This window comes from Quercus robur, chromosome 8 (genome assembly GCF_932294415.1).
Source record: "Quercus robur chromosome 8, dhQueRobu3.1, whole genome shotgun sequence".
NCBI lineage: Eukaryota > Viridiplantae > Streptophyta > Magnoliopsida > Fagales > Fagaceae > Quercus > Quercus robur.
This window is the reverse complement of record NC_065541.1, coordinates 25,909,325-25,981,413: the sequence shown is the minus strand read 5'-3', so window position 1 is coordinate 25,981,413 and position 72,089 is coordinate 25,909,325. Positions and strand designations below refer to the sequence as shown.

The following is a 72,089-nucleotide window of genomic DNA, read 5'->3' as shown; positions in this document are numbered from 1 at the left end:
CTATCCTAGCTGTGAGTGTCTGCAGACTATGTCCAAGGATGAGCTCAAATCAGCTTTTTGTGAGCATCCTTCCGAATGCAATGAGTGTCAGTTCACTTACTGTTCGGCTTTTGCAAAAGGCCCACAGTTTTTGAACATGGTGATGACCTTTGTACTCCATCCTCTCTCTCATTATAACTCTATCACCGAGCCTCCTGCTCGATTTCTATTGTCCCTTCTTGAGCATCTTACGATTGATTTCCCTTCTCATTTTATTCTTTCCATCATAGATGTTCATCTAGATTCGGCATCTCATGATAAGCTCATCTTTCCTTCTGCTATCGTGAGGATCTTATGCCATTTTTCCGTCCCTTTTCCAGCATCCGACCCTTTCACCTTCATGTGTGCCATAGACTATGCTACCGTCAAACGTAGCAAGGCGCAGTTTTGGTCTCAGCAGTCGGATTCAGCAGCTCCTCCCTCCTGTTCTACTCCATCCACATCCACTCCTTCCTTTTCTTCGGGCGATGCGACTTTAGGAGACATCATGGCGTAGTTGTAGCGCATGGATGCTCGCCTTGATACACTCTCTACGGAGTTGTATCGAGTGAACGTTTATGTCAGTCGTATTGCACGGCAACAAGCGTCCATGGGTGGTTATGCTTCTGAGGCTTCTCCTCCACCACCTCTTCCCGTGGCTTCTGATTCTGAGGATGAGGATGATGATGATGGTGATGACGATGATGCTTCTGAGGATGATGATGATGGAGATACTAGCTCTACCGATGAGATGTCGGTCTACTTGATACTCTTACCCTTTGTCACTTGTGACAAAAAGGGGGAGTAGTTTTGATATGAGAGTAGTCATACTTAAGGGGAGAGTTAGTATAGTACATTTTGTTAGGGGGATTGTTGATATGAGGGATGTAGTGAGGATTTTATGTATCTTTTCTTTTCTTTCTTTTATAGATACATTGTTCTTGTACTTTAGGTCTTGTGACCATTTTTTTTTTTTTTTACATACATTGTACTTATCTTCTTTATATATGTTGATGTATGTTTTTCTTTCACCTACCACTTACATGTGTTGTTTCTTTTCTCTTTTTATGCACATGCTTTTTATTACATGTATGCAATCTATTATTTCTATTTCACACAAAGATGCCTTGATGAGTTTTGTTTAATGTGTTTCAGAAATACAGGTTGTCAAAGTCTACTTGCCATAAACTCTCTTCTTGCAAAGTTTTTCAAGAGTTTGTATTAGGATAGATTTTATTGTATTTAACAAGTGAATATGAGTTGAGTGATTTATGACTTCTCTCATATATTCATTTGTTTGTTGTGGTTTTGTCACGGATTGCCAAAGGGGGAGATTGTTATGACATATGTGATTCACTTGTTAGGAACATATGTCACTATTTTATGTAATTAGCTTATCCTTTGACAAAACGCACTTTACTTGTATTTGAGTAAATTTAGGATGTGTTTAAATACTTCAAGAAACCATGTTTCAAGATCAAGCGTTAAAGCCTTCAAGTCTGTCCAAGAAAACAAGCTGAAAGTGTAGAGTTACTAAAGCTCGTCAGCTAGCATGTGTCGAGGTTTAAGAAGCTGTTTCTCCCCCTAGCTCAACAGCTAGCTCGACAGATGCTCGACAGCTTCTATCTGTCGAGCTTTACAAAAACAGAATTTCTGATCTGTTTTTCTGAGGATCCGTAGACATGTCTTTGGGCCTTCTTTTCTCCTAACCTTAGACATATAAAAGGATTGTTTTTAGGGCTGTCAAACAGTTCACAAGTTGCACAAGCATTGAGCAAACTCTATTCAAGTAAATTATGACCGGAGATGAAGTTCTTGCCCTAGTTCATCTCTTTCTCTTGAAGAAGTTGTTGTGTATGTGCACCGTAGGGTTTTGTGACCAAGCATCTTTTTGATCTTCATCATGTGGATGAACTGAAGAACTTTGCAGCCAACAACCTTCTTAGTTAGTGATTGAAGTCACGTATTGGAATCCGCGCAATTGGTTAGTCACGTACTTTGGAGCCGTGCATCGAAAGGAGAAACTATCACTACAGAACAAGTTCAATTGGGTATTAGGGTAAGGGTTTAACTGTAAGTTGGTAAGGTACTTGAGATTCCTTTACCTATAACCGTTTGTTGTGATAATAGTGGAGTTTCAAGAGTGGTGACTTGAAAATCACCCGGTGGGGTTTTTGCCGTTAGATTTTCCCCATTCATAAACAAATTACCGTGTTATTTATTTTTCGCTGCATAATTAGTTTATTGAGGATTTGTTTGTGCTACCACGCATTTGCATGTTAATTAACTTAATTAATTCACTTGGTTAAATTAATTGGTTAATTCATCATAAGGGGTCAATACGATTTTGGCCTATCAGCTTTCCCTTTTTCCTAGTCAAATACTAGTATGTGTGACAGGCTTTTGCAGCTCATAATCTCTTTTTCATTTTGAGATTTACATTTGATAAGCTCTATTGCAAAAAAAAAAAAAAAAAAAAAAAAAAAAAAAAAAAAAAAAAACAAAAACAAAAAAAAAAAAAAAAAAAAAAAAAAAAAAAAAAAAAAAAAAACAAAAAAAAACAAAAAAAAAAAAAGAAAAAAAGGTGAGAATATATATAGGCACAAGTTTATGCAAGTATCAAGACTATTGACCAATCATTCATGACAAGTTTGAAGATTTATTTACAACAGTCACCTATAGTTTTCAAGATTTTTCCCACAAAGATATATGTGCATACATAATAAGCTGAGCTTATAAATGCACCACACCATTAGTACGAAGATACCAGGCCAAACTCTCATGTGATATACACAACACAAGCGATCAAACTTTTTGAAGATTTTTCAATTTTTATGGGTTTTTGAATTTTTGAACACACTAAAAAACAGAACAAGTAAAGTAAGATCAACAAATACAATGCATACAAATAAATACAAGATGTACAAATGCATGACAATGAAGCATCTAATGCAAAAAGGGGGTCTTACAAAGATCAAAAGAATTTGATCAATGTCCAAAAGAGCATAAGCTCAACTATAGGAACCCTTTCTCATCCAAATGGAACGATTATTTGGAAAAAGTATCTCAAGAGAAGTGAGACGAGGGTTGGAAGAATGAGAACTGGAGATGCACATAGACAAGGAGATAAGAACATTAAAAACTTTCTTCAACAACTTACCATTTTCCATCAAATCCAGTTTAGCTTACAAAGCACAACTTCCAAGAAGCTCAAGTTTCTCTTTTCTTATGATTCTTTTAAGAGCTTGAAACTTAGAACAATGAGGTCTAAGATGACCATAGGCACCACAATGGTGACAAACAATGTGTTTAGGTCCACTAGGCTTTTTGGGGAGGGATCTAACAACATGGTTTTGTTCTCTCTTCAACTTGGGACATTGTGGTTTTATGTGACCAATCACACTATAATGGTGGCAAGTTGGAACAAACTTAGATCCACTTAATTCCCTAGGATGGGACCTAAATAGAGGCTTAGGCTTAGCCTTTCTTTCCACTTTTTGGTTTCTTTTGTGTGGAGGAATGTACATTGATTTGTCTTTAGAGGTATAACTCACAATAGGCATAAAATCGAGTCTCACAACATGATTGCAACATATATTTTCTTCTTTTTTAGCAATAGGTTCAGCAATCAAACACTTGGCATGCATCTTAAAAGATTTATTTTCACATTTAAGATCATCAACAAGTTTGTTAGATAAACAAGTTTAGCATCCAAGTCCATATTCAAACTCCTTTAGTTTTTCAACAGAATGTTCGGCAAGTTTCTTGCACTTTTCAACCAATTTATTAGATTCATTTAGCTTAGCAATCAAATCATCCTTTTCACAAATGAACTTGCTAAAATTCTTTTGAAACTTGTTAGCCTTTTTCTTCAAGAGTTTGACATTTGGAATATTAACAACACCCAATGAATCATGTAACATGGCATCACAATCATGAGGATAAACACTCATAGAGGAATTTTCACACACACGTGGCATGCTACAGTCATCAACAACCAAAGAAGCATACAAAACACTATCCATGGCAAAACACACAAGGGGTCAAGGATCACACTTAGGTAATGAAACCAAAACAAATATACCCGCTCTGATATCAATTGAATGCTCGAAAATGTGTGAAAACACAAGAGCTATTTAGACCCCTAAATTAAAGTTACAGCTCGATTGATTTTACTCTAACTTATTACTAAGTGCAGAATAGAGTAAATGTGAATGGATAAACATACAAGTTACTCTAATCCATAAACATTATAACACAGCAGTAAAATGAAAGGTAAAAGAGTAGGGAAGAAGAATGCAAACACAAGATAACACGCTGATGTGTTATCGAAGAGGAAACCGAAGAACTCGGCGAAAAACCTCTCCGCTGCCCTCCAAGCAATAATTGATCCACTAGAAAATCAGTTGGGATACATGGGTTAACAAGAGACTCTCCAAACCTAATCTACCCGATGTACCTAAGCCCTCCAAACTCTTACTCCAACAAGGCTTCTCGGAACTGTGTCTTGTCTAGCTTTTCGGATCTCGCAACAAGCTCCATGTTGCATCCGTCATCCTTAGCATCTTCCAATGCTTCCCAACAGCACCAAAAACACTCTCAACACTTTGCATGTGTGTGGGTAGTGTTTAGGTAGAAATCTACTCTTAATAGGTATAACAATGGGAGAGGAAATGAGTAGAGACTACAAAGATTTCTCTCTAAGAATGGATTGCTCTCTCTAATAGGTGGGTGTATTGTAGAAACCTCTCTTAGAGTTTTTCTTTCTGAATTGGCCTCTTCTACATTTGTGGGTAATGAGGGTATATATAGTATAGGTGAAGGGTAAGAAAGTCACTCTTAAAAATCCTCCAAGCAGAATGTTTCACAACTACCTCGTGGGAAGGCCTTACCTGCAAGACACTTGTAAAAACGACGGTCTGGCACGATTCTTCAGCTTCCAGTCATATGCTCCTCATGTGACCTTTTTCACAGGAACCCTTCTCGCGAACTTCTCGCGAGATAGTCGCAAAATAAACTAATCTTCAGTTAAGCTTAAGTCTTCACCAACTTAATACTAAACCCAATACAATAAAATCTCACAAAATACAATGAACAAAATTAAAGCAATTACAACACTTTTTGTCATGGAACAAAGCCAACATACGACATAGTTGTAAATCACAACTTTATAGAACTGGACCGCTGTGAGATTAATTATTCAATCAACAACTGTCACCTGAATAATTAATCTCACGACTTCTAATTTCATAGACTTTCAATCCTGAGAGGATAGTGAACCCGATCATGAAATGTAGGTTACTTTGATATATTAAGAGTGAGATCTAATATTCACGGTCAAAATCTCAGTATGTTGGGTAACCACACGTAGTATCAAGGGAACACATATTCTCAAGATGGAATCCATAATCTCTTTTTATAGAGACGTGAAATATCCCCTTGAGATAAGTTTAATGGGAACTAGTTATTTAAGGCGCCCACTTTAGTAAGGAGTTACTAAATCTTATATTTATTGACATTGGATTTCAATAAATTTGAATAACTAAAAGATTAAACTGGGTACTTAAGGATAAAATAGTTGTTTACAAAGTGACAATTCATTATGACTTTGTTCACTATGGATATTTCATAGAGGGGTCAAATGATATCATTAAAGTCTTGGGATATAATTTATTAATAATGTCTAGAGTGTAATTATATTTATACAGTGGTATTAAATATAATTAATGGTAACTTTGGACTTGTTAAGAGTTAACAGAAAAGCCCAAGACCCATTGGAGCTACAGTCTTATTTGTTCCCTTTGGTCCCATCTCAAGCTACAAACTAAAGCCCAATTGGGCAGGCCCAAAAGGCTAACCCAATTAAATAATCAGTTTTTATTTAATAAGAGTTATTAAATAAAGTAACTACCAAGATAGTTAGAATGCACGTATGATGAAAAGAAAAGAAAACAGTTTTTCTCTACAAGAAGAAGAAGAAGGATTTTTCTTTAAGAATCTACGTACAAAAAGACTGATTGAGAGACCACTTTTCTCGAGCACCACGTGGAATTGAGACGAAGATTAATGGTATTCTCAAGTCTTGACTTTAAATTTCACTGCATCAAGGTACGCTTTCTATTCTTTATTCTAGAATTCGAGATTACATGTTATCTCTCATGAATGAAGTAGATCCGTGTTTGTTGCTTTTGCTGTGTTTTGTATGAGATGCAAAAGTAGATTTCCCAACAATTGGTATCAGAACCGTCTTCAATATCATGCTTGTATAACTTGTGATTGAGTTTTTAGAATAAAAAAAAATAGTTTTCTTGGTGATTTAATTTTCTGCATAATTTTGTTTTAGAACTATTGTACGTTAAAACCAGATGCCGTGTGTTTCTAATCTTTGCATTAAAGTTGAACACGGTGGATAAAAATTGCTATGTTTCTTATCAACGTAGATCGTCAAGATGGGTATACAGTTATTAGAAAGGATATACATCTGACACCGTTGGTTACGTGTTTTTCTAATCTTTGCATTAAAGTTGAACACGGTGGATAAAAATTGCTATGTTTCTTATCAACGTAGATCGTCAAGATGGGTATACAGTTATTAGAAAGGATATACATCTGACACCGTTGGTTACGTGTTTGATTACACTTTATCTATATATATTGAATAACGGTTTGACTTCTTGTCTTTATGTTATATTAATATTGTATCAGTGAGTTCGTTTATCTTTTGATGTTTAACGTTCTTCCATTGATATTGTTTATTAATATACATATGTGAATTCATGTGAGTATATAAGTCTAAATTATAGATTTTCACATGATGTTCCTTTCGAAATTGGTTGTTGGTGTTTTGTATATGCATGATGTTACTTTGAGAAAGATAACAATGTATACATACAAGGAATTCTCTTTTTCAGTTTTAATACAAATTACTGATAAAGATACTCTCTTTTTCAGTTTTAATGCAAATTACTGATAAAGATACTCTCATGTTAATACTAGGGTTTCCTAATGAGATTAGGATTATGTTTTCATGGTTTCTAGCATTATTATGGTTCTTATCTTAAAAACCTCAATGTTTGATCTGTGAATCTTCATTCATAAAATCAAAAAGTGTTTTGATGGAAAATAGCAAAAACATCAAAAATGGTTACTAGAAAATTCTGAGAAAAATTTCAATTTTGCAAGTTTCGATCAATCGAGAATTCCTTTCAAACGATTGAATGTCCTTTTCAATTGATCGAAGAGGAATTGAGAATCGATTGATTTGGGCAGAAACTCTATGATGAAATTCTTCATTGTCTCAATTGATTGAGAATTCCTTTCAACCGAACGAATGTTGATTTCAATTGATCGAACAGGAATCAGGAATCAATCAAACAAGGCAGAACCTTTGTGATGAATTTTTTCATTTTTTTTCATTGTCTCAATTGATTGAGAATTCCTTTCGACCGAACGAATGTTGATTTCAATTGATCGAACAGGAATCGGGAATCAATCAAACGAGGTAGAACCTTTGTGATGAATTTCTTCATTTTTTGATCGATCGAGTAATAGGTTCGATCGATCGAAGGCACTGAATTTTGAATTTTCACTTGTTTTTTAATTAAAAACAAGGCTATGTGATTAATTTTATAGTCCTTAAAAGTTAAGGAAATTCATTAATCATTATCTAACTAAAAGACCTAATGTGATCAAAGATATTAGTTAAATAGAACTCTTAGTCCTAATTTGTTTAGGACCTCTTTTTTTTTTTTTTTTTTTTAAGAAGCATTCTAATGAGATTAGAATTGTTGTATGATTAAAAGTCCTTAATTTATTTTAATTAGAGGTTTTTAATGAGATTAAAATTCTAATTAAAGTTATGTAGTTTCTAATGATATTAGAATACTTTATCAAGTAAATTAAGGATAGAGTTCTATATAACTAATTGTTGATTCATTAGTGTTTAAGGAATCCTAAATAGTTTAGGACTTCCATTTTAGTTAGGGATTCTAATGAGATTAGAGTCTTCAACAAGTGCAAGGATATTAGTTGTGATGGGATCATAATTATTTAAGAAAAACCCAAATAATGAGTGGAAGTGTTGAAATAACCCTTTTGTTAAGTTTATTGTAATGTGAATAGATACTTTGTCTTGACTTTGAGTCTTGCATTCCATGCGGAGGGTATTTACTTCATGGATTACATGATTATACTTCTTTGTGATTGCGCGAATGTTCGTTACGCTATTGTGACATGACTTAGTAACATCACATCGAATTTAAACAATTAAACACATTGATGTGTAGGGTTAAAATTGTAATAAGATCACAATGATTTCTGGACAATCTACTTGTTTTAAAATTTCTAGTGGGAGAGAGATACAAGGGTTGGATTTCATGGCCTCCATTATCGGATCATAGTAGTGTGGGTAAGCACCTCATCTTGGCGTATATGCCTCGCGATCCTAAAGGAGGGTGTTTACTGAGTACTACAAGATTGAACTTACCCGTTAAAGTGGTGTGAACAAGCACCTCGTCTTGGCGTATATGCCTCATGATCCCAAAGGAGGGTGTTTTGTTTCATGATACTACAAGTTTAAACACTATAAGGGAGATGAAATGTGGCTACACATGATTCTAGATAATGGTGTACACTAGACTAAGTGTAATGTTAACCTCCCAAAGGAGCTATGTCATTATTACTTAGAGGCTAAAGTTAATATAGCATATTATTAGTGTTTAATAAGAGTTATCATGATAGCACTAATAATGAGAATAATTCTCAATCAATCATGGTGTTTATAATATACTTGCTACCAAGGAATTATAGACATAGATTGGGTTGTCGTTGCACCTAATATAATATGTTTTTATGGGTTCCATATTATATGGTAGTGGTTGCAAAATATAATGTCCTGTTATTTAAGTTCATAGTCTCAAAATAAAGTTGTCATAAATTTTTGTTCTCTAACTACTATTTTAATAGAATCACATTAACTACGAAATAATTTTGGACATGGTGCTTAAAGGAGCTGAAGTACATATTTATGTTTCGATTCAGCATTGTCATAATTTCCTATACATGATGCATTTATGGAAGAAAGCTTATGATGTGATCATAGTCTCCATTGAAATGCTAAAATGTTACATTGGCTTCTATCTCAATTGTGCTACAACATGAGATGCAAGAGTTAATACTAGACTTAGACTTTATATTAAGACTAAATGAGATGTTTGGTATGAATCATATTAAGCGCTAAGAAAGGCTTAAGGAGTTCCAATTCTATATCATTTTATGAAAATGTTTTATTTTTAAAATGAATTGGAATTCTTGGATGTAGAGATTAAATGTTAATTTCATATGGATATAATCCACAAGTCCTTGTTAGAATCATTTGATCGATTCAGATTGTTTTGGAAATAAATAAATTCTTTTTATATTATATGAATTGATGAGTTAGTTCTACACAATGAAAGACATCTAAAAGCTAAGGCTAGGATCTATATGATTTAATTCAAATTCTTAACTTGAACCGAAAGGAAAGGGTGGTAAGAAGAGGAATTATAATACCAAACAGTTGGACAAGCTAGTTGTCCTAGTAGTTGCCAAAAGGAAATTAGACTTAATAGTATGACCAAAAGGAAAGTGTTTCCGTTTTGGTAAAGTTAAGCATTGTCCATGATTGTTTTCTATATGGAAATTTACATGTTTTACTTTTTAAAGAGAAAGTTTCCATCCTTTGATATTGTATGTTTTGGCACTTATGTCTAGATCTTATTAATCTAATTAATATTCAAGATTGGTGAAAGATGGGCTTTTAAAACCATTATTTTGTTATATTCCCAATCTATGAATTCTATTTAGAGGATAATATGATCTAGAGCTCCCTTTTGTAAAGGAAGAAAGTTCCAATGACTTCTTTAAGTCAGTGCATACATAAAGGAGGAATAGGGCTCTTTTAAAGGTAGAATGTTCTAGAAGAAAAATGTTGGAATTTTGTTGTAGGAAAACTATAAAATACATTTAGAAATGAGATGGTTATATTAGATACACCACAAGACATTATTATGTAGATAACTATTACACCGGTACAATATCGTAGTGGGAGGATTATCAATTACCAAATAAATTCATACTTCTGGGATAAACTTTTGAAATTATTCCACAAGGATATGAATTTAATGCTTAGTCCTACGTAAAGGCAATAGATGATATGAATATGAATTACTGGATCAAGGTTATGTGAATAGAATTAAATTGTATTTAAAGTCTAGAGTTTGTAAAGGTGCCTAATGATATTAACCCTCTTGTTTTCAAATAGGTCTACAAGTAAATGAGATTGATATATTTGAAGGTGCAAACCTTCAAAGTCAAGACTAATGGCGAAAAGATTTATTCAGAAAGAAATGGTTTGACTATGAAAAGATTTTTTCACCAATAGTCAAGTTTGACTCTATCAAGATTCTCTTATTTATTATATTTCATTTGGATGAAATATGGCAATGGATATCAAGAAAGCTTTTTTTAGTAGCAATTTTGCGGAAAACATCTATATGATGTAACTAGACTTGTTCATAGCAAAGAACCAGCAGTGTTTAGTATGCAAGTTGCTTAAAGTCCATTTATGGACTAAAGCAAGCATCTGAATCATAAAATATCATCTTTGATCAAGTAATCAAGTTGTTTGATTTTGATCAAGTATTAAAAGCCCTTATATGTGTAAAAGCTATAGAGAATAATAAATTTCTTAATGTATGTTGATGACATTCTAATCATTTAAAATGATGAAGAGTTATTGCCATCAATGGAGTTTTTTGTTGTCTAGTTCAGTTTGATATAAAGTACTTGGGAAAGACTGGTCACATCCTAAGAATTAAACTTTGTTAAAATTCAGAAATTAGGATGTTGGGTCTATCTCAAACTGCTTAAATAGATTAGATTCTAGCCAAGTACAGCATGTAATACTTCAAAAAGGATTCTTTCCTTTTAAATTTGAAGTTCCTTTATATAAGACTATAGTCCTAAGACATATAAAAGGAAGAGCATATTAAGACGGTTCCTTATACCATATCAATAGGAAGTCTTTATGCTATGCTATATACTAGGCTAAATATCTATTTTGTGGTGGATATGGTAAGCAAATATCAATTGAATCTAAGATCACTTAATTTAGTGGGAGTAAAGCATATACTCAAATATCTTAGGAGAATGAGAGATTATATGCTTGTCCACCAAGGTGAGGATTAGATGGTTACTGGTTGTACAAATACTGACTTGTAGTTTGATTGTGATTCATAAAGTTGGACTTCAAGATATGTGTTCATCCTAGGTAGTGAAGATACATGTTAAGCGTAAGTATTGTCTCATTAGAGAGATATGAGTACGTGATATATAGTAGTAGAAATATAATTTATGCAATAAATCTGGCTAAAAATTATTTCCAAACCTTGCATTAGAGTGACTATGAATTACTCTAAAGGAAAATAACTGTCGGATATATAGTAAATTGTCTTTGAGGGCAAATGGGAGATTGTTGGGGTTTATTGGCATGTCATAAATAATTAAATTGTTTAATTATATGAGACAATTTATAAGTGAACTAATGGGACATTATCATAGTCCTTGAGATACTTTGTATGTGATTTAGTCATAGAAGATATAAATCACAAGTTTCTTGTAAACTCAAAATATAGTTCATAGTCGATGATGAAACTGAGCGTTTCATCTGCGAAGACTATAACACATTAACTAAAATGGTTTGTCTTGATCATGGAAGTGGAGACTTCTAATTGATGTGTTGATGTGTCTTAAGAGTTAAGACATATTGAACTGGACCACTATGAGATTAATTATTCAATCAATAACTGTCACCTGAATAATTAATCTCACGACTTCTAATTTCATAGACTCTCAATCCTGAAAGGATAGTGAACCCGATCATGAATTGTAGGTTACTTTGATATATCAGGAGTGAGATCTAATATTCTCGGTCAAAACCTCAGTATGTTGGGTAACCACACGTAATGTTGAGGGAACACATATTCTCAAGATGGAATCCATAATCTTTTTTTATAGAGACACAAAATATCCCCTTGAGATAAGTTTAATGGGAACTAGTTATTCAGGACGCCCATTTTAATAAGGAGTTACTAAAGTTTATATTTATTAAAATCGGATTTCAATAAATTTGAATAACTAAAAGATTAAACTGGATACTCAATGATAAAATAGTTGTTTACAAAATAACAGTTCATTATGATTTTGTTCACTATAGATATTTCATGGAGGGATTAAATGATATCATTAGAGTCTTGGGATATAATTTATTAATAAGGTCTAGAGTGCAATTATATTTATATAATGATATTAAATATAATTAATGGTAACTTTAGACTTATCAAGAGTTGATAGAAAAGCCCAAGGCCTATTGGAACTAGAGTCTTATTTGTTCCCTTTGGTCCCATCTCAAGCCAAAAACTAAAGCCCAAAAGGCTAACCCAATCAGATAAACAGATTTTATTTAATAAAAGTTATTAAATAAAGTAACTACCAAGGTAGTTAGAATGTACGTATGATGAAAAGAAAATAAAAGAAAAGAAAACAGTTTTTCTCTACAAGGAGAAGAAGAAGGATTTTTCTTTGAGAATCTACATACAAAAAGACTGATTGAGAGACCACTCTTCTCGGGCACCTTGTGGAATTGAGATGAAGACTAAAGGTATTCTCAAGTCTTGACTTTGAATTTTACTGCATCAAGGTACAATTTTTATTCTTTGTTCTAGAATTCAAGGTTACATGTTATCTCTCATGAATAAAATAAATCCGTGTTTGTTGCTTCCGCTGTGCGTTTTGTATGAGATGCAAAACCAGATTTTCCAACAGGAGCAATTGGACATACTTGACCAAATTGCTATAAGTGGTTAGCCACTCAACAGAGCAACAATATGATCTCATCGAGAAACCAGAAGCAATTTCCATCCTCTTTTGCTCCTCTTGGAGTTCTATTCAAAGCCCTTATGTTTCTTTCGAATTTGAACGGTTTTAATTCTTCCCCCTCACCATCAGATCAAGGGTTGATCAAACGGAAAGGTTCTTCCAAGGTGTGGAAGGAAAATGGCTCTAAGTGATTTAGTCATTTTTTCTCTTTCTCCCTTTCTTGTTTTTGAGTATGCATTACATGTGTGTTTTCCTTTCTTGTTTTGAGCCAATCTAGTTTTATGCTTTGCTTTGTTTAACATGTTTTTGTTTGTTTTCAGTTTTTCTTTATTTTGTTTTTCATTAAAAAAAATGAAAAATCAGAAAAATACAAAAAACAGTGTGTTTTATGTACATTGGTACTTGTATGCCTTGGATGGCCATTGAAACAAAGTTTTCTAAACTTTGTATCTTTTGTACCTTAGATGAGCATCTCTATGCATAATTAAGCAAGTGAGCATTGTGGCTCGTGGTTATGATGAGTAAGATTAAGGAATCTTTTGTACTTAACACTTATATCACTCTTTTTGATGGGTAGGACTAGAAAATCCTAAGAGAAAGGCATAAATAACCATCTCATCACTGTTGCCCACCAACCATGAAATGACATCTATATGCTTCGGTATAGCAAAAGTGCAATGTCAAAATCTTAACATCATTGGGTATTTCTTCTCTCTTTCTTATATGCCCATGCATGATATGCTTAACATAAGAAAATATGCAAAGGAAAATAAAAGCAAAAAGAATCAAAATGCTTTTTATATGATTGCAAGTGTGTCTTCTAGGAGATGTGAGAGTTATAGGATGTACCTTGAAGGTGATAGTCCCCATCAAGCAGTTATGATTATGTGTGAGTTAAAGTGATTTTCTCATATCTCAAATCGTCATAACATGTAGACACTTATGCAATCTTGCAATGTCTTTCACACACAACATGCAAAAACCATATAATATGGAACTCGGAAACCATACTATACTAGGTGCAACGACAACCTAATCCCGCAATTAATATTCCTCAGCCTAGAGTGAATACTAATCACTATGATTAGGCGAGAATTATTCTCATTATTAATGCTATCATGGTAACTCTTACCAAATAAAAATAATTTGCCACTTTTCCTTCAGCCTCTAAGTAATAATGACATAGCTCCTTTGGGAGGTTAACATTACACTTAGTCTAGTGTGCACCATTATCTAGAATCATGTGTAGCCACATTTCATCTCCCTTATAGTGTTTAAACTTGTAGTACCATGAAACAAAACACCCTCCTTTGGGATCGCGAGGCATATACACCAAGACGAGGTGCTTGTTCACACTACTTTAAATGGATAAGTTCAATCTTGTAGTACTATGAAGTAAACACCCTCCTTTGGGATCGCGAGGCATATACGCCAAGATGATGTGCTTACCCACACTACTATGAACCGATAATGGAAGCCGTGAGATCCAACCCTTGTATCTCTCTCTCACTAGAAATTTTAAAACAAATGAATTGTCTTGAAAACATTGTGATCTAATCACAATTTCAACCCTACACATCAAATGTGTTTAATTGTTTAAATTCGATGTGATCTGACTAAGTCATGTCATAGTAGCGTAACGGACATTTTTTTAATCACAAAGAAGTTTAATCATGTAATTGTGAAGTAAATGCCCTCTGCATGGAATGCAAGACTCGAAGTCAAGACAAGGTATCTATTGACATTACAATAAACTTAACAAAAGGGTTATTTCAGCACTCCCACTCGTTATTTGGGTTTTTCTTAAATAATTGTGATCTCATCACAACTAATAACCTTGCACTCGTTGATGACTCTAATCTCATTAGAATAACTAATTAAAATGGAAGTCCTAAACTATTTAGGATTCCTTAAACAATAATGAATTAAAAATTAGTTATATAGAACTCCATCCATAATTTACTAAATAAAGTATTCTAATCTCGTTAAACTCTATGTAACTTTAATTAAGCTTTAATCACCTTAAAACTTCTAATTAAAATAAATTAAGGACTTTTAATCATACAACAATTCTAATCTCATTAGAATGTTTCTTAAAAGAGAAGTCCTAAACAATTTAGGACTAAGAGTTATATTTAACTAACATTTTTTATCTCATTAGGTCTTTTAGTTAGATAATGATTAATGTATGTCCTTAACTTTTAAGGAATATAAAATTAATCACATAGCCTTGTTTTTTTTATCAAAGTTTTAACACTTAATCAAAAAGGCAAGTGAAAATTCATAATTCAGTGCCTTTGATCGGCCGAACCTATTTCTCGATTGGTCGAAAAATGAATAAATTCATCACAAAGCTTCAGCATCATTCAATTGATTCTCGATTCTTGTTCAATCGATCGAAATTAACATTCGATTGATAGAAAGGAATTCTCAATCGATCAAAACAATGAAGAATTTCATCATAAAGTTTCTACCTAACTCGATCGATTCTCGATTCCTCTTCGATCAATCGAAAAGTACATTTGATTGATAGAAAGAAATTTTCAATCGATTGAAACTCGCATAATTGAATTTTTCAGAATTTTCCAACAATCGTTTTTGACAATTTTTGCTGTTTTCCATCAAAAACACCTTTTGATTTTATGAATGAAGATTCACAAATCAAACATCAGGGTTTACAATATCAAGATCAAGAACCATAATAATGCTAGAAACTTTGAAAACATAATCCTAATCTCATTAGAAATAAATTTCATTAAAGGATTTTAACTAGTAACCAAAATACTTTAATTCTAGCATTAACTTATTGTTTGATCAATCTCATCCTTATGAAGTCAGACCATCAATCCTTTATGAACATTAACGGTGTATCTCACTAGTACAAAAACTAGCAAAGTCAACACCGTAACTAAAAGATATACCATGGTCCACTTCAAAAACTGAATCCATCATATATATCTCATATATAAAACATAGCAAATGGATTCAAAGACACAATTATGCAAACAATTTACTATAGAAAATAAAAACATCAAGAAAACGATTTTTCTTTAATTCTAAAACTTAATCACATGTTATACAAGCATGATATTAAAGACCGCTCTAATACCAATTGATGGGAAATCTGGTTTTGCATCTCATACAAAACACATAGTGGAAGCAACAAACACGGATCTACTTCATTCATGAGAGATAACATGTAACCTTGAATTCTAGAATAAAGAATAGAAAGCATACCTTAATGTAGTGAAATTCAAAACCAAGACTTGAGAATACCTCTAATCTTCATCTCAATTCCACATGATACCCAAGAAGTGCGGTCTCTCAATCAGTTTACATGTATATGTTGAAGGGAGAGTAAGAGAGTGGCTTACACTCACATACACACCATTGCCATCATCTATTATCTGAAAATTTTGTATGTTTCTCTTCTTATACATAACTGATTATCTAATTGGGCTAGCCTTTTGGGCCTACTCAATTGGGCTTTAGTTTGTGGCTTAAGATGGGACCAAAGGGGACAAATAAGACTCTAGCTCCAATAGGCCTTAGGCTTCTCTATCAACTCTTGACAAGTCCAAAGTTACCATTAATTATATTTAATACTATTATATAAATATAATTGCATTTTAGGCCTTATTAATAAATTATATCCCAAAACTCTAATGATATCATTTGACTCCTATATGAAATATCCATAGTGAACAAAGTCATAATGAATTGTCACTTTGTAAACAACTATTTTATCCTTGAGTACCCGGTTTAATATTTTAGTTATTCACATTTATTGAAATCCGATTTCAATAAATATAAGCTTTAGTAACTCCTTACTAAAGTGGGCACCCTGAATAACTAGTTCCCATTAAACTTATCTCAAGGGGATATTCGCGTCTCTATAAAAAGATATTATGGATTCCATTTTGAGAATATGTGTTCCCTCAACACTACGTGTGGTTACCCAACATACTGAGGTTTTGACCGTGAATATTAGATCTCACTCCTGATATATTAAAGTAACCTACATTTCATGATCAAGTTCACTATCCTCTTAGAATTAAGAGTCTATGAAATTAGAAGTCGTGAGATTAATTATTCAGGTGACAGTTGTTGATTGAATAATTAATTTCATAGTGGTCCAATTCAATATGCCTTAACTCTTAAGACACATCAATTAGAAGTCTCCACTTCCATGAATAAGACAAATCATCTTAGTTGATGTGTTATAGTCTTCGCAGATGAAATGCCCAATTTCATCAGAACTTGTGATTTATATCTTCTGTGACTAAATCACATAAATCACATGCAATGCATCTCAAGGACTATGATAATGTCTCATTAGTTCATAAACAAATTGTCTCATACAATTAAACAATTTAATTATTTATGGCATGCCAATAAATTGGATTTTAAGGCATAAACCCCAACATATATATCAACCATACTTCTCATAATTCAAAATAACCATGAACTCCATTTTAAATAGTCAAAAATGCCACATTGGCCAAATAGTTTAACTGGCAAAATAATCTAGTACAAATAGTTTGATAAATACCAAAATGCCAAATTATTATAGAACTGTTAACAGATAGGTGAGGAGGAAAAATAAAAATCTTATCAAAGAATGGTGTTACAGAGGGGGTGACAGTAAAAGTGTGAGAAGAGAGAAAAAACAAAGTAAGGAGAAAAAGTGAGAGAGCTTAGTATGAGAAAGACTAAAGGTGCGAAAGAAAATATTGTTTCCTGGACCAGAAGAAGATAATATTTTTTGAAAAAAAAAATCTATAGAAAATAAGCCTTATTTTTGTTAGGGTGTTTCATTGACTAAAGATAATTTTTAGTTGACCAATTTTTTTTTTTTTATATTACCATACACTAGAAATATATATATATATATATATAAAAATAAAATAAAATAAAAAAACTATCTTTATAAAAGGTTTTCAGTAAAACAAACTAAATTTGAAGGTTTTACGACTTCTTCGAGGAATTTGTCTGAATTGATTTAGATCTCAATTGTTTGGTTGGCACAATTATTTTTGAAATATAATTAGAGAAAACTGAATAATTCAATAGATTTGCAAAATGAAATTGAACATTGTAGAAATGATACCTAGAGAGAAGTTTTGTTCTTTCCAGGTACTTTCACAAAGTAATCACCAACCAAAATTTCTTAAAAGTTGTAATCATGGTTTTGAAACCTAGACTGAACCGGCTAGTCGAACCATGGTAACCGGAAACCGTCTATCATTCCAGTTTTTTTAACTACCAAAATCAAAAATTTTAATTTTTCAGTGAACCTTTTGAACCGTGGTCAAACCACCCGGTTTTTAAAACCAAACACAAGTTTGACGATTCCTAAAAAATCACAAAAACATTGCCCAAATTAATCTCCAACATCAGATCTTCGCAGAAAAAGAAAAAAAGAAAACAAGTAAAAAAAGAAAAAAAAAAGAATAGAAGACTATGGAAGAAAGACTGCAAATCTGCTTCTAGCTTCTGCATATGCATCTGCTTCTTCTTTGTTTGTTGAAAAATTGTGGAAGGAGATTGCTATTTGTTTGAAAACTGTGGAAGAAATAACAAAGGGAGAGAGAGGCGAAAGCTGTAGGGGAAAGCTAAAAGAATAGAAGACTTATTATGAGATCTCATGAGTCTAAAAGAAACGTGTGAACTTTGATCATGATGGCTTGGTGTGGGGAAATGTGTGAGTCCGGTTGGGTTTCTCATGAGATCTCATGAGTCATAAGTGTCTTTTCTTCTCTTTTTATCTAGCACAGCCAACCTATTAAAGTTTAATTTTATTATTTTTTAGTTATATTTTTTTAAGCTTTTTAGTTTTATTTATTTATTATTTTTTTAGATATAATATTTTTAAATCTTTTAAATAACTAGATAAAATCTAACAAATATCATATTTATCTTAAATTAAGATATATTTGAATCTCTTTAAGTACTAATTTAGTCAATATTACATAATTTTACCGCATGTATTTTAATTATTTTGTATTAAATAATTATAATTTAATTATGACATTATTACAGTTCGACTTCGGTTTAACCTCAGTCCAACCTTAAAACTCTTGAATCTCTCTGAGCCTGTTTGGTTGAAGATTTCTAGTATCGTTGTTTAGTTTTCAGTGTTATAAAAATACGTGTTTGAGTGTTATAAAAATACATGTCAGAAATGTTATTGTTGTTTAAATATTGGTACCAAACAGCCCCAAAGTTCTTTGAACGGTCCAGATTTCAAAACTATGGTCGTAATAAATTGAAAATTTTGAAAAAAATTTGCAACCAAAAACCAATTTTCTAAGCACATTCTCCACATACAAAATTTGACTTGGCTTTGCACTGCTGACGAAATTCAGTAGCATCCCCAAGTTGAGTCCTAGACAAGAAGATGACCCGTTGATGATTAATAATAGTGGAATATAGGGAAAAGAGAAAGCCACAGTAAACCATTTTAAAATTACTGACTTCCCAAAAAAAAAAAAGAAGGTAAATGCTTACGTCGTCTTTTCTTTTCTTTTCTTTGGTAGAAAGGGGGAATTTATTTATATATGAGCAAATACATCAAGTCCATCCACTTGCATATCCATTTGCAAATACGTTGTCTTTCTGTTCTTTCAATAATGGATCAATTTTTTCTTTTTTTTCCCCTGGACAACAATTAACAGATTTCTGAATCCAGACCTAAGTTCGTGGCCCGGTTGACAAATATGTAGAGAGAGAGAGAGAGAGAGAGAGAGAGGCTTCATTTCAATGATTGAGGGCCCGTTTCGTAAAGGAGTTTTGAGTAATATTTGTATTTTTTTGAAATACATATAGATAAAAAAAATATATAAAAATGTGTGTAATGTTATTTAAAAACTGAAAATGTATTATTTAAATACTTTACCAAACGGGCCTGAGTTTGGTGTAAAATTTGAAAAATCCATTTTATCAGCCTCTTTAATTGCAATATATGCTTGGATTTAAGCTTCTAAAATCACAGCGTTTTTCACAATAAAACAATTTTATAAGGTTGTAAAAATTATTAATTTTAACAACACCTTTGACAGCTTGGCATCTTTTAACTGCTGTCTGTAGACTTACCGTTGTATCAAAGTGTTACGAAACAAATTGCTTTTTATACTAATTTCAATAGTTAAATTATTAGAGCATTTACATAATCGGGAAAAGAGAGAAGAAAAAAAGTTAATAAAACCTAGAAACCTCTCTTTCAAACGAGACCAGCTAGCATAGATTGTTAGCGGATCCACAAAACCCCACCACTTAAGACAGACCATACTGTACAGCTCCTGCATTCCTGTGAACAGCAACAGCTACAGCTGCAGCACCAGCTGCACCAAACTGTAACTGTGACTGTGCCTGCAGCAGTTTTGCATCGATTGTAATTCGATCATTATTTAACTGATCTGCCTTGGCTTGTGGTTGGTAATATAAGTTGGTGTTAACATCCATGGCCATGCTTGAGGCTCGTTTTTCTGGTACATTGCATTGTTGGGATTGGATTTGAGGTTTAGCTTGTGACAATTCCCTGTGTGTCTCCAACCCAGATTTCTCTTGATTCATGGTGCAAGTCTTGAAGAACCATTGTGGAGTGACTGCCTGAGGAGTGCTAACTGCATTTCTATCAAATAACCTTGAACCATTGTCATCTTTGATGTTTCTGAAATCCTCAAAAGGTAGAATTGGTCCCACAACTCTCCCTGGTTTCGCTGTGCAGAGCAAAGCCAAAACCAAAAAATAATAAACGCACAATAACATAAGAATCTGAGAATCTAATAACAATTTGAAAATTGCCTAAATAATTATTAGAACGAAATTCAAATGTTCATGACATAATAGGTGTAATTCCAGATTCATCTGACAATCCCAATATTTAATAATGAGAAACTAATGAACTCAAGGCTTTGAGCTAGCAAACTGACATATGGTATGTACACGAGACGCCATCTCCAACTAAAATTTTCCCATAGGAAATCTGCTGCTTGACAAAGAAAGGAGGCAGAGATGAACAAAAATAGAGATTACATACATGTTGGAACCCTAGGCGGAGGCCGGGAAACCTTAGATGGATTTCCAGAACACGAATCCATTGCCCTAAAATTTGTTGAAGCCTGCTCCATAATTTTCCGATGCTCATATGAGGTCAAGTTTTGCTGTGTGTTAGGAGGAATTACATTCGAGTGAACAGTGGACCTGCAAACGAATGAGGTAACCACACTTATCAGCACACACTACAGAAAAAGAGAAGCTTTTGGAATAAGATTATGCTCTCTAGCAGTAAAATAATTTAACATTTATACCCATTCCTTATTAACTAAATAAATACACTTGTTCGCATTTACGCTTTCCACACCATACTGTAACATTTGTGGGGGCACAACATACACAAGGAAATAGATAATTAGACGTGAGTTCCACACACATAAATCCCCATGAAGTGTGGAGCCTAAAAATACACATGCATATACTGAAATTAGATGTAATTTAAACTATCAGATAATCTTACCGCGGGAGAGAGACATGCTTCCTCTCTAAAGGAATAACCGGGGAACTTTTACCACCATTTGCCTCAAGATATGCAAACTGCTTTCTGAACTGGCCTATACCACTGCAGTAAAGAGATGCAATAAGTCATCAAAAAGTATAAAGCAATATTTATTTAGAGGGGGGAAAGGGGGCATGCAAAAGTTCTTTAGTAAGAAGAATTTAAAAACCTAGGATATAGGAAATTTGTGCCTTCATTTCCATTCATGTAGTCTTTAAGCAGCTGAGGATGGTATTCTAGTATCTCTCGGTATATTAGTTCTCTAATGTCCTCCTTTGTCACCCTTCGCCTCTCAAACTCAAACTCCAACTTTGAGATAGGCTGAGCAGACGGTTCTCTCTCAACTTTGGAAAGTCCCTTAAAGTAAGGATCAGCCAGTGCCTGAGGGGGAAAAGTGTGAAAGGTTACAGACAGAATTATATTTTGGGGATAAAATCATTAAGAGGCTCTATAGATCTGCTGGCAAAGTGAATCTCAGAGATAAGATTCAAATAACAAGAATATATGAAGAATACAGACCTCTTCAGCGGTTGGCCGATCCTTTGGATCAAATGCTAATAATCTTTGCAGCAGGCGGAGTGCTCGAGGATCTGCATTTGGAAATTTCTGTTCAAAGAGCACAGGAGGTTTTTTCCTCAATTCTGTCAAATATTTTCGTGCCCTCTCATTTCGAACCTGCATTCATTCAATTCACATTATATATCAAGAGCTTAGACAACCAGTGGTCCAATACCATAACTTGAAGGAGAAGAGAGAGTGGTATATTACTGCTGAAACAGTTTCTGGGGAAGGCGTCCCAAGAAGATCAGTGATCAAATCTAACTGATGAATAATACTTTTACCAGGAAATAATGGCTTCCCTGTCAGTACCTCGGCAAAAATGCATCCAATACTCCATATATCAATTGCGGGGGTATACTGCAAAAAATGTTAAAAGGAGTAAGATAACAAATTATTGTGACAAACTTATGAAAGTTGACAATGCAATTGAACTGCTTCAGAGAAACAGACATAACCTGACACAATTACCTGAATGACAGATATTTCAACTTCCATGACAGTTCAAAAGTCCCCCCTGAACAAGAATTATTATAATCTAGGCATTACTGCTTACTACAAGTGCTCAGGACACATTCCAAAAATGCAAAATGCTCAATATGTCATACCTATTTTGTTGTGAGTAGAGGATTAACTGCCTACAGACACTGAACAGGATGGGATAAAGAAAAAGAACCAATACACTATGTTGCATATATCTAAACTTCATGCCATAAGGCCATAACATCAAAAGAAAATTAATTTCTCAGATGGTTTTCAATGAAAAAGCCAACATATAACCACATATTTAAGTCTCTAATATAACTGTTTCACAATAAAATAGGTGCATAGTTATTAGTGTGAAACAAATCGCTTCTAACAACCTAAAAACTATTCTAAGATGCCTATGTAAAATGCTTTACTAAATAATGCTAAGCAGAAAATACAGATGTCAACAAATGAACTTAATGATGCCAATGTCCCATAATAGGTCACCCATAATAATGGGTAGGAGGGTGAGGTGGGTCCAAGACCGACCAGGTGCATGTGTAGTTTACCAATATAAATGAAAAAAATTTAAAAGATGAAGCCATGGACCATGCTCCTACAATGTTGTCATTTGATCAGAATAAGGATTAGCTGAAAATCAAAGGCAAGTCATTTACCTTAGCAAAGAATGATCCGCACAATTCTGGAGCCCTATACCATCTTGTAGCAACATAATCCTGCAGGGAATAAAGAAAAACCATAAAAGATGATGATTCACTCACACAAAATATTAATTATGTCAGAACACTGTAAAACCCATTTAAAGGAGTTAAGGAAACAACTTACTGTCCAAAATATTGATGTTGGCATGTCACTAAATGCAACTCTTGCTAGTCCAAAGTCACAAACTTTGAGTTTGCAATTTGCGTTTGCCAATATATTCTTCGGCTTAAGATCTCGATGATACACATTTGCTGCAACCAATCAACTTATCAAATCATGTCAATGCCCCACAATCAATTCAAGAGTTGTATTATAGAAACAAAAAAGGAAAAAAAAAAAAAAAAAAAAAAGGTTTATGCATGACAGATGAAAATGAAGATGAGATTCTGCTACTAAAAAAGATAGCAAATTACTGCCACAAGTATTATAATGAAAGAAAAGAAAAAAAAAAAAGCAATTTGCAAAAACAAGGTGACACACATGAAAGAAAATGACCTGTATGCATATATTTCAACGCACGTAGCATCTGATAAAGAAAAAACTGATGATGTTCATGGGTCAAGTCATCATTAGCTTTAATGACTTGGTGAAGATCAGACGCCATTAGCTCAAAGACAACGTAAATGTCTTTGAACTCCCTTTTTGATGGTGGCAACATGATGCGCTTAATTTCAACAATATCAGGATGCCGTAAAAGCCTGAGCAACTTGACTTCACGCAGGATCCGTATGGAATCAGATATATGCTCAAAAACATCATGTATTTTCTTTATTGCTACTTTTTCCCCAGTGTGTGTGTCCGTTGCTGCACAAACAACTCCATAGCTTCCCTTCCCTATCACTTCAAGAATTTTATATCTATTTGCATCGCCATAATCGGTGAAAAAATCCATGTGCTGCTGACAAATGAAAAAGATAAAAGTCAGTCAAATTAAGCAACCTCAAATATTAATTAAAATAAACAGATCAGAACCCTAAAAAAAAAAAAAAAAAAACCTTGTTTGTTTGGGTGCATATATATTGAATTGAATTGAATTGATGAGGTTTAGGTATAGGGATAGTTATCTGAATGAATATGAAGGAGAGTTGTGAGTTAGGGTATTGAGGAGAAGAAACAGATAGCTAACCGCAGCATTTGCCCCGCACCAACGAGAGAATCTACCTTCTCACATAATATTCATTCTCACCCAACTCTCCCTAATTCCAATTTCCAAACCCTCGCCCTCGCTATTATTTGGGGATTTATTTTGACACTCTTTTCTAAATTATATAAAAAAAAAAAATAAGGAATGGCCGCGTGCTTTATATATTGTCCTTCTTTCCTTATCCACTTTTAATTTCATTTATTTCTAGATTTCAATTTCAAATAATAAAAAATACAAATATACTGCTGGCGGTACTGGTGGCTGCTTTCGTAAATATCTTCCTTCTTTCCCTAATTTGGTTTGGTGTCAATCTCTTTGTCAATACCATTTTGGTGAGTGAGTCAACTAATGTTTAAAAAATAATAATACTATAAAGTTTTGATATAATTTGAGAGATTATTTTATATATAGTTATATATAAAACATAATAGAATTTTAACCTATAATGTATGCTCTATGATGATTATTCTTTATCCTCTAGTCCAAAACATAAATTGGTTCTATCAAAAAAAAAAAAAAAAAACATAAATTGGTTTATAATATAAACAAGGTTTGAACTCATGATCTCTTATTGACTTGACTAATTAAGAGATTTTTCTAGTTGAGGTGAATTGTGGTATTGATTAATCGGTTAATATATTAATAAATAAATAAATAAAACTAATTTAGATAAACTCAAAACACATATGCATTATTGCATATATATATATATGTAATTAAAATGTTATATATATATAAACCCCAATAAAACCCCTATAGTTTTATTCTTGCGACAAATTAAATCTTATACTTTTAAGTGTGCCACTATAAACCCCATACTTTCATTGCATTTGTGTCAAAACAAAGCCCCACTTAACATCTCAAATATTTCATAATTTCCAAGAATATTTTGTATATAAATACTGTCGAGGAGATTTTTGTGACAAAGGCCAAAATGATAGAACATGCCCATAACTCCCTTTGGGTTGTTTAAAGTGTGATTAAATGGAGAGATTTAAACCCAAAATTCCAATATTATGAGATGGAAAATATGCATAATACACTAGGTCTGAAACTGTTTTGCACATAAAGCAGGAAGAGGATTTGAGAGAGGCGATGAGGGAGAGAGAGAAGACTCCTTGATACCACTATTTTCACTCTTGAGCAGGGACAGAACTAGGACTTGGAGTTAGAAAGACGATTCTGTTGCTGGCTATGTGCAATGCCTTTGACTCTACTGCTACTTAGCCACCTAAGAGTTTTTTTTTTTTTTTTTTTTGGTGTGAGTAACTTTGATGCTGCTACTGGGTACTGGGTAAGAACAAAATAATTTTATTTAAAATTTTTTTAAACGGCCAAGTTGTTTGTTTTGGATAAAATTGGTTGATTGGACTTAATATTTACCATTGGTAATTTTTGTTGTTGTGCTAATTTTTTGGGCTTGTATATTTTGTTTTACATTTTAAATCTATAGATTTTTTTAATGGTATTTACAAGGACTACAAATTTTTTTAGAATTGCTAAAGTAGTGAATAGTTATTGGTAAATAAAAAAGTGGTGTAAGTGGTGGGTCAAGTGCAAACCAATATGAATTTGCTACCTCAACAATTTGTAAAAATGTTATAGAAAAGTTTGTGACAATAACAGTCACTTAAAATAATTAATGATATTATTAAAGGGGGGCAAAGTGTAACTTTATAGAACAAAAATGGTAAAATTAGTACTGAGTATACTAATATTTTTTATAAAAAAATATTTTTTTTGGGGGGGGGGGGGGGCGTTGCCCCCCACATTTAAGCATGCGTCTGTCCCTGCTCTTAAGCATCAAAATCGTGTTGCTCTTTCATGGCTATATGAGCTTTTGTTCTAAAGTTTCAGCTTTAAGGGTAAAATATGACTTATGTTTTTCAACTGATCAAGGGGGTTTTATATTAAGTCTTGGGTGTGCTTAATGACTAGATTTTGGATAATGGCTAAAGATTTGGACCACCAAGATGCTAAAATGATGTTTTGGTGTAGTTTGCTCTTGTTTGTATAATAAATTGGCATGCTTTAAGCACAATTAGAGAAATTATTTGACTAAATCTGATTCGGTGTTCTTCCCCGGCCATTTCAACTCATTAGGAAGCTATTTTTAGAGGTTTCTAGTAGCCAAGGTCAACCAAGCTCTAGGGGCTAAAATGGGTTGGCCAAAATGTTTAGCCAAATACAGTAGGAGCTAGAAAACCTCCAATTGCATAAAAATTTTGGGTACCAGACCATTTTGATGAGCTTTAGGTGCTTCAAGTGCCCTCAGCCCACTTTGCAACATGTATGATTTGCGCTCATAAAAAGGACTTAAAAAAATCTACTCATACCCTCCAAACCACACTCCCTCAAATTCCTCTTCTATTACGTGAGCTTTGGGTCATGCTTAAAAGAATAAAGTATAATATAATACATGAATTAGGCCCACAAGGAAGTCAGGCTCAACTAAGTTAATCTTGTAAAAAATGTATCACGAAAATAAGTATCAACAAATATACAAAAGTTCTTATCATATATCTAAGTTTCAACAAGTATATAAAAGTTGTCTAGTTTTGTTTGAACATATTCAAGAAATATCCAAATAAAAACATAGTATATGATTATTGTCGAAGAGAAAATAACAAATATGCAAAAGGAACAATTAATAATTAAAAAATATGAACGGGTTATTTTGTAAAAACCTTTTTTTTTTCTTTTAACTTATTTGATTATATACAATTTAAAAAATATATATATATAAACACAACTATTATTTACTCACTTTCAGAAAATGAACAAAAAGATAATCCAAATACGTTGAGAGCAACTAATTTAGTTGATATATTCTTTAATTTTTATTTTGCTTTTAGAAGAGTAATTGTATCAGAAATAAAAAGAAGAGAGAAGCGTCATTGTATAATTTGTATGAGTAATGCTACAGACAAACTATTTTACAACATTTTTACAAATTGCTAATGTGACTTAAGCATTTTCTAAATAATTATTGGTAAGAAAATTGTGATGTTAGTAGTTGCCCAGATTAGAATTAGTAAGAATTTGTCACATTAATAGTTTGTAAAAATATTGTAAAATAGTTTGTGACTATAGCATTACTCAATTTGCATTAGCTCCACTTCGTGAGAGAGGGCCAAGTCATATTTTTGAATGCCCAGACTTTAAAAATCAAAAAATTAAACAAGTCGAAAATCAATATGACTCCGCCACTGAGTGTCGAAAATCTGGATTATTACATAATCTTCCAAAAACAAAACTCCAGCAATGCACCAAAATAGTAAGAAACTAGTCGCTAACCCGTGCGATGTATGGATTTATAAATTATCTCTTATTTGAGTAGTTTTGCTATGAACATGTGAGTTCAAGCTTATAGAATGATTTAGTGTCCATAATTTTATTTTTTTTCATGGTATAATAGCGTTCATAAATTGCAAGTAAGAAATATTATATAGCTGAAACACTCAAACATGTAATGCAGTTCAAACTAATACAAAGTTAGAACATCTATGTTTGTAATTTACTCTCATGAACAAATAATTAGAAAGTTGGTATTTCATTTTGAACATAAGTTGATGGTACATTTTCACCTTGTAAAAAAACACAAAACAAATAATTAGAAAAAACAAAATGATTTTCAAAAGAGAATCACATATTTGAATCTTTATCTAAGTAGATAACTTGAAACTTTCTCACATCTTAATTATCGTGTGTAGTACATTGCAACTCGTTGAGGAAATTTCTCTTTGGATTCTCCCCTGGGGTTTTGGTGCTTCCATTTGAACCATACACTTTCCCCTTTGATTGAAGATGGAGATTCCTACATACACTTTCTTTAGCTCTAGCACTAAGACTCGCTCAAACATACACATATATACATATATAAATATTCAAACAAAATAATATGCTTTTAAGATCTTAGCAATATCAAGTTAGGTTCTAAGACACAAAAATCCACATCCAAAATATGCATGCAGATTATATATATATATATATATATATATATATATATATATATATATATATAGATATGAAATGCTTCTAGTTCAACCTTAAAGTCCTTTAGCAAAACTACACCAATTATGCTTTATCTGCCATTAATCCCACAACACAAAGCAAAAAATCAACAAACAAATTGATATTATGAAATACCTAATCATTAACCTTCTTCAATTACTTATATATCATTGAATTAGATAGCCAATCCAGTGAATCAGAAGACAGATTCAATCCCTTCTATTCTATAATTTGACATCCAATCTCTTTTAATAGCATCCAGTGATTCATTGTGTATTAATAATTTATATCAATCAAAAGAGTTATGGATTAAAAAAAAATTAAAATAATAATATAGTTCCCATAATCTAGATTTAGTGCGTACTAAATAACTTTTTCTATTTTATCTAAAAAGCAAGCACAACAAATAACCAAAAGAATGATATCTATAATACAAAGCTATAGAGCCAATAATCTGAATAGAGCCAAGAATAGCCAAGCTTCTTAATAGAGCTAATACTTTTGAATTGAAAAAAGCTAAAGATAAAAAAATACCTTGAATTAAAAGAAAATATAATCTTAAAATATTAGTAAACCAAAGTGCTGAGAACAGGGTAAGAGAAAATCCTAAAATTATGTTGTAATTTTATCTTATAAGGCCGAATGTATAGATAAAATCCTAAAATTATACAGTTTTTTTTTTTTTTGTTGGTAAAATTCTTTATAACTTTATATACTTTTTTATTTTAAAAAATAGATATCTAATGACATATATAAAGAATTTAATATTTCTTGTAAGGCAAAGAAAACTAAATACACTAGTCAGAAACCCGTGCAACGCACGGGAACTTATCTATTTATAATAGACTAAAATAATTTTATAAAATTTTAAATTGATTATGAAACTATACTATTGCGTGAATTGCTCCTATCTTTTTGAGTTACAATTTGATGAATAAGCCAAATTTAGATATTGAAAAAATAAATAACTAAAAAGTTCAAATGTTAAAATGTTCGAAAGGGGAAAAAAAATTAGAAAATTTACAGGCACTACCTAGAAATTATTGAAACAAAACAAAATATATATGACTACCAAATAGAGAAACATAAGAGAAAGATAGGTTACCTTCAAGAGAATAATCCATAGTTATAACAGTTGAAATTTGCTAAACTGTTTCAAATATTGCAAAAAATTGAACCCAAAAATTTAGATGGTCAAACTTTCAAAAGACAATAAAATTAAAAATCAAAACATTCAGAACCTACAAATTATAAAAACAAAACAAACAAAAAAAGTCATTATTGCGAAACAATTTCAATAAGGATGGAAAGCTTTTCTAAGTTTTTTTTATCCAATTCTTCCTAATTGATGAAAAATTTGGTTCAAATATTGTCGAACACTTTGAAGGTGCAAATAATATAGGCTTCCAACATAATCTTTAATTAATAAACAAAGAAGCATGACACTATAAGAGAAAATATAAGATAACATATAGTGCATATACCTTACTCCACAACTGTGAGAAAATATCAACACAAAAGGAATTGAAAACTTGTACATACGTCTCCATAAGGTAAAGCTTAAGGTTATATAATCTAAAATAATATAGAATATAGCATCTTTGAACCACACAAAAAGTTAGCAAACTTACTACAATACTTGTAGTTATACTATATATTGTAAAGTACTACTCCATACAAAACAAAAGCAAAAAAAAAACTAATTCACAAAAAAGAGAAAAAGTAATAGCAAGCATACCAAAGAAATTGAAATTTAAGGTTTTCTCTCTTAGTGGAGACGGATAGAGAAGATTGCTTTAGGGTTTTCAAAGATTTTGTCTCTTATATATATATATATATATATATATATATATATATATATATATATATAAAAGAGACTCCTGTTAGGACTCTCTCACTATTTAGTTTTAAAAATTAAAATTTTTTTAAATTAAAATGATGATGTGGAAAATTGTAAGAGTTTCAAAAGTTTCGGTTTTATATATATATATATATATATATATATATATATAGATTATGAAATGTGTTTAAATGGTACTAAATATATTTATATATAAAGCTCCACCAAGGAAATATATTCATTATAAATGAAAGATTTTTAAGGTATGAGATGTAGACATAGATAGCAAGAGTGTAAATATTTATTAAGAAATTTTGTGGTTAAGTAGCTATGAAGTAAGGTGACCTTGATAACATAAGTAAGCTTCCTTCACACCCTTGAGCATAAGAGCCTAGGCATCCACCCCAAATTTATTATCTTTGACCCCATAGTTTCTTCTCAAACTCAATCTACTACAAATCTAAATCACACACACAAATAAAACACAACAAAAAGAGGGGGATCAATACAAACACCAACACTATAACACAAATAATTATATAAGTTTCACAGTTAAAGTAAATACAACCACTGATTCTCTCACCTGCTGGGTTGTGTTCCTAGTAACCCTACAAAATCAAAAGCAAAGCAAAAAAGAAAAGAAGGAAGGTTGAAATACAGCAGTAAGTTTTATAACCATGAACAAAAAGAATTAAAGATATCAACTATTCTAATTCTTTCTCTTGTAATGTTGGTTTTCCAACATGTTCTCAGGAGCAAATAGAAAAAAGGCCAATCAAAATCAAATAAACCCATTTGTAAATCACAATTTCAAATACAACCCACTATAAGATTGCCCTTAAAACAACCATACATGATCCTCTGTATCCTGTCTCTTGTCTTTGTCTCTCTCTCACACTTGCTGGCAGATTTTTTATTTTTTATTTTAGCAAAAAATTCAGCATTGTAATATAAAAAAGTGTCTATCCAATGGTGACACACAACATAAGAAAAGTGTTGCTTTTACTGGATTACTCTTAGCACTTATGAATGCTCGAAAAAGTGTGAAAACACAAGAGCTATTTAGACCCCTAAATTAAAGTTACGGCTCAATTGATTTTACTCTAACTTAATACTAAGTGCAAAATAGAGTAAATGAGAGCCGATAAACAAACAAGCTACTCTAACTCATAATCATTATAACACAGTAGTAAAATGAAAAGTAAAAGAGTAGGGAAGAAGAATGCAAACACAAGATAATATGCCGATGTGTTATCGAAGAGGAAACCAAAGAATCGGCGAAAAACCTCTCTACCGCCCTCCAAGCAGTAATTGATCCACTAGACAATTAGTTGGGATACATGGGTTAGCAGGAGACCTTCCAAGCCAAATCTAACCGATGTACCTAAGCCCTCCAAGCTCCTACTCCAACAAGGCTTCTCGGAACCGTGTCTTGTTTAGCTCTCTGAATCCCGCAATACGCCCGATTGCATCCGCCAAAGCCTGGCTTCTTCCAATACTTCCCAGCAACACTGAAACCTCACTTAATACTCTGAAAGAGTGTGGTAAGTGTTTGGGCTATCAACCTCTCAATGGTATGGAAATGGAGAGGTAGGAGTTAGGGAAAATCCACAAGCAATTGTGTAGAGAAATGTGGGTATAACAATCTCTAACTCTCAAGGTTTATGGCTAGGATTTTCTCTTTGAAGCACTCCTCAACATCTGTGGGTAATGTGGGTATATATATTGTGGGTACAGAAAGTGTGTATCAAATAAGACAATCTGGCAAAATAAAATATTTCGCAAGTGTCTCGCGAGAAGGACTTACCCGCGAGCTACTCGCGAAACACAGCTATCTCCATCCTGTCCTAACTCTTCACATTCTAGTCATGTGCAGGCCACATGCATCATTTCACGGGATGCTTAGTCGTGAGCTACCCGCGAAAACTCTTCAGTCTTCAATTTGCTTGAGTCTTCATATTCTCTCTCTCTCACACACAACCCTTACAATTAAATCCCACATTAAATACAGTGTACAAAAGATTGAACATAGTTACAATCAAATTTGGCACGGAATTAAAGCCAACAAAACATATAGTTGTAAATTAAAACTTTACAATCTCTCCCTTTGGCTATTCCGTGACAAAACCCCTAAAACAGACTCTAGACTTAAACGTGAGTTTGGGAACAGTGGTAAAACTCACTCACACCTGATCAAGAAGTTGTAAAGCGCTTGCATGTATATACCTATAACCTAAAACACTTGCACACAAACAAAACTTTCATTAAGCTTATGACAAGTTGAATAAATGGTACGTACATGAGCAAGTAAAGTGTGATCAAGTTTGTAAACACTATAAAACATGTAAGCATATCTTGATCATACAAGAACAGTCATTAAAGAATGACTACAATGAGCATTTAACTAGTAAATGCTCATCCAGACACGCAATGCAATTAAGATCACTCACAAGTATTAATTGCATGTCCAATACACAACCAATGCAAAATACACGAAGTATTTGCATCTAGGATACAAGATCCTACTAGGTAGGAGTGAGCAATGGACCCGGCCCACCCGAAAACCCGACCGGCCTGACCCGACCCGAAAGGTTTTGGGCGGGTCTGAGCATATTCGGGTCGGGTTTCGGGTCTTATTTTTGGGTTATTTTCGGGTTCGGGTCGGTATCGGGTCGGGCGTCGGGTCCTATATATACACTAGTTGAACCCGATTTTTTCTTCTGAAAAAAACCCTACTCTCTCCGCCTCCCTCAGCTCTCTCTTTATTCCTCAAACCTCATCCTTACAAGCCAGTTTAAAGCTTTGTCTCTGTGTAAGTCGAATAAATAGCTCAACACGAATTTGTTTCTTGTTATCTCTGTTTGTTGTTAATTTAGTTGGGTATTGCTTTGTGTATAAACTGTAAATAGAGCTGAGATTCTTTGTGGGTTTTTGAATTTATTATCAGAATCAGTCCAGTTAGATTTATCATCTCTGTGTGTTTGCTCTTTGATTGGTTTCTGAGAAAACTGTGGAAGAAAAAACGAACTTAAAATTCGGGTTTTCATATTTTTCTCACTTTTGGGGTGTTGCTAGTGTGTTTGCTCTTTGTTTGGGTTTGATTTTCTTGCGTTTTGTGATGTGGGTTTGGCTTGAATCGTTTTTTTAAGGACCCATTTCGATTTTTTTTCAGGTTTTTAACTGAAGAGCTGTGCTCCTCTGCCTCTCTCACTGAGTTCTCTCTACGTGTGTAACAGTGTAAGTCATCCACTCATCTTTGTTGGGTTTTTTTTTTTTTTTCTTCTTAATTTCCTTGTCTTAGTCTTTGATTTTGGGAGTTTTTACATCTTTTAGGAACAACCCTTTTCATATTGATGAAAAAGAACTACTTTGGATCTGATGGATTGGTGGGGTTTTGTGTTCTCTGTGATGTTATGTTGTTTTATTGTGTTATTTTTCTTAGCATGCAAACAGGGACTAATGGGTTTGTGTTGTTAGTGTCTGTTTTTCTATGCATTATTTTAGTTTTTTTTTTTTTTTTTTTTTTTTTTTTTTTTTTTTTTTTTCATTTGGGTTCTTGTTTCGGTGTATGTATGTTTATAATCAATGGGGGTTTTTGTATGTTGTTTGGTTAGTGAGAAAAAAAAAGAAGTAGTATGCAGATGAAAAAATGAATCTAAAGGTTGTATAGATGACCCACTTGCTAATGTAACAGTAGTGTTTGAATATTTTCCCGTGGTTTCAATATTAAGTTCCATGGACTTCTGGACCTTCATTGTTCTTATATTTGCCTCTGGATTTTCAGTCAGCTTCAAAAGCCTCGCTAAAAAACCCTTTTTTTTTTCTATTAAAAATTTTATGGGCAACACAGGATTGCCTTTTTATACTAGTGGTTTTGGTTCTTTTAGTATAGATGATGATACACTTACTAATGTAACAGTAGTGTTTGAATATTTTCCTGTGGTTTCAATATTAAGTTGCATAGACTAATAGATTACTAATGTCTCTGTTGCTCATCTTTCTTAGTTTGTGTTGTAGCTACAATGGATCTCATTACTTGTCTTGTCTGTGTATCAAATAGTAATTGTTTCTCAAGTTATGTGAATTACATTTCAGGAAATGGAGAATCTTGAATTCTTGAACAGTAATAATTTTTAATGATTGATTTGTTTTGTGTGGTAATAGGTCATGGATTCAATGGAGCCTACACAACCTGATGTTTGGTGGAATATTTCTAAGTTCCATATAAGGTATACAGTGACCGTTAAGACATCTCTTTTTCTTTCCTGCATTTTTCTCAGCAACAAAATGTAGCACAAATATTATTCTAATTTTCTTTTCAGCAGACTGGGAAAAGAAATCAGAGAACCTTTGTATCATATGTGACCTCTCATATTACTACATGTTTTACTCACTTTTCATATGATGAGAAGTATAAAGAAATTTCATGGAGTGCCTTTATTCTAGTCAGCTGCTCTGCTTTCAGTTTTGAATAATTCTGTCTTATTCTATTAATTACAGGCACCAGGTACTCTTAGTTGATTATGAAGTTAGCAGATGACCGTTCAAATTCCTACCAATCAGCATCAAGTCCTTGCTAGGCAGTTGGAATCACATGGGTTGGGCAGCTCCAAGCCTCATGAACAATGTTGAGGAAAAGAGAAAGGCAAGCTCACACAGAAAAGTGCTGCAAATTATAGGAACCAAATGTATCACTGAGTTTTGTATGAAATGGGTGGAGACTAACCACCTCAGAACTGTCAAAGCTACACCAACTCAGACTGATCCATGGATTGATCTTTCCCATTTTGTCATTTGGCCTCGTTTTTGTGTATCTAAAAATTTCTTCTTTGTTTGTGTTTATGGGCTGGCCCTTTTTGTGTTATTTGGTTTAAGGCTCTCTTTTTTTTGTTGAAGTATCTGAATTTTAGTTGGTTGAATTGTTATTTGGATTATAATTTGTTTTGTTGATTGGTGTTATTTTGGTTGGTTCTATTTAGAGTTTGTGTTTTCTGGGTGATTAGATTGAAATTTGATGCAAGTAAATTGCATCGACATGCATGGCATACACTGATGCCTATGAGTAATAGGCTCACTGGGGAATTGGAGTCCTAGCAATGCATGAATTGGATTCCTGCTTGATATAGAATAATTATGATTTTGTTCACACTTAAAAGGCAACAGGGTGCCATTTGTTAGCGAGGCACAGCTTTGATATGGAGGATATGAACAGCTAGCAATATATTAAAAAAAAAAAAAAAAAAAAAACTGTCCAACCCGAGACCCAACCCGAGGCCCGAAAAACCGACCCGATTGAGGACCCGATTTTTCGGTTCGGGTCGGGTTTAAGACAGTGAAACCCGATTTTTGTCGGGTCGGGTTTTGGGTCACAGTAAACCCGACCCAACCCGACCCAGTATCAGTCCTACTACTAGGGTACAAATGAGAGGTACTAAAGATATATAATCAACATCTAAAAGTACAAAAAAATTCTACAAAGCATTGAGATAAACACAACTACTGAATATAAACTGAAATTAAAAATAGAGTATTAAAGCTTTAAAAGAAAGCAATAAAAACTGTAAACAAATAGTTATAAAAGTTAAAATAAATAATGCTAAACCGCCTATATGAACCAATGCTTCTAAGTCTAAACTATGCTCCCCCTAAACTGTGCAAGCTCCCCCCTCAAAATTTTCTTCCCCTTTTTGATCGGAATGGCCAAAGAGGCTAGAACTAGTCGGACTCTGAATCTGAACCATGGTCTACGAATAAGTCCTCGATCTGAGAAGATATTACCGTGATCTGACCCTGAACGTATGCAAACTGGTCTGTGGTGTGTTGCACATGGGAGTCAAGCATGGTAAACATCTGGTCCACTCTAGCTAGGAGGCGATCAAGTCTGTTTAGTCCTCATGTTGGTGCTGAAGAAGATGGTTGAGCTAAAGTCTCTAGTGCAGAAGTGAATCTATCAATCTCCTCCTTTGTATCACCACCCTCCTCCTCAACACGATCCCGTGGTATTGAAGACACGCCAGTTTTGGAGCCTTTGATGTGGGCTGTGCTCCGAATCATTGTATGTGCACCAATAGGATAGTCTCTTTGAACTACAGTGGGACCACTCGGAAGTTTGAGCCTTGACTTCGCAATGAGGCCCATTATGAGTGAGGGGAATGGCATGACTGAAAGTTCAAATAGTGTAAAAACACCCTTGAACGTGTAGACCCCCAATTTACAAATTAACCAATTCAAGTTTTATGTCAAACAACTAGTGTGTGGAAGATGAACAAAAGCTATAAAACAGAATTGGAAAACTATCTAAGCCAAATTAAAATCACAACCCACAGCAGATAATAAAAGGCAAAGATAAAAGGGAAGGAAGATGCAAACACAAGGACAACACGCGATGTGTTATCGAAGAGGAAACCGAAGCCCTCGACGTAAAACCTCTCTGCCGCCCTCCAAGCGGTAAACAATCCACTAGAAAATGTAGTTGGGATACATGAACAGCAATAGACCCTCCAAGCCTAATCTACCCAGTGCACCTAAGCCCTCCAAGCTTCTTGCTCCAACAAGGTTGCGCCGAACCTTTTTCAAAAACAAAACAAGTAAAGTAAGATCAACAAAAACAAGAACAAAACAAAAACTTGTAAAAGAAACATGACATCATCCAACAGAACATGTGTAACTTATAAAGCAAATATGCAATAATGAATACACTGAGATCACATGGGAGATAGAGTTCAACAAATGATACCGACACCAATTGTCTTACGCAAAGATTCAAACCTCGGTCCATCAAGAGGTTTAGTGAATATGTCTGTCTTTTGGTTGTCAGTGTTGATAAACTCTAGACACACAATCTTTTCTTCCACCAAATCTCAAATGAAGTGATACTGGATCTCAATATGCTTTGACTTCGAGTGTTGAACTGGATTTTTTGACAAATTTATGGCACTCGTGTTATCACAAAACACACACATAGTGTCTTGAGTAATTCCATAGTCATGTAAGAGCTTCCCCATCCATAATAGTTGTGCACAACAACTCCCTGTTACAATATATTCAACTTCGGCCGTTGAAAGAGAGACTGAATTTTGCTTTTTGCTCATCCATGAGACTAGGTTATTTCCAAGATAAAAACAACCACTAGAAGTGCTTTTCCTATCATCAATGCACACAACCCAGTCAGCATCTGAATATCCAGCCAAGCACTCATTTGAGTCCCTTGAATACCAAATTCCATAATCAGATGTGCCATTAATGTAGCGAATGATTCGCTTGACTGCCATCAAGTGGGACTCTTTCGGTGCTGCTTGAAATCATGCACATACCCCCACACTAAAAGCGATGTCCGGTCTACTTGCAGTGAGATAGAGAAGACTGTCAATCATGCTTCGATAGAGTGTTGGGTCTACGTCCACACCGACTGCATCAAGACTCAATTTTGTCGAGGAACTCATGGGAGTGGAAGTATGTTTCTTAAAGTCCAGACCAAATCTTTTGACAAGATTTTTGGCATATTTCTCTTGAGAAATGAATATCCTATCTTTCCGTTGTTTCACTTGCAGCCCTAAGAAATAGTTTAACTCTCCCACCATACTCATCTCAAATTCCCTTTTCATTTCCTCCAAAAATTCATAAGCTAGGTGATTAATTGTGGATTCAAAAACAATATTATCCACATATACTTGAGTAACAAGGAGAGATTCCTCATCTCTTTTAACAAACAATGTTCGGTCGGCTTGTCCTCTCTTGAAACCATGATCCAATAGGTATGTGGTGAGGCGATCATACCAAGTTCTTGGTGCTTGCTTCAGCCTATATAATGCTTTCTTCAACCTTAGCACATGATCCGGAAAATGTGGGTCTGGAAACCCCTTTGGTTGCTCAACAAATACTTTTTCATTTAGAAAACCATTTAAGACTCTTCACATCCATTTGGTATAGCTTGAAGTTTATAATACATGCTATGGAGAGAAGAATCCGGATTAACTCTAGTCTTGCCACCGAGTCAAAGGACTCATCAAAATCTATGCCTTTAACTTGAGTATATCCTTGAGCCACCAATCTAGACTTGTTTCGGACAACTTCACCATCTTTGTCGGTCTTGTTCTTGAAGATCCACTTGGTACCTATTACATGTGTATCCTTGGGCCTTGGGACCAACTCCCATACATCATTTTTGAATTGATGTAACTCTTGGTGCATGGACTCTATCCAATTCTCATCTTTTAAGGCTTCCTCTACTTTCTTGGGTTCAAATTGGGAAAGATAGCAGTTGTACATCACATGATTCACACTATAGCCCGGTCCTTTTCTCAAATGAAGTCCCTCATTACATCACCAATGATATTGCTTGGGGGATGACTGAGAATTGTTCTTGACGATGGTCTCTTGGAAGTGGAAGGTTCCTCATCACGAGAGATTGGAGGTTGGACTTCTGGAGGTGTGAGTGGACTTGAAGATCCTTGTGTTGATCAAGTCTCCCTTCTAACATTCACATCAATTGTTTAAAATATTATAATATTTTGACTTGATAATGATATTATGTATACTTTTTCATAATCTTAGGCTCGATTGCATTTTAGTGTCAAATAATACTTAACGTGAAATAAAGATAGCAAAAGCAATTGAATACTATTTGCAATTGAAATGGAGAGAAATAGAGAAAACAAAAAATAACATTGTTTAGTTCAAGGACGGAACCAGGATTTTAAGCTAGCAAGGGCCAGAGTAAAAAAATATAAATAAATAAATAAATAACTCCAAATAGACATCTATATAGTATTAAAAAATTATAAATACACAAAATCGTTATTTCTAAATACATTAATATGCAATCATCTACCAACAAAGACAAAAACAAAAACAAAAACAAATTAATGTTTTTTTTTTTTAATACTAGGCTAGCTAGGTTTTTTTTTTGAAGTTAGAGCATTCACAATGGTGGTGCTAAAAATTTTAGTTATTAATACCTCAAAAAGTTATTTTATCTATTTTATCACCTCAATTTACAATACACCCAATATCAAATGTTCTATTTTTTTTTATCACTTCATTTAAAATAATATAAACAACTCATTAAAATAATAAGGAAGAGCAAGAATTTGACTTTTTTTAATTGAAGAAAGAATTATAATCTTAATAAATTATTTTATTTTATTTTTAACAACTTGCTACAGTTAGCTGGTATTGATACCAGTTTACTGTAGTTGCAAAAAATTTAGCTTTAGCTTCTCCAATAACACATGATTTTTTTTTTTTTTTTTGTGGTAAAATAGTTATTTTGCTAAAATACAATCACCATTGTGAATATTTTTATTATTTTCATTAAGTTTTGGGTTGGATAATTGCTATTTGGGTTAGGCTTGCTAGACTAATTGGGAAGAAAGGGGGCTCAATTACAAAAATGAAATATAAAATGACTAAAAAAAATTTTGGACCCAGGGGGGGCCTAGGCCCCCACCTGGGTCCGTCCCTGGTTTAGTTTGATGGTTCATGTCTATAACAAAAAGCCCTTGAACCAAGGAAGTCAATACCATACCAAAGGCCATTTCAGTTTGTTTAAGGGAATTAAATACAACACCGTTTAATACTAGTGTACTATTTTGGGATTATTGCTAATTTTATAAAATAATGTAGTTTAGTTTGATCGTTCATGTCTCCCAAATTTAATTATGTCTTTTTAGGCAAATGGTTATAGAGGTATGGAATGGAGATAAATGCTCTATGAAGGAGGGTTATGGAGGCAAAATATAGAAATGAATGGGGTGGTTGGTGCACAAAACTTGTGTCAAGTATGTAAGGTGTTACCTATGGAAATTCATTGAAGTGATTTGTTGAACTTTTTAAAACTTATGATATGGGTGATGTTACCATAGTGAAATTTTGGGAGCATGTGTGGTGTAGGGATTGTACTTTTAAGGAGGCTTTCCTAGAATTTCATTGTATTTGTAAAGTAAGGGATTCTTCAATTGCAGAGGTTATGTGTTTTTCTAGTGGGAGGATCCATTGGGATGTTTAGTTTTGTGATTTAGCCCATGATTGGGAGCTAGAATCTTTGGCTTTCTTTATGGACATTGTGTACTCCTTGTCTATACAAGGTGATGATGCGCAGAAAATCAGTGGGCTAAATGCTCCAGGCTTCAATGGGCTAATGATCACTTGAAAAACCTGAAAAGAGAGACACCAAATCAAAGGTGACCGGGGTGAACCGACCAAGAACCCTCCGATGCTTAAGTTAGTTTTTTTCTAGAACTCAAGAATTCCAACTTTTTGGGATAGTGGAAACTTACTTCGATTTGATGTGGATAAGTCCTTATATAGAGAGCCTTGTAGCGGTTACTTATTTAGTAACTTCCCCAATATTTGTGGAAGTTAGAAAGTTTAGACATAACTTCCACAACGGCTATAGAAGTTAGGATTTTCAATCTTATCTTCTATAATTGCCATTGGAAGTTAAGTACTTATTAGAAAGTTATGGCAATAAATAAGGACCTTGTTCGTGTTCCAAAGTTCCACGTGGTCCGAATCTTAAACTTATGTAGGTAAATCCATTCCTAGAAATTTCCCAAGTGTTGGAAGATCATTCAAGCACTTTCCTCATAGACGACCCTTATGTCCATAGACAACCTTCCGCTTATGGACGATCTTCTTGAATGGTTGGCCCTTGGCTTTTGGACGACTCTTATGGACGAGTTAGAGATGGTTCGATTTTTTATAGTTCCCCATCAGTTGCCCCCTTGTCCAAGGGTCGTCTAGAGCGCTGCTATTACATTGGTCAAATTTAAATTGTTCCAGATTATGCCACATTTCGTAATCTCATTGGTTAACTCATCGCGTCCATTCCATTTTTCAAAGAAAGTGCCACGGGTCACTTCCTGGATGGCTCGTGTCGTTTCACTGACCTCACCTCTGGGCCCTATAAATATGTGCATTCGCTCTCTTATCCTTTACCTTTCTCATAATTTCTCTTTTGCTATCTTGTCCAAGAGCCTCGTCTAGTCTTCATTCTTGTAGTCTCGTTAGGTATTTCCTCTTCTCATCCTTAGGTTTTCGTCTTAATCTTTCTTCCAATCAATTATGTCTTCATCTAGTAGTAGCCTAGAAAGAGCGATAGACAAGTATAAGGATGTGTCTTCTGGAAGTAAAGGTAGTTATGAGAGTGGTGAAGGTAGCACAAGCAGTAGTAGTAGTAATAGCTCTTCAGACAAGAATTATTTGTCTGGCGTTCTTGGTTTTCCTTAATTGGAATTCTAGTAAATGCAACGTAGGATGGCTTCTGGAGCAGGAGCTAGCTCGTCCAGAAGGCCACCCAGTCCATTCCAAGACGAGGAGGAGGAAGAAGAAAAGGAAAATGTGATTTATAGTCGTGCCCCTGAGGTGGCGTCTACTTTAGACGTGCCTAAGTTAAAAATTCTTGTAGATAGGTACCAAAGTCCTAAGGAGTTTAAGCCTCGTCTACCTAATGAAGGAGAATGGTGCTGTTCTCCTTCATCTAGTTTAGGAGTATATACATCTTATCTTTTAGCAGGTCCCAAGTTTCCCTTAAATTCTTTTTGTAAAGGCCTTCTTCATAGGTTGTGATGCACACCGAGGAGATGGACATGCTGATCATACAAGTGGAAATGGAGCTAAATTTGCACAAGACCCTTTGTCATTTTCTAGTGGCCCAATTACAAGACTTAGAGCCAAACGTTTCAAGGAAGCACTAAATGGGCTAGTCCAAGAGAATTGGGCTGATTCTAAAAAGACCAAGATGGGCTCAAATAATAATCAAGGCTTAGTCCATGTCATCAAAGCAATTGAAGAGGCTAATGCATGCAAATTCGCAACCAGCATGGTCTGACCATAAAAGGGTGTGAATTTGTTAAGTTCCAAGGATATTAAATGGGAAGATGTCTTGGTATTAGCTGGGCATGTTAATTCTAGCCATTTAGCTATTTTTGACTGCCTTTAGAAGTCCTAGAAAACTAAAAAAAATGTGGGAACTTGATTAGATTAATTTTTGTGTTGTTTTTGAAGTTGTAATTATGATTTTTACCTATTTTTGGAGGGTTGTTCCAAGTATATATCTGGTAGTACGAATTAAAAAAAAAAAAAAAAAAAAAAAAAAAAAAAAAAAGACAGATTGGTAATCAGAAAATTATTCTCCTTGTGAGTCTTGTGATCCTCTTGGTTCTTAAAAGAACTCTTGAACTTATCAAGATAATCTTGTGGCGTTCAAACAACCAAACTTATCACCTTTGATTCTTGAGAGATTCTTAGGAATTCTTGGAGTGGCGTTTCAATTCTATCGTAGTCTTGATTTTCATCTGGTTAGGTGACGGGTCAAGGCTCAACAAATCTTGTCTACATGATCTTGGGGTTCCAAAACATCATTGTTATCGGGTTTCATCACAATTGTTGGTGAAGTTCATATCATTTTGGTATCAGAGCTTTGGTTCTAAGATAAGTTTGACTATCTTTTATTTTCATTCTATTTCTTGTTCCTTGCTCAAAAAAAAAAAAAAAAAAAGATTTCTCAGTACACAAAGAGGAAAATTTTTCAATCATATCATTTCCAGTAAGAAAATTTCTTCATTTCAATCTTGTTTCTCACCTTATTCAAGTTCTTGACCTTGTTGATGAGTTTTGGTTGTTTCTCATTTTGAATTGCTGCTAGTTTATTTTGAATTAGTTCTTGAAGTTCAATTAAAAACTAAAGAAAACACAAAAGAGTGGAAAAAGGCAAGAGTGTGTGAGACCATAAGAGGATAAAAGCCGTTTAGAGTGAAAACACGAGTGCGAGTGTATCAATTCTTGATTGAAACAAGTAAGGGAGGGCTTGTGAGGATTCTAACTTTGTTTTGCAGATTTTAAATATGTCCAAGAATCAAGAAGAAGACATAACCGAAGGACTTCGACCACCAATGGATCAGACCCTCCAAATGTAAGCGATGCTAGAGGAGATGAGGCATATGTTGAGGACTGAATTAGAACCTATTCATGAGAGGTTGGATAGGGTAGAAGTGGGAACTCCTAGGGGCCAGCAACATGACAACCCCAATAGGCAGCAAGGTGGGCGTGTTCCATGGCGGAATGTTGAGGAAGAGGCGGGGTCGGAAGAGGTTGATGGGCCATATGTGAACCGAGGCAGGTTTGAGCGTGGGTATGGGAATAGAGAAGCAAGGATGGGTAGGCCTAGGAGGGATAATGATTTAGGAAACATAAAGATTAAAATCCCATCTTTTCAAGGTAAAAATGATCCTGAAGTTTATTTGGAGTGGGAAACTAAAATGGAGATAGTGTTTGATTGTCACAACTATTCGGAGATAAAGAAGGTTAAGTTGGCTGCAATTGAATTTACTGATTATGCCATTGTTTGGTGGGATCAATTATTGATTAATAGGAGGAGGAATAGAGAACCACCCGTGGACACTTGGGAGGAGATGAAAATGCTTATGAGGAGGCATTTTGTACCCAATCACTATTATAGGGCATTGTATCAAAAGTTGCAGAGGTTAACTCAAGGTTCCAAGAGTGTGTATGAGTATTACAAGGAGATGGAGGTACCTATGATCCGGGCTAATGTAGAAGAGGACCGGGAAGCCACCATGGCTAGGTTCTTGCATGGTTTAAATCGTGAGATTGCGAATATAGTTGAGATGCAGCACTATGTTGAATTGACGGATATGGTGCATCAAGCCATAAAGGTGGAGGAACAATTCAAACGAAAGGGATTGGCTAGGAGGGGACAACCTATGGCTACCACCAATCCATGGAAGACAGCTCCAAAAAGGGATGAGCAGCTACAAAATAAGCCAAAATTTGAACCATCTAAGAGTGCCAACTCAAAGACCACTTTAGGTAACATTGAGGCTTCGAGTTTTAAAACACGTGATATTAAGTGTTTTAAATGTCAAGGGCGGGACACATAGCCAGCCAGTGTGTAAACAAAAGGGTGATGGTGATAAATGCTCAAGGAGAGCTTGAGTCGGAGAATGAGGAAGAAGTAGATGATGATGACATGCCATCTTTGGAGGATGCCGATGATGAGAAAAATGTTGTGGTTAGAGATTTATTGGTAGCAAGGCGAGTTCTCAATGTGCAGGTTAAGGAGGAAGAAAGTAATCAAAGGGAGAACTTGTTTCATACTCGGTGCTTTGTAAATAACAAAGTTTGCAGTGTCATTATCAATGGAGGGAGTTGCACAAACGTAGCCAGCACTTATTTGGTGGAAAAATTGGCCTTAACTACCTTGAAACATCCTCAACCTTACCGACTTCAGTGGCTGAATGAATGTGGTGAAATCAAGGTGACAAGACAAGTGTTGGTGGCATTATCCATTGGCAAATATGAGGATGGGGTGCTATGTGATGTGGTTCCCATGCATGCATGCCATTTATTGTTGGGAAAACCATGGCAATATGATCGGAAGGTTACGCATGATGGATTCACAAATAAGTATTCTTTCACTCTTAAAGGGCAACCTATTACTCTTGTGCCATTAACTCCAAAATAGGTCAGGGAGGACCAATTGAAGTTACCAAAATCAAATGGAAAAAAAAAAAAAAAAAAAAAAAAAAAAAAAAAAAAAAAAAAAAGGAAAAAGAAAGAAAGGCCGAAATTGAAAAAAAAAAAAGAAAGTAAAAAAAAAAAGGAGAGAAAAACAATGATCAGAGTGAAAAAAGAAAGAGAGAGGGATTCGGCCATAATAAGAGCAAGAGAGGAAAAATTCAATTACATTGCAAAAAAAAGTGAGATCAAGAGAGCATTATTTTCACACCAACCCATTATTGTACTCATGTACAAGGAGGCTCTTTTATGTACTAATGATCTCGCCGGTGCATTACCGAGCAATATTGTTTCTCTTTTGCTGGAGTTTGAAGATGTCCTTCCCGAAGAGGTACCTCATGGTTTACCTCCAATTCGAGGGATTGAACATCAAATTGATTTCATACCTGGTGCATTAATTCCAAACCGACCTGCTTATAAGAGTAATCCCAAGGAGACCAAGGAACTTCAAAGGCAAGTAGGTGAATTATTGGAAAAGGGGTATGTGCGAGAATGCATGAGTCCTTGTGCGGTTCCGGTGTTATTAGTTCCTAAGAAGGATGGAACATGGAGGATGTGTGTCGATTTTTGAGCCATCAACAACATAACGGCAAAATATCGTCATCCCATTCCTAGATTAGATGATATGATGGATGAATTACATGGTTCTTGTGTCTTTACAAAAATTGATCTTAAAAGTGGATATCACCAGATTAGGAGGAAGGAAGGTGATGAATGGAAAACTGTTTTAAGACTAAATATGGTTTGTATGAGTGGTTAGTAATGCCTTTCGGTTTAACTAATGCTCCGAGCACATTTATGCGTTTGATGAACCATGTTTTGCGTGCATTTATTGGCAGATTTGTAGTTGTGTATTTTGATGATATCCTAATTTATAGCAAAATTTTGGAAGAACATGTAATGCATTTGAAATCTGTTTTGGAAATTCTAAGGAAAGAAAGGTTGTTTGCTAACCTCAAAAAGTGCACCTTTTGTACGGATAAGCTTTTTTTTCTTGGTTTTGTGGTTAGTAAAGGAGGAATTGAGGTGGACGAGGAAAAGGTGAAGGCAATCCAAAAGTGGCCAACGCCTACAACAATCAGCCAAGTGAGGAGTTTCCACGGCTTAGCTAGCTTCTATAGACGGTTTGTGCGTGATTTTAGTAGCTTAGCCGCCCCTCTCACTGAAGTCATCAAGAAAAATGTGTCGTTTAAGTGAGGGAAAGAACAAGAAAAGGCATTTAATCAGCTCAAAGAAAAGTTAACTAATGCGCCTTTACTTGTTTTACCTAACTTTGCTAAAACTTTTGAAATTGAGTTTGATGCTTCAGGAATAGGTATTGGAGCTATTTTGATGCAAGAAGGCCGTCCAGTTGCTTATTTCAGTGAAAAGTTGGGTGGGGCAGCCCTAAATTACCCCACTTATGATAAGGAGATGTATGCCTTGGTAAGGGCTTTGGAAAATTGGCAACACTATCTATGGCCAAAGGAATTTGTGATTCACACAGATCATGAATCTTTGAAGCATTTGAAAGGACAGCAAAGGTTGAACAAATGCCATGCCAAGTGGGTGGAATTCATTGGAACATTTCCTTATGTGATCAGATACAAGCAAGGTAAGGAAAATGTGGTGGCTGATGCATTGTCCCGAAGGTATGCTTTACTTTCCATTTTAGATACAAAAATGCTTGGTTTTGAATACATTAAGGATCTGTATGCACAAGATTCTGATTTTTGTGATGTGTTCAATGCATGTGAAAATGTAGCATTTGGTAAGTTTTATAGGCATGATGGATTTTTGTTTTGGGAAAATAAACTATGTGTGCCTATGTGTTCTTTGCGTGAATTGCTTGTGAGAGAAGCTCATGGTGGTGGTTTGATGGGTCACTTTGGTGTAGCTAAGACTTTAGGAATTTTGCATGATCATTTTTTTTGGCCTCATATGAAACGTGATGTGGAAAGAATCTGTGAGACGTGTATCACGTGTAAATAGGCTAAGTCTAAGTTGAAACCCCATGGTTTGTACACCCCTTTGCCAATACCTAGTGAACCTTGGATTGATATTTCTATGGATTTTGTTTTAGGTTTACCTAGGACTAAGAGGGGGAGAGATTCAGTTTTTGTGGTGGTAGATAGATTTTCCAATATGGCACACTTCATTGCATGTCATAAAACTAATGATGCATCACATATAGCTGATTTATTCTTCAAAGAAATTGTTAGGCTACATGGTATGCCTAGGACCATTGTTTCTGATAGGGATGCAAAGTTTTTTAGTTACTTTTGGAAGACTTTGTAGGGAAAGTTGGAAACCAAGTTGTTGTTTTCTACTACTTGTCATCCACAAACGGATGGTCAAACTGAAGTAGTAAATAGAACTTTGTCTTCCTTGTTGCGTGTTATCATTAAAAAGAACTTGAAAACCTGGGAAGATTGTTTGCCACATGTTGAATTTGCTTACAATAGAAGTATACATTCTGCATCTAAGTTTTCACCATTTGAAATTGTTTATGGTTTTAACCCATTGTCACCTTTGGATTTAACTTCTTTACCTTTGAGTGAACGTGTGAACTTAGATGGCAAAAAGAAAGCAGAATTTGTAAAGATGATTCATGAAAAGGCACGGCTGAACATTGAAAGGAGGACTCAACAATATGTCCATCAAGCCAACAAGGGACGCAAGAAGGTAGTGTTTGAACCAGGAGATTGGGTTTGGTTGCACTTAAGGAAGGAACGTTTTCCAGAGAAACGGCGTTCAAAACTCCTACCTCGAGGTGATGGACCATTTCGAGTAGTGGAGCGCATCAATGATAATGCCTACAAGCTAGACTTACCCGGTGAGTATGGTGTCAGTGCAAGCTTTAATGTTACTGATTTGTCTCCTTTTGATACAGGTGATGATTTGAGGACAAATCCTTCTCAAGAGGGGGAGAATGATGCACACCAAGGAGCTAGACATGCTGATCATACAAGTGGAAATGGAGCTGAATTTGCACAAGACCCTTTGTCATTTTCTAGTGGCCCAATTACAAGACTTAGAGCCAAACATTTCAAGGAAGCACTAAATGGGCTAGTCCAAGAGAATTGGGCTGATTCTAAGAAGACCAAGATGGGCTCAAATAATAATCAAGGCTTAGTCCATGTCATCAAAGCAATTGAAGAGGCTAATGCATGTAAATTCGCAACCAGCATGGTCTGACCATAAAAGGGTGTGAATTTGTTAAGTTCCAAGGATATTAAATGGGAAGATGTCTTGGTATTGGCTGGGCATGTTAATTCTAGTCATTTAGCTATTTTTGACTGCCTTTAGAAGTCCTAGAAAACTAAAAAAAAAAACGTGGGAACTTGATTAGATTAATTTTTGTGTTGTTTTTGAAGTTGTAATTATGATTTTTACCTATTCTTGGAGGGTTGTTCCAAGTATATATTTGGTAGTACGAATTAAAAAAAAAAAAAAAAAAAAAAAAAAAAAAAAAAAAAAAAAGACAGATTGGTAATCAGAAAATTATTCTCCTTGTGAGTCTTGTGATCCTCTTGGTTCTTAAAAGAACTCTTGAACTTATCAAGATAATCTTGTGGCATTCAAACAACCAAACTTATCACCTTTGATTCTTGAGAGATTCTTAGGAATTCTTGGTGTGGCATTTCAATTCTATCGTAGTCTTGGTTTTCATCTGGTTAGGTGACGAGTCAAGGCTCAACAAATCTTGTCTACACGATCTTGGGGTTCCAAACCATCATTGTTATCGGGTTTCCTCACAATTGTTGGTGAAGTTCATATTAGGTTAGGTATTGGACCTAACCAGCTCAACCCCAATGGTTGGAGGACAATAGTTGCCATGCAAGTATTATGGCGTGAGGCACTGGAAGGGAATCATCCAATCATAGTGGATGAGTTCCTTTACTGTTATAAGCCCTTGGAGATATAAAAATAAAAAATAAAATTTAAAAAAATCCATTGGTTTTTACCAGTTTTCATCTAGGGGCCCTTATTTTATTTTGTTAAAAGGCCTAGTTCATCTGGCAGGCTTTGGAAAACCAATTTTTTTATTATTTCTGGAAATTGGGCTAGGGACCTAGTTGATGTGAATAATGCCCCTTCCCTCCTTTTACCAACATTCTAGGCCGCCTTCGTCCTGAGAGTATGTCTTCTTTCTAATTTTTTTCTTTTTTATTGATGCAGCTATTACTCGTCCACATTTGGACAAATTTTACTTAGATCGTATCGATCAAGTCAGTGCCTTCCCTGAGAGATCCTTCCATAGCCTAGTGACTTTGGGTCATCTGGCTGCTTGGGGACTTGGCCCAGTACCTTCTGCAAAGAATCATGTGCACAAAGAAACTACCCGTCGAAGTAAGTATCATCCATCTTTCTCTTAAATTTTTTTTTTTTTATTTTGTTCTCTTCGTCATAGGAATGGCTACCAGGAAGGAAAACAAGGAAAAGGCTACAAATGGTGGTGAGGACGTCCAAATTTAGGACGACACTACCCCTTCAGTCGAACAGAAATCTGCCGTCTAAACAGGGAAGAGGAAGACGATATCTAGCTTGGCAGACCTCGGTGACCTTCCAAGTCATCAAGGTCTCAAGAAGCAAAAGCCCAACAAGACCCCTCTTCCCAAGGTCCCAAAGTTCACTCCTTCGATGGCAATTTTGGATGGCCCAATGGTTAACGTGGCACCCGTCCAGACCGTTCCACCTATCCAGTCTGAGAATCTTCCCCCTCCAGCTAAAACTCCTTGTAAGGCTCATCCCTCATAGCCATCTAAGCGTTCTCTTAACCTGGTGCTGGACGAGGGTTATGCATGGAAGACGTCCAAAGGAATCATCACTGAAAATGAAGTGAATTCATGTTATAATATGTCAGTGAGAGACTTTGAACGTTCTGTCGTTCATGACCTTTTTAAGGTATATAACTTTCATTCACCTTTGTTTTGTTTTCTTCAAGCTTAAATAAAATTTCTAACCTTCCTTCGTCCATTCGTAGGCCATGTCAAAGTTTTACACAGCGTCCAGTCAGGCTAAGAAGTTATGTGATGAAGCTAAGATGGCCAAGGAGGAGAAGAACAAAGAGCTAAACAATGAGGTCCTTTTGAAAAAGAGGGAAGTGATCAGATTGACTGAGGATTTCAATCGTTTGCAAGAAATAAAGACGAAGCTGAAAGATGAGGTTGAGGAACTTAAAGCAGATTCCATTGAAAAGGTGACCCGCATTGCTCACTTGGAGAGAAAAGTTTCAGAGTTCAACTCATCCTTGGATGAGGCTCGTGAAGAAGCCATTGTAGCTTTCAAAAAGTTAGACGAGTACAAGAATCATCTACAGTCATTATGCAGTTGGCTACGAGGACTTCCATGCTGATGCCAAGGAGGCTTACCTTGACCTAGACTTTGACTCCTTCAAAATTGCTCTTGCCACAAAAAGTTCCTTGCTTCTGACAAGTTCTGAGGGCGTCAATGTGGTGGACGATGCTACTAATGAAGTAACCCAGGATGCCACTGTTGCTAGCGAGGACGACCCAAAGTCTAGGGGCGATGCCCCCTATGGTTTATCTAAGTAAATTTATCTTGTTTTAGAAAAATTTTATTATTTTAATTTATTGGAAATGCCTGTTGTTTTGGGATTTACTTTTTTTTAGAATTCATTCAAGTACAATTCTCTCGTCCAAGTTTATGGACAAGCTATATATACAATTGCCCTTCTTGACTTTACATAACTCAAGGGTTTTTGGACAGTGATCGTCTACCCTTCTTTTAGTTTTTATGAATGAATTTCTACATTTATTTTCATTTCTTACTTGGTATTGAACATGTTATGTACTTTATGAATGAATTTTATTTGTTTACATCTTCCATGTTGTTTCTATGGTTAAGTGTGGTCCGTCCACTCATGAATCTCGTCCATGTTAAAATAATTTTCTTATGTCCAACAATTACCATTCTTTAAATTCTACAAGTATAACTCGCCTATGAATGGTATTTCCCTTGCTAGCTTTATCCATCCATAAATTTCACTTATAGCTTGCACTATCCCTCGTCCATAGGCTAGACGGTCCTTAATTTGTCTTTGGGTAAGATGTTTCTAGCGTTTACTCATCCAAAAACTGGACTTTGGCTGGTTGAATTTATTCATGGATTTTGAAATATTCTTGTGTGCACCTTTTTCCTCGTCCATTAGTTAGACGAGTATACCTTAGGTTTTACCTTGCCAAGTGCTTAGACGGATATACCTTCGGTTTATTTTTCTTCGCTTTGTCCTTATTTTAAGGAAAGCTTATAGATGTTACATCCCTGCGTCTAGAGATTTTATTCGTCTTTGGCCTTTAGCCTTCTTGTGGATTAGTTTGGATGGAATCATGAAAATGAGAGATTCACACAACATCATATACATTAGAAATCCAAACTGTATGAACATAATACAAACATAACATCCACATCGTCCACAAGCATGGCACATGCTTAGAAGCTAGTGCCTTAGGGAATCACAAATACTTACACAAATAGAAGACTTAGATGACTTCATCCATCACAAATTTGTCCATAGACAACGCAAAAGCTAAAAACTAATGCACTTTTTAGAGAATTAAAATACTTAAAAACACGCAATAGTAATAAACATAAGCAAACATGAGAAAAACAACACATAACTTCAACTTCGTCGATGATGCTCGTCTATGGTGATGCTCGTCCAGGCTGACCCTTTATTAATAGTATCTCCTTAGATGCTCAACATTTCAAGGGTGCTCTAGCTTCCATCTATCTAGGGCTTCCAAGTAGTATGATCCCTGCCTTTTGCAGTTGATAACCCTATAAGGTCCTTCCCAATTAGGCCCCAGTTTCCCATGAGCTCATTTTCTGGTTGCCAAGGAGACCCTTTTGAGGACGTGGTCCCCAATGTTGAAGTGTCTGGATTTCACCATGGCATCATATTGCTTGGCCATGAGATTTTTGTACCTTACTGTCCTTTGCTCTATGTCCATCCTTACCTCATCAATAAGATTGAGGTTAAGACAAAGTTGTTCTTTGTTTTCCTTGTCCTGATACTTCATCACCCTATGTTTGGCCATGTGTACTTCTACAGGTATGACTACTTCACTCCCATAGGCTAGTTTGAAAGGAGTTTCCCCTGTGGGGGTCCTCACTATCATCCTATAAGCCCATAAAACACCTGACAACTCATCTAGCCATACTCCCTTTGCCCCCTCAAGTCAAGTCTTGATGATTTTTAACAAGGATCAGTTTGCAACTTCTACTTGTCCGTTTGCTTGTAGGTGGGAGGGTAAGGAATAATGATTCTTGATTCCAAATTGCTCGCAAAAATCCCTGAAAGGTGTGTTATCAAATTGTCGTCTATTGTCAGACACTAGTACCCTAGGTACCCCAAACCTACATACAATGCTCTTCTAGACGAAGTTCTTGACATTTTGTTGTGTAATCTTCGCTAAGGGTGCTTCCACCCACTTAGTGACGTAATCAATCCCCACCACCAAAAACTTCATCTACCTGGTTCTAATGAAAGGGACCCAAAATATCCAATCCCCACCATGCAAAAGGCCATGAGGCCATCATTGGGGTAAGGTACTCCGACAGCTGTCTAGGGATGTTACTAAATCGTTGACATTGATCGCACATCTTGACATACGCCTTAGCATTAGCTTGAATGGTTGGCCAGTAATAACCTGCAAGGATGACATTGTGGACGAGTGATCTAGCTCCTAAATGGTTGCCACACACTCCTTCATGAACTTCTCTCAATACATAGTTTGCTTCATTTGGAGCTAAACACCTTAGGTAAGGCTGAGAAAAGCCTCTTTTGTATAGCACCTCGTCTATAAGGATGTACCTGGTTGATATGATCCTTAGCCTTCTGGCCTCGTCTTTTCTCTCTAGAAGCCTTTCGTCTTTTAGATAGGTGATTATTGGGGTCATCCAATTTTATTCACCTTCTACCTGCTGTACCTCTGGAAGATCTACGCTGAGCATATATTGAACTTCATCAAACTCGTCCATCAATTCGCATGTTAATTCTTCCTTTGCTAAGGCGTCTGCTTCCATGTTCTCTTCCCTTGGGACTTGAACGAAACCGGCTTCTTTAAATCTCTTAACAAGGCGTCTTACCTTATTAATATATTTTTTCATCTGCTCTTCCTTAGCTTCATAGGTTCCATTCACTTGACCTATAACCAACTGTAAGTCTCCCTAGACGAGTATTGATTTTGCCTCTAAGGACTTAGCCAACTCTAGCCCTTTAGGAAGGGCTTCATACTCAACTTCATTTTTTGTTGCTTGATACTGTAGACGAACCTTGTGTTTCAACTTATCTCCTTCTAAGGATTGCAAAACAACTCCTATTCCTCCCACATGTAGTATAAACGATCCGTCCACGTGGATGACCCATGTTTTAATGTCTTTCATATCATCTAAGTCCCCATGACTTAGAGTGAACTCTATGATGAAATCTACAAGAGCTTAAGCCTTTACTGCATTTCTCAGTTGTTACCTGATATCAAACTCATTAAGCTCGATAGCCCATTGGATCAATCGCCCTGCAGCTTCCAACTTGTTCATTGCTTTTTTGAGCGAATGATCTATCATAACGTTGACGACGTGAGCTTGGAAGTAATGCCTCAACTTCTTGGAAGCCGTTATCAATGCAAAAGCCAATATTGTCCTTCCATGCCCCTCAGAGCCTGACTTATATAATACGTAGGCTTCTGCACCTTCTCTTCTTCCCTGATCAATGCTAAACTTATCGCATGTGAGGACACTGCTAAGTATAAATATAACTCCTCACCTGGTATGAATGGACTTAGTAGTGGAGCCGTGGTAAGATAGAGTTTGAGATCCTGGAAGACCTTTTGACACTCGTTCATCCATTCAAATGCCTCCTTGAGAACTTTGAAGGAAACAAACCTATTTAGGGTTGCAACTCATCCAATGATGGACTAGACTTCTTTGATATTCTTTGGTGGTTCCATGCCCAATATGGCTTAGATCTTATCTGGATTCGCTTCAATTCCCCTTTGTGAAACCATGAATCCTAAAAACTTTCCAGACGAAACCTTGAATGCACATTTACTTGGATTCGGCTTCATTTTGTATCGTTTAAGTGTCTCAAAGGTCTCCTATAGGTCGTCTAAATTTTTTTCCTCATCTAAGCTCTTTACCAGCATATCGTCCACATACACCTTTACATTCCGTCCTATTTGTGAATGGAACATGTGATTAACTAACTTCTAATAAGTTTCCCCTGCATTCTTCAAACCAAAGGGCATCACCTTATAACAAAATAAACTTTGACTGGTAATGAAGGATGTCTTCTCTTGATCTGCCTCGTCCATTTTTATCTGATTATACCTTGAGAAGGTGTCCATGAAGCTTAGCAATTGATGACCTGCTGTTGAGTCCACCAACTGATCAATGCGTGGCAAAGGATAGCTATCCTTAGGGCAAGCTTTATTTAAATCAGTGAAGTTTACACACATCCTCCACTTGCCATTTGCCTTCTTGACCATTACCACATTAGCTAACCAATCCAGGTAATAGACTTCCCGAATAAATTGCACTGTGGTTAACATCTGGACCTCTTCCTTAATAGCATTGTCTCGCTCAGGAGCAAAGACCCTTTTCTTTTGACGAACAGGCTTGGAAGATGGATGCACATTCAACTGATAAGTGATAACGCTTAGGTCAATCCCCAGCATGTCTTTGTGACTCCATGCAAAAATATCGATACTCTTCCTTAAGAATTGGACGAGGTCTTGCTTTGTCTTCTCTTCCATACTTGTTCCAATTCTAGTGAATTTCTTGGGATTGCCCTTTTCCAAAGGAATGTCTTCTAGTACTTCAGTGGGCTCTGCAACAACTTTTCTCTCTTCAATGCTCATCGTCTGCGTTTGCTCGTCCATAGCCAACAAGGCTAAATAACACTCTCTTACCACTAACTAATCTCCTTGCACTTGTCCTATCCCATACTCTGTAGAGAATTTGATAGATAAGTGGTAGGTAGATGTTACCACCTTCCAACTGTCTAAAGTTGGCCTTCCAATGATGGCGTTATAAGAAGACGAACAATCCACCATGAGGAAATTCACTTCCTTGGTTATCTACTATGGATATGATCCCACCACTACAAATAACGTAATGGTGCCTATAGGTTTCACTTGCATTCCTCCAAATCCTACCAAGGGCGAACATACTGGACGAAGTTAATCTCGTCCAAGCTAATACTCCAAGAATGTATTGACCCCTTGTGATAAATTAACCAATTAATTTAGCCAAGTGAATAAATTAACCAATTAATTCTAATTAACATGCAAAGCACATGGTAGCACAAACAAATCACCAATTAACTAAAGTGCAGTGGAAATTAAATTGACATAGTGATTTGTTTATGAATGGGAAAAACCTTCATGGCAAAAACCCCATCGGGTAATTTTAAAGTCACCACTCCCGAAAATCCACTATTATCAAAACAAGCAATTACAAGTAAAGGAATCCCAATACCTTATACCAACCTACAGTTGAACCCTTATCCCAATATCCAATTGGACTTATTCTGTAATGACAATCTCTCATTTTCAATGAACGGCTCCCAGTACGTGACTAACCAATAGATGCACGGATCCTAGTACACGACTTGATCACCAACTTGAGAAAGATGTTGGCTGTAAAGTTCTTTAGTTCATCACACGATGAAGTTCAAGAAACTTCTTGGTAACAAAACCCTACGGTGTGCAAACACAACAGCTTCTTTAAGAGAAAGATGAACTAGGGCAAATTCTATCTCCAGTCACAATTTGCATAAACAAGACTTTGCTTCACACTCGTGCAACTGTGCAACCTTTGACGACCCTCAAAATAATCCTTATATATGTTTAGGGTTATGAGAAAAGAAAGCCCAACACATACTCACGAATGGGATGAGAATCAACTCTAAAAAACTGAGTTTCATAAACCTCAATAGATAGCCATCTATCGAGCTAGCTGTTGAGCCACGGGCTGAAATAGCTTTGAAACCTCGATAGATGCTAGTTGTCGAGTTTTAAAATCCTACACTTTCTCACTTGATTCTTGGATAGACTTATATGGCTTTAACACCTGAACTTGAAACCTTATTCCTTGAAGTATTAAACACATCTTAGATCTACCCAATTACAAGTAAAGTGCGTTTTGTCAAAAGATTAGCCAATTACATAAAATAGTGACATATGTCCTAAAACAAGCCTCATTAGTTAGAAGGCGGGGTAATACAAGATGTTTACCGAACTTCCATTATCCACCAACACCCTTCTAGTTGTATAATCCTCGATGAGTAAAGTGATGACAATTGCATCGTCATGTGGGTGGTGGATTCTTTCTGCATCTTCATCCGTGAACGTAATGGCTGGCTTGTCTATGCCTCTCATATTTGGTGATCGTCCAGAGAGTTGGACGTTTTGTACCACCTTGAGGTACGTCTTCTTTGACTTGGAAGACTGTCCTATTGAAGTTCCTCCTATGATAACCCTTATTTCTCCAAGTGGGGGCCGTGATGACTCTTCTACCTTTCCTTTCAACTTCTCGTCTTTATGATCTCTTCCAACGAAATGCCTCAACTTTCCCTGTTTGATAAGATTATCTATCTGCTGCTTTAAGTCATAGCACCCGTTCGTGTCATGCCCATGATCTCTATGGAAATGGCAATATTTGTTTTTATTGCACTTATTAGGATCTTCCTTCATCTTCTCTAGCCACTTCAAGGAGGGGTCATCCTTGATTTGCGTAAGTACATGATCAAGTGGAGCATTCAAGGGTGTGTAGTGCTGACTCCTTCCTAAAGATGAACCCACCTTCCTGTTGTCTCAATCCTTCTTTTCTCCTATTCGGGCTTTCTTTGGACAAAGACCCTGTTCAAGATGGCATGGGAGATCTACTTCCATTCGCTCAGGTTTCTTCCTTTTCTTGACAATGATTGCATCTTCTGCATTCATGAAGCTTTGGGCTGAATGGATGAGTTCAGCCATAGTTTGAGGCTCTTGCTCGTAGAGCTTATGGATGAATAAATCGGAATTAACACCATTATGGAAGGCTGCCAAAAATAGCTTGTCGTCCATCTCATCCACCGTGAGAGCTTCCCTATTGAAATGAGTAATGAAGGATTGCAAGCTTTCATTTTCCCCTTACTCTATGGTTAACAGGTTGGACGAGAAGCGTTTGTGCCTCTGTCCTCCTATAAAATTGTTGACAAACAACTTACTCAATTCTTCGAAAGAACTCACAGTGTTTGGAGGTATCTTGCTGAACCACACTCGTGTTGGTCCTTTAAGGGTGGTAGGGAAGGCTCTACACATAATTTTGTCTTGAACCCTTTGAAGGTGCATCGTAGTCTTGAAGATTGCAATATGGTCACACGGGTCGCACGTTCCATCATACGAGTCCAAGGAAGGCATCTTGAACTTGGAAGGTAAGGGATGACTATGATAGAAGCCACTAAAGGGGAATTAGTTCGATGAATTAAGTCATCTACAGGATTTGTCCTTCTAATGTTCTCCCTTATCTCGTCCATGGCCATCCTCATTTGATCCATCTCCCTCTCCAAGTGTGGCACTCTTTGTGAAGCGGTACCCCTTGACTGGTTCTCATGCTCAGCGTTTTCTCCTTCTCTAACTTCTTGACTCTAGGCTTGTCCTTCCACATATCTATCATTATGCTGTCTCCTTAGAGTAATTTCCCTGGTCAGCTATTGGTTCTAACGGGTTAATTCTGCCACAGCGGCTGCCATGGACTGCACTTGTTATATGGAAAGTGGTTGCATGACAGGTGCTAACTAGCGATCACGGTTAGGATGACTAGAAGCATTCCCACTCTCCTGATGGCCTAGACTAGTGACCATTGATCTTGTCCGAACCATTCAGTCCTTTGTCAAAGAAAGATAATTTACAATACGCAAACTTAATCATTCCCACAAATAGTGCCAACTGATGATGCACAGAAAATCAGTGGGCTGAATGCTCTGAGCTTTAATGGGATAATGATCACTTTAAAAACCTGAAAACAAAGACACCAAATCAAAGGTGATCGGGGTGAACCAACCAAGAACCCTCTAATGCTTAAGTTAGTTTTTTCTAAAACTCAGGAATGCCAACTTTTCAGGATAGTGGAAACTTACTTTGATTTGATATGGATGAGTCCTTATATAGAGAGCCTTGTAGCAGTTACTTGTTTAGTAACTTCCCCAATATTTGTGGAAGTTAGAAAGTTTAGACATAACTTCCACAATGGCTATAGAAGTTAGGATTTTCAATCTTATCTTCTATAACTGTCATTGGAAATTAAGTACTTATTAGGAAGTTATGGCGATAAATAAGGACCTTGTTCACATTCCAAAGTTCCACGTGGTCCAAATCTTAAACTTATGTAGGTAAATCCATTCCTAGAAATTTCCTAAGTGTTGGAAGATCGTCCAGGCGCTTGCCTCATGGACGACCCTTACGTCCATGGACGACCTTCCGCTTATGGATGATCTCCTTGAATGGTTGGCCCTTGGCTTTTGGATGACTCTTATGGACGTGTTAGAGATGGTTCGATTTTTTATAATTCCCCATCACAAGGTATTGATCCTGACAAAGTCTGTTGGAAGCCAATAAAGAGTAGAGGTTTTGAAGTACAAGGATATCATCATTCTTTATCCCTTCATTCTGTCATAGCTTTTCCATGGAAAATAGTGTGGCAATTGAAGGTTTTTCCAAGGGTAGCCTTTCTTTTCATGGTCTATTTATTTAGGTAAGATTTTAACAACGGATAACCTTCGAAAAAGGCATATTATTGTTTTTTATTGGTGTTATATGTGTAAAATATGTGGGGAGACGTGAATAATCTTCTTCTTCATTACTCTATAGCATATGAGCTATGGTCATTAGTTATGGCACATAGGGTTATCGAGTTGTTTGAGTCTTGGTAGGCTAAGTTCAATCGACATTGTAATATATCTATTTGCGAGCTTATGCTACATTACTTGGTGTTGTGTATTTGGCAAGAATAGAATGCTAGAATTTTTTAGGAATGTGAATGATCTATACTTGAGATTAAGTCTTTTTTCTTTCACACTCTCCTCAAATGGAGTTTGGTTCTGCCATTTTTTCTTGTTTTTGCTTTCCTGTTTTTATTGATCTTTGTAGTTTTGGTTCTTGATTTTTTTTCCCCTTTAGTACATTTCCAGTGTACTTGGGTTGGCTTTGATTTTTAATAAAATTTTACGTTACCTATTAAAAAAAATATTAGTCACTCATGGAGATAGATCTTAGTAGGGGTGTATATGAGTCGGGTTGGGTTAGGTTGAGGGGTTTTTTCAACCCAACCCACCATGGTGGGTTAAAAAAAATCCAACCCAATGCTACCCATCACAAGGGTCCAACACAACCCATGTGGATTGGGTTGGATTGAGTTGGACCTATTGTCGATACCTAGCCTCAACCAGCTAAGCGGAAAAGACCACCACCGTCTGCCTTCTTTCGACCACCCATCGTGGCAACAGCTCCCGTGCACAGGAGGCCCATTGGAGGCCCCTCTCAATGTATATGCGTGTTGTTCGCGTAAAGCTTCAGGTGCTGTTTCTCTCTCGGTGGAGGAAGGTAGGTCTACCTTTGGCGTTATGGCAGGGATCTAGGCCAAATTTTAAGGGATTACCAAAAGTAAGTGAAGTCGCCACCAATCATTGGGTTTTTCTAAGTTGTGATTGGTCACCTGTTTCTAGTTGATTTTATTACTGATCCTAGGCTAAGAAAAAATGGCATTTTTCCTAATCTAATGTGGATGGCAAAAAATCTTGATTCATAAGTCCGGAAGTTTGGTTACGTGTGGGGAAGATGTTAGGCACCCCACAACGCCTGTCCAAGGACAGTCTTTTATTTTGATAAAACCTTAATTTTTGGAGATTGGCAGTAAAAACATGATTTTGGCATTGGCTTTCAGGGCTTTGCATGCATGGATGGGCTTTGAGGTTTGGCTTTTGAATGGGTGTGGTCCCAATATATGCTTTCCTAAGGCATTCGAGCAAAGTGCCAAATTTCCACAGAGAAAACCCAGCGACATGTCACCTACTTTTGCAGCAGAAATTAGGCATCGCTTGCCTTAGGTGACACAGACTGTGACAATCACACCAGAAAGGGGTGAGCAGGTCTATAGACATACATCATGCACAATGCAAGCATACAGAGCAGGAAAGTAAATGCCTACATCCCTAGAGCATGGCCCAAAATATAGGTGCAAGAAAATAAACAAGAGTCGCCATACTCTAGAGATGAGGACAAATGGTACAAAGCATGATATACCTAATACAAACCATCTAAGGGAGAAAGGGAGGAGGAAGGAAGGGGTTTAAAAGAGTACATAACCAAAAGGAAAAGCTAAACCCTAAACCTACTGAACACAACCGCTCGACTCATATTGGCAAGCTTGCATCTGTGCCCTTTTTGCTTGCGCCCAAGAGATCACACCCTAGCTCCATGTGTCCTCGATCCATGTGTGTACATGCAAAGGTAAAGATAAGAAACCAGTAGATGAGCAATGGAAAGGGAGAGATGCATTGATAATAGCAAAAGGGCGCAAAATGAACAAGCAAGACAGCAATGAAAAGCATAGCATATAGGATGCGAGCAAACATACGAGCAAAGGAGCAGACAAGCAAGATAGAAAACAACAAGCAAAGGGTAAACAAGCAAGATTACAAACAAAAGGTGGTGTCCACGAGGGATAAATGTAGGTTTGGATCGAATGTCCATAGCCTCATTGTGTTGAAGGATGGATGAGACACTAACAAGCAAGACTCATGCATGAACATGTAAACAAGCGTGTAAAGATGCACATAAAGCCAACGAGTGGCACAAAAAGCATGGTAAGCAATCGTCACACGGAGTGGAAATGGGGATAGGTGTGCACGAAGCAACCGGCATCATGGCGATGCATCCCAAATGGCTACATCCAAATAAGGCCTCATGGGCATTGAATGTAACTACACAACCACGAACCCGCTAAAGGCACCAAACGTGGTAAAGTCTAGAACAAGAGAGACTAACACAAGCATAAAACATAGAAGCATGCAAGCACACACATGAAAAACGGGTGATCCAAACCCTTTGATATGGACCAAGGTGTATGGACGATGAAAAAGACCATAGGGCCTAGATTGAGCCCGAACCAAATGCCAAAACACAAGAAAATGCGATAAAAGGAACAAAAGGGCTATAATAGGCATGACAAACAAGTCTTGGCCTAGGCACACAAGCATGGCATGAAGCGCACAAGCAAATGGAAGATGGCATAAAGCATGTAAAGAACATAGATCCATGCACATAGGCATGTGAAAGCATAGATCTAGACATATAAGCATAAAAATGTGCAAGCAAACATGTAGAAAGCTAGTACGTAGACCTAGTAGAACATGGATCCAAGCATATAGCCATGTACGGATGTATATCTAAGCATAAAACATGGCAAAAGTGCACAAACACATAGATTCGAGCAAAGCATAACCAACGACATCATACAAGCATGTGAGCACGTAACCCTAACATCAACATAAAGCAAAAAAGAGGAACAAAACAAAGGAAAGCATGGCATAAAACCCTACGCATGTAGATCTAAACATATAAGCATGTAAAAAAGGTATATCTAAGCGTGAAAACATGGCATAAGGCATACAAGCAAAGAGATTTAAGCTAGAAACACCCATAAAACAAGAAACATGCTAAGAAAGTCGTAAATCATGTTATTCAAGCAAAAATAGCAAGATAAATGCTAGAAAAAGATTCAGGAGGTTAGGGGTGTGGATGATAGCTAGAAAAGCTACATCCACACCCCTAAACCCCAAATCCAAAGTGTAGAACCAAGGAAAGGAAGATTGGGTATAAGAACAATTCCATGTGTTCTTTGGTGAAGAGGGAAGAATCGAGAAGCTTTTACCTATTTTTTGTGTGTTTTTGGTGTTTGGAAGAGAGAAAAAATGTGTAGAGAAGCTGAGCAGAGAGCAAAACTTAGGAAAAATGTGGCCTCTGGTCTGGGGCGTGCCTGGGGCTAATATAGCCCCGGGCGCGAATTTCGAGACAACGACCCTTCAAAAGCCCTCAAAAAGTGTGGATATGGGTACCTCTAGAAATATATTGGCTTCCTAATTCTAAAAAGGCATGGAACCTAAAAATCCAACGGTCGGATCAAAAGTTATGGCTCTCTAAAGTTTGCGGTGCGTCGATCGGAGCGTCATCCCAATTTTTGTGATATCTTGGCCATTCTAACTTCGATTTTAACCCATGAATATTCGTTGGAACTAGAATTCAATAATCTTCGTAATGGCGTTGGTTTCAACCCGTTCTGACAGCCGAATCAAAATTAAGGTTTTTGGGCCCACCTCAGATCGACTTTGGGTTAGACTTGGTCAAAGTTGTTAAAAATCTCTGAAAAGCTCAGGTTTGGTGTAAATATATGAAAAAATTTGTTTTTGTGGAAGTTTGGACCTCATTTGACCTTCAATTAAACCTATGGCTGACTATGGGCGTTTTGGTCATTTTGGCAGAAATGGGCACTTCGGGTGTTCTGATACCTGAACAGGTTGTGTCACATCATTCTAGATGTTCTCATGGCCCCGTAGAGAGAGAAAATAATATTTTTGGATTTTCGTGGGTCCGGCACGCAAATCAAGGGCGGACAAAATAAGGTATCAACACCTATGGTTACACAAATTTTTTTTAATTACTATTTTAATATCTTATGACCCAAACCCAACTTGACCCACTGTAAAAATAAAAATTAAAAAAAAAATTACAACCCAACGCAACCCACCAACCTTTAAAGACCAACCAAACCCAGCAAATTGAGTTGGATCGAGTCGATTTTAGCGGTTGGCTACACACCCCTAGATCTTAGGACCAGAAGGGTTGCATATTAACCCTTTGTGTTTCCCACCCCAAAACCTAATCTCAAATAAAAAAAGGGTGATATAAATTTGTTTTATCTTTTTGTCTTCCTACTTTTTTTTTTTTTTTTTTTTTGAGAGAGAGTTCGGAGATTTATTAGTTTTGGTGTAGGTGGGAATTTAATCACAGATCTCTTATTCAATCATTAGAGACTTTACCAGTTGAGCTAATTGGAACCCACTTTTGTGTTCCTAATTGAAATATCCTTGTCATTTTCATTTATTTTTAGATCATAACTATGGTCAGCGGTATATTATTATTTCTTATAATATAGCGTCAAAACGTCATGTATTCATCTTTTTTTTTTTTTAACATATCTTTCTCTTCATCTATGGCAATTTCAAAAAATTTCATAGATTTTCCTATATAAAAATAAAATAAATAGAAGACTCCAAATAAATTTTTTTTTTTTAAATTTTCTAATTTGATCTTTTATTTCCTAATACTTATTTAGTTAATATTTAGTATATTATAAATATTTTTGTAGAACCTTTCCTTGCATAGCATGGATTAAACTGTCGACTAGTATATAAGAAATTATAAACCCTAAATTGTTCTCTCTCTCTCCACCCATCAGTATGACACCCCAAATCTCCATATCTTCATCTGTTGAGATAATTAAATATTTTTGAAACCATTGAAATATTTAAATTGAATATTTATATTATGTGATTTGTATGATTTTTTTTTTTTTTTTTTGGTAATATTGGTCACAGAAAGGGGAAATTAATTAGTAGACAAATTGATTAGAATTTACGGTCTAACTGTGAAAATTAATAATGAAAGAGGTATCATTTTTTTTTTAATTTAATTAAAGTATAAGGATTTAAGGGCCTGGTAAAATGATAAGTTACGTTAGGCTACAAAATCCAGCCCAAAAAAAAGAATGGGGAAAGGGGTTCAACGTTAAAAGTTAGTACCCTAATTAGGTTAGGGTTTTCTTAAAAGAAAAATACTAGAGGGAGGAAGGCTATAAGGTTTTGGAGGCTCCAATAGATGATTTTTCCAAGCTTGAATTTAGAGAGAGCAAAGGTAAGAACGAAATTCAAAAAATAATAATGATAATAAATGAAAAATCAATTGGGGCTCAGTTGCTTTTGTTTCATACTTTTCATCGAGCTTGCAAAGTTGCTTGTATTCTTTGAGTTTTATTGATCTTAGAACAATAAAGGGTTGCAAAAATCTGTTAATCATGTAACACAAACCATGACATGATACTAATTAAATTTCTACTCTTAATGCATCTTCAGTGTAACTTGGAGATTTTCTCATGTGAAACCAAATCAAAAATAGTATTTGTGATTTGTATATTTTGCTCAAATCACGTGTGGATATGTGATCATGTACTGGTAAAACTATATGTTAATCTGATTATTAATGTTAGGTTTGCAATTAATGTCCTGGTCATGTGAGTGTGGTTACTTGGATTTATTATTATGTGTTGTTAGGCTAGAGAAGAAAGTTTTTATTTCTTTTTTAGTTTTTATTTCAAGATCATGCTGTTTTCAAGTTTTTATTATTTTTTCAATTGATCTTATATTTTGTGATTGTAAAATAGTGATTAAACCAATTCCATCTTTCAAAAAAAATCACAAGTAATACTTGGTTTTAAAGTCTTTTTGAGATCACTGAATTGGGTAAAGTTTCAACAAAGTTTTAGCATATTTCATATATATATATATACATATATTTTGTTATGTATGTATTAATTAGGGTTCGAGAGCCTAGCAAAAGTCTTAGTCGATGGACGGCAAGACCAAGGACGGCGTAGCCGAAGCCACATCCAGCGGTCCATATACGGTACACCACAATTTTCCTGATATCCAAGCTTTTTTAGTCTTTTCTTTCTTTCTTTTTTTCTTTTGATTTTCGGTTTTGTTAACCAGATGTTTGAGTTGAAAGTGGATACCACGAAGCCTGGATGGCACAAGGCAATGATAACACTGTCTCGGAGCATCAAAGGTTTTTTTTTTACTTAATAATATTCATTTTCCTATTCTCAAAAAAATGCATGATTGATTTTTTTAACTAATCCATTAATTTCTAATGTTAGTTATATATATATAGATGTCTCTTATTATATCGATGGTGAAGGGTGTGCACATGTTTCGGGTTACATAAGCCCCGGGTTGCTCCATAAAATTCTAGCAAAAGTAGCACCACTTGCAGAGTTCAAATGGTTGGCTTGTGCACATGATGAAAAGAATGCGCAGAATGGACATGATTCTCACTATAACAATGGATATTACCATCACTATTACAATTATATGTATGATCCTCGAAGTTTATATGATCAATACCAGCAATCCTCTTACTACCATCCACAATTTGAGACGGTGTATGATCCTCGAAGTTTATATGATCAATACCAGCAATCCTCTTACTACCATCCACAATTTGAGACGGAGACTCATCCTCATTCTTCTTTCCATACACCATCGCAGCCTCCTGTGGTTGACAAACAAAGTAGTGGTGAAAAGGCAGTAGCAAATCCAGATCAGACTAAAAAACCCCACGCTAAAAAGTTCAATAAGTTTTTTAAGCTGATGCTGAAGCGGTTGCGAACTATTGGTGTACGCATTATTAAAGCTTTTATTTCATAGTTCCTTGATGAAGATGCTAGCAATCATTATGCTTTGATGTATTTACTAAATATGGATTTGGAACAAGTTAGGGTTTCAAGGGTCTTTTTTTTTTTTTTTGTTAAGAGACTTATTATAAAATAAAATAAAATAAAAAAAGTGTCTTTTTGTATTATGTTTTATAGCTTTATTTTTATTTATTTATTGTTGTGATGGTGGTTTATTATTATAACTTACAATCCGTGGGTTTACACGATCATGAGTTTAAAATTACAACAAACAGATTATGATTGATGCATGATCAAAAAGCAATATCAATAATGGTTCCATGCATTTAAAAATGATATTACACTAATCAAAATGTGAAATGTATTGTAAAAACTTTTGTACATGTACAATTGTTGTTACACAATAGGAACATTTGAGTGTTAGATTTTATATATATATATATATATATATATATATATATATATATTGAAAACCTTTTAGATCCGTTTGTCACCGACAGATCCATATCTGGTATACTTTTTACTGAAAGTACTGTAGATAAAGGTAAAAGTTAGCTGAAATAATATAATAAGACCCATGAATAGTACCAAAAAGTACAATAGGACCCATGAATAATAGCAAAAAAAAGCTGAATAATAAAATAAACTGGCTAAAATAATCAATGCCAAATGCACACTTGATCTATGAATTTTTCAAAAACAAACATCGAATTTTTAAAATTTTAAGGGATGATATAGAACTCAACACAAATTTAGTAATAAGCATAAGGGGTGTGTTCCAACATAAGTATACAATAATTCGTAATCCCCGTTAGTTTATGTGGCCCAGAAAAGTAGAGAATGGGCAAGCTTTATACAATGTAGACCATATATGTCAGACAGACAATAGACAAGGAAAATCAGAAAAATATTCTTTCCATAGGGGAGGGGGAAGAAGAAAGAAACACGCTGATTAGTCTTTAAAAAGTACAGAAAATATAGTTCCATCAAGCGCCAATGAGAACTAAGCGTAAAAATAAAAACTCAACAGTAGCAAAGACAAAAGCTGGCCTCTGGTTTTTGTTTATATGCATGATGACTATTTATGGTATCTGGCTAGCATAATACAAAAGCAACCTTAATGAGATTGAAGAAGATCCAAAACTGATTTCCTATCAGGCATGCTAGGAATAGCTCCCTTCACTTGAACACAAAGAGAAGCAGCTGCAGCTGTTAAAAACAAAAATCACAGAGAATTATGATAAGCAATGTTCTAAGGAACATATTTATTGATAAAATAGGGAATGATGTTGCAAGTATACCAGCAAATTTTAAGCATTCATTTCTGGACTTGCCCTCCACAAGAGCCACAGCAAATGCTGCAGTAAAAGTATCTCCAGCCCCAGTTGTATCGAGGACCTTTGTGGCTGATATGATAGGTTGTTTAATTGGCTCTTCACCTTCCACAAATAAGGCAGACCCTTTGGCCCCAAGTTTCACAAGGACTTGCTTAACACCCTGAAAGAATACATTTTTTTAATATAAGTCTGATAATACACCATTTAGCACCAAAAAAAAAGAATATCATGGCACCAATAGCAGATGCACATGTAGTGCACAATTATTCTGACGCTTGTCCAATAAAGTCATTCTATTATTGATCCTCTTGAATCTATCAAGATTTAAGCACAATTGAATCATTTTGCATTATATTTATGAAGAAAGAAGAAAACCCAAAAAGGGTCCAAGTATACCAAATATATTATTGATTTTTAAGATAGATGGTACATTTAGCTAGACAAGAAGAAATCCACACATGTTATGAAAGAAGGAAACAAACACACACACACATATGTAAAGTCTCATGTACTACGAAAAGCTTTTGTAGCCAATTCCTTAGAATTGCTGAAACATTTTGTAGGGGCACATTTGCACAACTTGGAAATTCAATGGCCCAAAATATACTTCAATTACCGACCATATCTGCTAAAAAATAAGGCCATCCAAGAGAAGGAGATTTACCACAACTGAGTAGAAAAAAGAGTATGGGATTATATGAATAGACCTGTTCCCAACATTCAAAAAGTATCTAATTGATGGCTGCCCATCCTCCACTGATCCCCATTGATGTTATGAATGTATTCTTGTGTGTGGTTTCTGTGAACTGTGATCATGCGTGCCAAATAAATGTAAATACCACAATGGATCAATCAAATTTCTAAAAGACGTCCAAATATGCTATATTCTTTTTTCTATTTTATTTATTTAAATGAATTTATTGCTGTAAAAATGGTATTTATAAAGGATAAGGCACAAACCCTGTAGCAATGATGATCATTTTAGGTGTACATAAACTCACCATTTTATGGCATTTCACCACAGCTTGAGTAATCTGTTCAAAGCTTTCAGTTGCCATTCCTGTTAAACGACCAAGTTCACTTTCATTTGGGCTTAAAATATCAATAGAATTTAATAATTCTTGTGGGAACGGTGCATCCATTCCACCAGCATCCAAGATGACAGGAACACCGGTACTTCTTGCAGCCTGAATACAGGGTGTGATATCAGATAAGGCAAAAAAGTTTTATAGGCAAAACAGGCCCTGGGAGTGGGGGGGAGGGAACCTAATGATAAAATTGACAAACAACAAACCAACATAAAATTCAATTGAAATGTCCAAAACACGTGCAGATCAAAGAAACCAAGATGCAGAGAAGTTCCCAAAAAGTTAAAAGTAAACCTTTTTGTGTTTGTGTTTGTGTGGGGGTTTTTTTGGTGGGGGGGGGGGGGGGGGGGGGGGTTGTGGAAGCAGGATGAGATATCAAGTACACAAATGTGAAATAAGCAGCAGATAACATCAGAAGATTTTCTCCATCATATATTCAAGGAATTGAGCAAATAAGCATATGCTAGGAGCAGAAAAAAAAAAACACCAATCAATGCACATAACTTTATCTAACAAACTCCATGTTACGTTTCCAATTTCAATTATGAGAGAATATTCAGACCAAGAATATGACACAGCCAAAGGTGCATTATAGACTAAATCAATTGTTTCAAAGTTCTAAGGATCCAAACGTTGGTTAGGGTTGCTTACACAAATAAAATACTTGACTAAACAGGAAGTAATTGGTATTTAGCAATATTTATGACCAAGCAAAAACTATTTGAGATATCGTTCATGCGCCCAACATCTTTCCTTTTATCTTTTTAGCATAATGTTTCAAATCTTCAATCTGTGGTTTGGATTTTTAGAGAATACCTTATTCCATCTCTTACCACTTAGGGAGTTCCCAAAAGTTATTAATAATGCCCAAGAGCAAAAACTAGAGAATAACTTTGATAAAATAGCACCTTCTAATGCATGGTTAAAGCCTTTGAAACAAATTTTCTGTTTTTCTTTTAAGAAGCAAATTCATTCTGAATGGTTTCCATGCAAGATAAGGAACATCTCATAGAAGACTAACGATGCAGCCATGGAAAACTAATTTTTTATCACTTCACAAATTAGGCTATTCAAGACTTATTTTATGAGATCCACAAGCAAAGTCCAATTGAAGTAAATGTCATGTGGTTTTAACGGTCTATTTACATGCATCCTAGGGTTAAAAGAGTATTTAGTTTGGGTCTTTATTCTAAAAGCTATGATCCATTTTGTATTTGTGGACAAAATTGTAATTTAAATAACCCCTGCAAATCTAAAATTTGCTAGGAGATCCTGAGTTTCTATTATATTAGTCTTTTATAAGGTTTTTAGTTTATTAGTCAAACTTAGAGATTTTTCAGCCTTATGAAAATGGGTTGTTTGAAATATTTGTACCTAGAAAAAAGTGAAGCGTACAAAAAGCTGTGCGGTTTGAAATCATGTTAGCAAACGGGCAATTACTACTAGCAAGAAAGAATTCTTTGTTATATATTTTTGTACTCAATGTAATCAAAGGATGGATTGTGTTTTGAGCATTCTGGCATGTGGGATTGCGTATGTTGTTTTCTCCCTTTCTCTTCTCTCCTTTCTTCTTCTCTTTCTTGAGGTACTGTTTATGGATACTATTCATACAACCCCTAAACACTATAAAATTCTCTCATTTCCTTCTTCCATTCAACCCCAAATCAAGCACTTTCTTTATCTCTCAAAACCATAAACCCCACATACTTTCTTATACCAAAAAAAAACCATCAAATAACTCATCAAACCCCCTTTTAATTCTTAACACAATCTCATAATCCTTGCTTCAAAAATTCTAAACCCTAGATCAACAAATTCACCTAATCCTAAACCCACTACAAGCACACATGGACAAATTTAATTTGTCCTATGTCAACTAATCTGTTGGCTGTTTTTCCGATAAAATACCATGTATTCATTTCTTATAATGGCCTGAAGAAGCATGTCAATCAGATTTTCATTCCATTATTGCAAGGATTTCCACTTTCATCATGTTTATTTAGGGACAGAAAGTAAATTCCTCGCAGAATCATTCTTTTAGGCACAATGAATTCAGTTCTAAGTTTGAAATTGACCTATAGGAACTAGGCTGAAGGCTATTGCACATAGTAATGAAAGATACATAGGGAGAGACAAATATATACTTCAGGGATTGTGCTTCCCAATTTTTTCCCCTCTTTAAGTAAATGTTTGCTGGTACTTTAGGAGCACATTGATGATGCTAAATTTAAGCAAGCGTCTTTTTTCATTTGTACTTTCCTTTCCAGCTTTTCCCCCTCTAAGTAAATGATTTTTGTTCCCGTTTATATGACAAATTTGATCTTCGTTAAGAAATTGAGTCCTTTTACATTTGAATTGGATTCGTGTACTAATTATTGTCAGTAGACCTGACCTCCTCATCTCTCTCCAGAAAAATTTTGCAATCAAACTAACTAGAAATAAATTTTCAATAGAACTAAAAAGCTCTTCGCATGTATTCCAAAAAATCTAGTGATAAAGCACAATAATCAGTTATGACTTGGGAATAGAAGTAAGCCTGGGCTGAAAGTGCAAGCTCAATTCTCAAACTTGAAATCAGCTGACAAATTCCAATTTAATAGAATTGATGGGGAAAGAAGTTTTACCGTTAGATTAAGAAGCACCAAATCTAAAGATTTTAGATTTGCAAGCATAAGAATTCCTATAAGATTTGAGTATTTGCTCTGGGTGCTCAATTATTAACAAAATGCCAATTTATTGTAAAAACCAAATTCCATTCTTCAATTGAAAAGCTGTTCCCTCTTTGATGTCGTAGAAGATTTTTTTAGGTTCTACTATTTTTTCTTCCATCTTAAAATAAAACAAAGTATAACCAATTCATTAATGAAACACACAATTTGGAAGCACATAAACTTAAAGCATTCATATTGTGTTTAACAAACTAATAGGGAACTTAACTTGGAAGCGCATAAACTTTATGAACTCACAAAGCCTTAGGCATATTACATGAACTCATACTAAATAAAATTCCTCATATACCCCCCTGATCTGTTTTTTCATTCTAAAGAGAGAAACTGAAACAAGCATGACATTCACATAAAAAATAGTAACACTTTGTTGAATTTCAAATTGAAAAACATTCAGTAAAAAGTCCTGACCTTTGCGACCTGAATGTTGACTGAATCTGGGATCTCCCTCTGCAGCAAAACAATCCCAGCATTCCTGACCACCTCAAAATCCTGGTCAGAAAGGGTGTGAGGCCAACAATTCATGTTGGCACCACCAACAATAATGATTGAGTTCTGCCCATCAGGCTGGAGCATAACCACAGCATGCCCAGTGGGTACATCAGTGACAGTATTAAGATAATCCAAACAAACCCCACCATTTTGGAGAGCTTCAGAAATTAATTTGCCATGAGCATCATCACCTACCTGCCCCAAAAAGTAGGTTGGATAAGAGAGCCTGCCACCACAGGCAGCCTGGTTGGCACCTTTGCCACCAGCAAGAGTCTGACCACTATTGGCTGAGATGGTCTCACCCACCTTAGGCAACCTATTAATCTCCAAATAAATATCTGCATTGGCTGATCCAAAAACTACAAGTGGGGGAATTGGGGTTTGTGTGTTGTTGTTTGAAGGATTTATGGAAATTTTGGAGACAAGTGGGTATCTTCTTCCATTTGATGGGTTTTGCTTCTTCTTGTTGTTGAATTGGAGAAGTGGGTTTAAGTTCACTGTTCTATATGGTTGACTCGGCAGAGTATCTTGGGTTTGGAATTGGAAAGGACTGCTGCAGCATTGGTTTGATGGTGAAATTGCTATTCCTCTCATCTCTCTCTTCTGTCAGACCGACGTACGTTCCAAATCTGCTCCAACAAACAAACAAAGAATGGGGGCCGCTTTCACCTTTGATCAAGGCAAGGGTCTTAGGTAGTCCGGACTAAAGTTTGTTACTGGAGGAGTGAAAAAGTAGTTGTATAAAAAAATGGAGAGGGAGATTAAAAAAAAAAAAAAAAAAAAGGTGAGAAGATAAAAAAGATCTGATTTTTCTTGTTTGTTTGTGAGGATCGAAAAGAAAAGGGATGAAAAACTTATTTATTTGATTGAGAAAAAAAATAAAAGAATGAAAAATGAAGTTGATATAAATTTATAATTATGTTCCCATTAAATAAAATAAAATAAAATATTTATTAAAAAATAAAGTAGAGACACTTTAATTTTTTTTTGTTAAATAGCACAAGTCAAAGAAATATCAAAAAATAAAAAATAAAAAACACTACTGTGAAGAAAAAAAAAAAAAAAAAAAAGAAGGAGAAATGCAACTAGACGGAACAAAAATCATAGGAAAAAGAAGCAACAAGTCGAAATCCATATGCAAGTGCACGGTCATTTTT

At 35.3% G+C, this 72,089-nt stretch overlaps 3 protein-coding genes, 1 long non-coding RNA gene and 1 pseudogene across 9 annotated transcripts; 3 read left to right on the top strand and 2 right to left on the bottom strand.

The window, feature by feature from the left end:
• Positions 1 to 20,041: 20,041 nt before the first annotated feature.
• Positions 20,042 to 24,519, bottom strand: LOC126695105 (mitogen-activated protein kinase 19-like). 3 transcript variants are annotated; one of them, XM_050391737.1, is made up of 10 exons: positions 24,366 to 24,519; positions 23,735 to 24,134; positions 23,363 to 23,490; positions 23,194 to 23,253; positions 22,259 to 22,408; positions 22,010 to 22,165; positions 21,660 to 21,871; positions 21,452 to 21,553; positions 20,975 to 21,138; positions 20,042 to 20,654 (listed from the first exon to the last, which is right to left on the bottom strand). In XM_050391737.1, exons 2-10 carry the CDS (start codon positions 24,129 to 24,131, stop codon positions 20,209 to 20,211), a joined length of 1,815 nt encoding a protein of 604 aa, XP_050247694.1. In that variant the 5' UTR covers positions 24,132 to 24,134; positions 24,366 to 24,519; the 3' UTR covers positions 20,042 to 20,208. The 3 variants fall into 3 exon arrangements, with proteins under 3 accessions (XP_050247694.1, XP_050247693.1, XP_050247692.1); XM_050391736.1 differs by having other exon boundaries at positions 23,735 to 24,137; positions 24,235 to 24,510; XM_050391735.1 differs by having other exon boundaries at positions 24,235 to 24,510.
• Positions 24,520 to 32,947: 8,428 nt separating this feature from the next.
• LOC126695107 (uncharacterized) lies at positions 32,948 to 35,215 on the top strand. Its single transcript, XR_007645968.1, has 4 exons — positions 32,948 to 33,049; positions 33,410 to 33,474; positions 34,402 to 34,466; positions 34,738 to 35,215. It is a non-coding gene; the product is annotated as an uncharacterized LOC126695107 (long non-coding RNA).
• Positions 35,216 to 43,157: 7,942 nt separating this feature from the next.
• Positions 43,158 to 48,067, top strand: LOC126696099 (uncharacterized; annotated as a pseudogene).
• A 15,550-nt stretch (positions 48,068 to 63,617) lies between these two features.
• Positions 63,618 to 65,403, top strand: LOC126695104 (uncharacterized). 2 transcript variants are annotated; one of them, XM_050391734.1, is made up of 4 exons: positions 63,618 to 63,731; positions 64,413 to 64,499; positions 64,586 to 64,661; positions 64,767 to 65,403. In XM_050391734.1, the coding sequence occupies exons 2-4, from the start codon at positions 64,443 to 64,445 to the stop codon at positions 65,300 to 65,302; spliced, it is 669 nt and encodes a 222-aa protein (XP_050247691.1). In that variant the 5' UTR covers positions 63,618 to 63,731; positions 64,413 to 64,442; the 3' UTR covers positions 65,303 to 65,403. The 2 variants fall into 2 exon arrangements, with proteins under 2 accessions (XP_050247691.1, XP_050247690.1); XM_050391733.1 differs by lacking the exon at positions 63,618 to 63,731 and having other exon boundaries at positions 64,250 to 64,499.
• LOC126695103 (ribokinase) lies at positions 64,897 to 71,707 on the bottom strand. 3 transcript variants are annotated; one of them, XM_050391731.1, is made up of 5 exons: positions 70,852 to 71,707; positions 67,628 to 67,813; positions 66,591 to 66,786; positions 66,406 to 66,498; positions 64,897 to 65,147 (listed from the first exon to the last, which is right to left on the bottom strand). In XM_050391731.1, the coding sequence occupies exons 1-4, from the start codon at positions 71,524 to 71,526 to the stop codon at positions 66,407 to 66,409; spliced, it is 1,149 nt and encodes a 382-aa protein (XP_050247688.1). In that variant the 5' UTR covers positions 71,527 to 71,707; the 3' UTR covers positions 64,897 to 65,147; position 66,406. The 3 variants fall into 3 exon arrangements, with proteins under 3 accessions (XP_050247688.1, XP_050247689.1, XP_050247687.1); XM_050391732.1 differs by lacking the exon at positions 64,897 to 65,147 and having other exon boundaries at positions 66,027 to 66,498; positions 70,852 to 71,007; positions 71,128 to 71,707; XM_050391730.1 differs by lacking the exon at positions 64,897 to 65,147 and having other exon boundaries at positions 66,027 to 66,498.
• Positions 71,708 to 72,089: the final 382 nt, after the last annotated feature.

Coding starts and splice junctions, on each gene's coding strand:
- LOC126695105 (XM_050391737.1), bottom strand. CDS start 24,131: ATGGATTTTTTCACCGATTATGGCGATGCAAATAGATATAAAATTCTT. Junction 23,254..23,362: donor CAACATCAATATTTTGGACA/GTAAGTTGTTTC, acceptor TATTCCCTGCAG/GATTATGTTGCTACAAGATG. Junction 20,655..20,974: donor TCCGCCTAGGGTTCCAACAT/GTATGTAATCTC, acceptor TGCTCTGCACAG/CGAAACCAGGGAGAGTTGTG.
- LOC126695104 (XM_050391734.1), top strand. CDS start 64,443: ATGGACGGCAAGACCAAGGACGGCGTAGCCGAAGCCACATCCAGCGGT. Junction 64,500..64,585: donor CATCCAGCGGTCCATATACG/GTACACCACAAT, acceptor TTTGTTAACCAG/ATGTTTGAGTTGAAAGTGGA. Junction 64,662..64,766: donor ACTGTCTCGGAGCATCAAAG/GTTTTTTTTTTA, acceptor ATATATATATAG/ATGTCTCTTATTATATCGAT.
- LOC126695103 (XM_050391731.1), bottom strand. CDS start 71,526: ATGAGAGGAATAGCAATTTCACCATCAAACCAATGCTGCAGCAGTCCT. Junction 67,814..70,851: donor TCAACATTCAGGTCGCAAAG/GTCAGGACTTTT, acceptor CCCTGTATTCAG/GCTGCAAGAAGTACCGGTGT. Junction 66,787..67,627: donor TGGTGAAATGCCATAAAATG/GTGAGTTTATGT, acceptor GTATTCTTTCAG/GGTGTTAAGCAAGTCCTTGT.